The 72,089-nt window shown below is 35.6% G+C and overlaps 2 protein-coding genes across 2 annotated transcripts; both read left to right on the forward strand.

Annotated features, from left to right (window-relative positions):
* Window positions 1-25,034: 25,034 nt before the first annotated feature.
* LOC131856155 (triacylglycerol lipase OBL1-like) lies at window positions 25,035-26,435 on the forward strand. The gene is made up of 3 exons (XM_059207577.1): window positions 25,035-25,307; window positions 26,072-26,286; window positions 26,370-26,435. The coding sequence occupies exons 1-3, from the start codon at window positions 25,043-25,045 to the stop codon at window positions 26,433-26,435; spliced, it is 546 nt and encodes a 181-aa protein (XP_059063560.1). The 5' UTR covers window positions 25,035-25,042.
* A 667-nt stretch (window positions 26,436-27,102) lies between these two features.
* On the forward strand, window positions 27,103-28,260 carry LOC131077521 (triacylglycerol lipase OBL1-like). Its single transcript, XM_058015031.2, has 2 exons — window positions 27,103-27,740; window positions 27,868-28,260. Exons 1-2 carry the CDS (start codon window positions 27,492-27,494, stop codon window positions 28,129-28,131), a joined length of 513 nt encoding a protein of 170 aa, XP_057871014.1. The 5' UTR covers window positions 27,103-27,491; the 3' UTR covers window positions 28,132-28,260.
* The last annotated feature ends 43,829 nt before the right edge of the window (window positions 28,261-72,089 follow it).

The raw sequence follows: 72,089 nt of genomic DNA on the forward strand, positions 1-72,089 counted from the left end.
TGATTTGATAGATGGAAAGAAGATTGTTTGTCAAGTGGGGTACGCACAACACATCATTGAAGGAGTTATCCCCAATAGCAATAGATCCTTTCTCAATCACATCTGTATGTATGATTGCCCATCAAAATCTGTGGCATGGTGCAAGGCTCAAATGAAGAGAACATAGACTGCGAAGATCCCATATGATGAGAAGCCCTTGAATCTAGAAGCCATCTCCCTGAAACATGACTTGTAGTAGCACAAAGAGCTTGTCCCTTTCCTTTATCTGTCCCAAAAGAGTGATCCTTTTCTTTATCTTTATCCTTGGAAGAAGAAGCTGATGTAGACATCCTAGAAGTCAAATTGATTTTGTTCTTCTCAAGAAGATGCTTCAACTCATCAATATCCTTCTTGTAACAATGATGTTCATCGTGTCCCGACTTCTTGCAATATGCACAAAAAAGACTGTCCTTAGATTTTCTCTTAGGTGAGGATGTAGAATCACCTTGTTGTGGAGAGGAAGATTGTGCTCCATCTTGTTGTGGTTTAGACTTAGGTTTCTTTTGGCTCTTGCCTTTTCCTAGATTGCTTTGATTCCCTTTATTAGCCACCAAAGCTTATGACTTTGAAGATTTGAGAATCCCCATCTTGGTCAACTTAGATTGCTCAAGTATCAACATCTCTATGAATGCATCAAATGAGGGAGAAGTGTAAGAGGAACATTGAGCTAACCTATGGGTATGAAAAATAGATACAAAGGTTGCATACTTTGATATAAGCTTGTCCAACAAGTTGTAAACCAATTGAGCATCCTCTTTGTCAATGCCATAATCCTTTAGCTTTTCTCTTATCTCATTCGCTTTTATGACATAATCTTGGATTGTATCACAATCGTCGGGATCCAATGTTGTGAGTTCACTATCAAGCTTGTAGCCATTAATCTCATCAACTTGGCCATACAATTTGTCATAAATATCCCAAGCCTCTTTAATTGTAGTACACTTCTCAATGTGAAAAATGAGGTCATCTGATACATACTTTCTAAGAGTTCCAAGTGCCATAGAGTTTTTAGTGATCCATATAAGACTTAGGATCAAGTGGTGTTGTTATTGTTCCATTTACTTAATGAATGAGTCCTTTTTCCATTAGTTTACTCCATGCCTTAATCTTCCATGATGCATAATTATGAGGAGTTAAAAGTGGAAATTTAGGAGAACCCATAGCACCAAAATGAAAAAATATAAGATAGAGAGAGGCACAATCACACAAGACACCCCTCCAAATTACTCAATCAAGAAACCCCCCCGCCCCCCCAAATAGATTATTTGGCACTTTATAGTTAGTGCGTGTATAATGGGCCACCGGCTAAACAAGGCAAGGTGGACTTCTGATTTCAACTTTACAATTGCCTTAAATAGGGTATAAGAGACTCCAACAAATACTGCAAGTGATCTAAACTGGGATCCAAGCAAAATAAAGTACCAAATAGGCAAAAAATAACCAAATACTAAAAGTATTAATTTACACTCAAAATCACTGCAAACTAATGGCATATTATGAAATTAGACAAAATATTATGCACTTTAAAAAAAAAATGGCACCTGAAAAGGAGGTTGTATGACCCCAAACGAAGCCTCTGAAGTTGCAAAATTGAGGATTAGATAGGTATAGTCATGAAAAATTACAAATTGAGAAACATCTATCCACCAAAATAAGAAAATTCCTCTACCACTATGAAGAGCACAAAAAATTAGCCCAAATAAAAAAAAATTGCACTAAAAAAGGAGCAAAAACGAGAAAGTTATGGCCCTCCAAAGTTTGATTGCAAAATTGAAAAAGCCCACTGAAGAGGGGGTCAAAAAATTTCAAAATACCATTGACCCAATGCTGATGTCAATGAATGACAGGCTTAAGTTTGACACCCATCTAGCCGTAAAAAAAATTCACCTCCATCCCGCGTGTCGTCCATACTGTACAAACATGATGACGTGGACAAGTGAGAAACTCACATGTGTCATAGGACAATGATGTGGTAGGATGACGTCAACAAGCCGTACGTTGGCTAGATTGTTGAGGCGATAGAACACACACTATGTGGTTCAATCAAATAATGTTGCATGGTGTCTACTGTGTGCTGATTGATCAGAGTGATGTGTTCGGATAGGTGACTTAGCTACCCATGTGGCCAAATGGCTTGACAATCTGAGGTCGCCAGAAGGAGAACTGACAATGGGAAGGTGGTCATGGGTCACCAGAGGCTACCGGGAAAACAGTGAATGACAAATGGCGATAGTGGAGGGTACTTCGCAAGATGAGCGGGGCCCAGGAAATGGTCGCGATAGCGGAGGGAGAAGAGGATTAGTGGGGGCCACAGGCTGGTCGACTAGTTGGTGGGTGCCGAAAAACGGAGTATGGGGCCTATGCCAGAGAATACAGAGAGCTGGAGCGGGGAGTCACAATGGCACAAAGGAAAAAGAAGCAGCGGTTGACAAATAGACAACGATGATCGACACGGTTGGTATGAAGTCTGCAACATGGTAGTGGACAAAGGCCCTATAGTGGACGAGACAATATGGTGGGGGGTGGGGTGATATAACCCCCTCCCCAAAAAAATAATAATATTTGTTTTTTTTAATTTAAAAAAAATACTTTTACACTCAATTTTTAATAAAAACCTTTTCAATATTACAAAATTGAGAAATTTTAAAGATATATTGAAATAAAATATATTTCACAAAAAAAATTAATTTAATTTTTTTAATAAATCTATGCCGTACTATCCGTATAGGATAAATTTTTCTCTCCAAATCCCAAAATGCAATTTTCACCAAATATGGCCAAGTTTATACTCATTTTTAATGGAAACGACCTCCCAGACTCAACCATGATGTCCAAATCGCTATACGACACCCCCCCAAAAAAGCAGCTCCCCACATCCGAAATTGAAGCCTCCAAAAGCTCTCCAAAAAAAAGATTGATCAATGAAGCCCTTTAGGCTCTGATACCATGTGAGATTTTGCCAAGATCAAGAGCTCAATGAATAGTACAATAAAGAGACAAAATAGATGATAGGAATAAACTGTATTCTATCAAGATGAAAATACTAATCAACACAATAAAAGGTGGAAATTCTCCTACATGCACACTCCCAATGTAGCACATCTCCCTATAAAGTGTCTCATATGCAAACTACTATGATATGCATGTACCTAAGTAAACTTAAGTAAAGTTTAATTATATCCAACATGAATAAATAATTACACCAACACACACATACATACACACACATAATATACACATACACACATACACACACACACATACACATACACACATTCACACATGCACACACATACACATACACACACCCATACACACACACACACGTATACATACATACACATCCATAGATATACCCATACATACACATACACATACACATCCATACACATACCCATACATGTATACATACATATACACACACATACTAAGCCATTTCAAACATCGCAAACAAGAAGACACAATGATCATTACAAATAGTGATAATATAAAAACTAATGTGACCAATGTGTATGTTCATAGGCCAAATTCAACCCAATTTCCATAGGTCTTTAAACACAATAAAAAACACATCAAACACTTTCTTATCCTAAGGTCAATGTTCTCATGGCGGTAACTTCAGCCCACAACCTGGAATTTCCATCAGCTCAAGTGTAGGGACACCTTGAGGGGTGTATTCACTAATTTTGCCTTTTTCATGAGTGGACAATTAGGGGCCTCCAGGACTAGAAGGATGACCCTATCACTCTCTCCTTGGAAAGATACAAGTAGCTTATGATAAGCTAAGGATTTTTGTCTCATCCCATGGGAGCCTTATGGTGAGTTTCTTGGGGGGAAAACTATCTATCCCCTTGCACTGAAGCTACTGTGATGTTCGGACAAAAAAAGGGTCGGCCACTAATCTAAGGTGTTTAGTGGGGGAACTTCTATGAAACTTGGTGTCTACCCATGTGGTGATAGCTCATTCAAGAACCCACTCCTCGTTCTACACAAAAGTGTGTACACATAGTGCAGATACTAGGGAGTACCGTCAATGTAGATACACATCACCAAGGCGTCGGAACTTTCACCTAATGTATTAATTTATATAGAGGGTAGAAGAATGTACCACTTGGGTCATTCCCCTCTCACCGACCTTATGGGCTTCTCAGGAGGGCAGACCCTTCTACCTAAAAAGAAGATGATAACAATTTCTTTTACACCCAACGACCAATGGAAGATGAGGGGAGTTCAAATGCTTTTGTTATCATCTTAAGGGTTCTATCTAAACACAAAGCATTCCAAAGACACAAAACACTTCAAACAAGCTAATTAACCCCAAAATGGAATAAATATGTGAGCCTAATTAAACTAGAAAGGAGAAACAAACAACCAAATAGACAAAATTTCAAATAGTATTTAAATGAAAAATGCGTAAAACTCAAATTATACACGTAATTTAAATATTAAAATATTAATAAATTAAATTTAACATCAAATTTTTTTGAATTGAATAAAAAATACCTTGTAAAAATCATCAACAATACGTCCAAATGGTCGTCAAATTCAGCCTGATAACCTAGCAGTTGACTTTGCAAATAAAACAAAAAAAATAAAAAAATCATTTTTTCCCCTTGTCGGGTAGGGGCCAAGGTTTGGCGCCCAAGTGTTCGGCCGATCAGGCCGAGTTGGCTTGCCATGTGGCACCAAAAAGGTCACTTTTTGTGCATTTTTGCTAGATTCAACTTCTAGCTAATTTTTCATCAATTTGAAGTTTAAAAAGAAAATAAAAAAATACCCTTTTTTGTAGATCTCGAAGTCACGATTCCCGTCATATAAGTTTTTTACTATTTTGATAATTTTGAATATTTTTTACTAATTAAACATTGCAAGTAGCTTTTTAAAGTAAAAAAAGAGGCTAATTACAAAATAAAAAATAAATATTAAATAAAATTTAAAAAAAATTAAAAAATAATTATTCACAAGATGAGAGAATCTTCTCGAAAATGGTATATTTTTTTTGGTTAATTATAAATTTACTAGTCAAGAAGTGGCACCAACCAAAACTGTCAAATTTAGATATGTAGGACGTCAAAATATTATAAAGAGAAAAAGATACATCAAATTTTAAAAAAAATAAAATATTTAACACTGCATATACATGTTCTCTACTTGGAAAAAAAAATCAGAAAAAAATAAGTCCATTTTCATTTTCTTGTGTGATGCCGATTTTCAACATTTTTCAGCAATGAAAAATCTTTGATATTATTAAAAAAAAACCAATTTTTTTCCTAAAAAAAATAAAAAATAATACATAAATTTCATTAATATTTCTACATTTGGTCAGTTTACATCATTTCAAAATTCAATTTAGAAATTTCGCTTTTCTACTGTCAAAGTTAAACAGTTTTAGTTCTGTTGGCCGGTGCCTTTATAAAAGTGTGACACAACATTGTGCTTTTACCCAAGAGAGAGAAGAGAGCTGGATGAGCTTGAAGCATTGATTGCTAGGAGATTTCCTAAAGGAGCTGATGAAGAATCATAAGGAGATGAAGTTGTGTTTATTGCCATTAAAAAAGATAGACTGGTATCTATTGATTCCACAAGCTGTACTATTGAGGAGAAAGCTTTAGTTTCTAAAGTTAAAGAGAAAGATGAAAGGTGATTGACAATGGTTGTTCACATCATATGACTGGTGATAAAAGAAAATTTGTGAGTATGGAAAGGTATGATGGCGGAATAGTAAGATTTGGAGCTGACAAAGCCTATGTAATCCATGATAGAGGCTCTATTTATTTTGATGGTAAGCATAACACTAATGTTGTCTTGTATGTTGAAGGTTTCAAGCATAATCTTTTGAGTGTTGAATAGATGGTTGATAAATGTTATGATCTACAATTCAAGAATGGAAAATGTAAAATCATAAATGCCTCCGATATAGAGATTGCATTTGAAACTAAGACTGAAGGTAACATTTTTCATTTGAATGCCGGTGAGAAAAGTTCTTTGATTTATCAAATTGATGAGAGTTGGTTGTGGCATAGGAGAATGCGTCATGTGAACTTTGATTCAATGATTAAGATTTGTTCTACACAAGCTATTAGAGATCTGGCTAAGATTGTTAAGCCTGGTAATCTGGTATGTAAGGAATGTCAGTTGGCTAAGCAAACAAGGATCTCTTTGAAGAACAAGCAGTATACATCTGATGGATTGCTAGCTCTTGTGCATACTCACCTATGTGGACCTACAGATGTTAGAAGTGTGCAGGGTGATAGATATTTTATGCTACTAATTTATGATTATTCCAGGATGATGTGGGTTGTCTTTTTGAAGGAGAAATCAAAAGCATTGGACAAGTTCAAGATATTCAAAGAAAAGATGGAGACTAAGTCTGAATTGAAGGTGAAATGTTTGAGATCTCACAGAGGTGGAGAATTCTGTTCCAATGAGTTCAATTCATTTTGTGAGAAGCATGGGATGAGAAGAAAATTATCTGCTCCTAGAACCCCTTAGTAGAATGGAGTTGTTGAAAGGAAGAACAAAACTATCTTGGATGCTGCAAGGAGTATGCTGATTGAAGGGAATGTTTTGAAGATCTACTGGAGAAAAGCTATTAGCACTGTTGTTTACACATTCAATAGAGTTCTGGTAAGACCCCTTATGAGATTTGGTTTGTTCATGTTCCTACTGTGAGACACTTCAGAGTATTTGGTAGCAAATGATATATCAAGAGAGATGAGGATATAGGAAAGTTTGATGTTAGAAGTGATGAAGGAATTTTCTTGGGATATTCTACAAAGAGGAAATCATACCGGTGCTAAAACAAAAGATTGAGAAAGATAGTAGAAAGTGCAAATGTGAATGTGGATGAGAACCTTGGAAAATAGATCAGACCATGTGGATGTGATGATGGATAGCATGTTGTTTTAGCCCCTGTTTAGACTAAAAAACCTAAGCAGACTGATCCAGTAGAGACAGTTAACCCGGATGTTGCTACTTCTAGTGAAGAGGTATAGGAACCTGAAAACCAAAATAATTAGAAGACTCTGAGGTATGTAAGATTGAATCATTTTGAAAATCATATTATTAGTGATAAGAATAAAGATGTGATGACTAGAAGAAGGTTAGTTGCTGAAGAAGTATGTTTGATCTCTAAAGTTGAACCTAAAGATGTTGTTGAAGTTTGCAAAGATGAAAATTGGATGAGAGCTATAGAAAAAGAATTAGATCAGATTGAAAAAATAATACTTGGGAACTTGTGCCTAGACCTAAGGATACGAATGTTATTGGTACTAAATGGTTATTCAGGAACAAATTGAATGAAGCCGGTGAAGTTGTCAGAAATAAAGCTAGACTGGTTTACAAAGGATATTCTCAGAAAGAAGTAATTGATTATGAGGAGAGTTTTTCTTCGCTGGCTAGACTTGAAGCTATTAGATTGTTGATTGCATATGCTTCTTATAAAGATTTCAAGGTATATCAGATGGATGTCAAATCTGCCTTTTTGAATGGTGATCTTGAGGAAGAAGTCTACATTGAGCAACCTGATGGATTTTCATTATCAGATGATGGATACATGGTATGTAAATTGAAGAAAGCTCTTTATGGATTAAAGCAAGCCCCTGGAGCTTGGTAGGCTAGACTAGATAAGTATTTGTTGAAATTGGGATTTAGTAAAGGTGTTGCTAATAGTAATCTGTATTTTAAGATTGAGAATGATAACATCTTAATTGTTGAGGTCTTTGTTGACGATATTGTCTTTGGAGGAGATGATGACTTGAGCATGCAGTTTTCCAGTGATATACAAAAAAAATTTGAAATGTCTATGACTGGTGAGATGAAATTTTTCTTAGGTTTGCAGATTTCACAGACTATAAAAGGTATATTTATATCAAAAAATAAGTATGTGAAGGAATTGCTAAAGAAGTTTGGGTTAGATGAATCCAAACCGGTCGGAACTCCTATGGTGACTGGTTGTAAATTGTCTAAGAATGATGAATCTCTGAAAGCTAATTAGAGCTTGTACAGATCTATGGTTGGTGGATTGCTATATCTTACTCAGATTAGATTGGACATTATGCATATTGTGTGCATGGCTGCTAGATATCAAGATTATCCGAAAGAGAGTCATGTCACTGTTGTTAAAAGGATATTCAGATACCTGAAGGGAACTGAGGATTATGGTTTGTGGTATCCGAGGAATGATGATTTCATGCTATGTGCTTACACTGATGCTAATTGGGCTGGTGATGTTGATGACCGGAAGAGAACTATTGGTGGAGCATTCTTTTCGGGTAAGAAACTAGTTTTATGGGCTAGTAAGAAACAAGATTCAGTGTCCTTATCTGCTGCTGAAGCTGAGTACATTGCTACTGCTAGTAACTCCACTTAGGTAGTTTGGATGAGGCAAATGTTGAAGGATATCAGAGTTATCTATGATGAGCCTACTTTCATATACTATGATAATTCTAGTGCTATTAATATGTCGAAGAATCCGATGTTGTAAAGACGTAAAACGTTCTAAATTCAATAATATAATGAAATACTGTTTATTCTTATATAAACTCATAATTCCTTTATAAGTCTATTTTCTTCCATTATTCCATTTTTAGCTCAAAATGATCATTCCATTGATATCATAACATACATGAGATTTCTAAAAAGAGATAAAGATTCTTTATTCAATAGGAAAATGTATTAGTATCTCAATCATTTCTACATACAATACTTAGGCCTTTCTAATGCCTTAAGTTCCAAATAATAAGAAAAATATAAAGTAAAGGATGAGATGTGTCCTTTGATCTGCAATCCAAGCTATCTTCAATGCAATCTTTAGAATGAAGACGAGAATAAGATTCAGGTTCTTTTTCCACCCAACCTTGAAGCTTACACTTCCCTGGAATTTCTGGTCAATCAAGAATACCCGACCCTGCACGAATTACTTAGCAAAAGAATTTGATGGACAAGATGGAATCTGGTGCATGCCTAGAATGATACATGCATTTTCTATTTTCTAATTCCATTAAGAAACAAGCAAGATCAATCAAGGATATGGTAGAGAGCATAAATAAACCCATCTATTTCAATGGTCAATAAGTTACTCGGCCGAGTATAATTCCATGCATAGCAATAAAATATAGTTTGGAAAAGAAAACTATTCTCTATAATTCCACATTTGGCACCTGTCCTAGAAGGTAACTATCCCACAAACACAAACACATATAGCTTTCCTATTATTTGTAAGGTATTTAAAGAAGACAATCTTTCACTTAATAGCTAAAGAAGAATCAATCTTTCATTTACAATCATTTACATTTAATAAGAAAACATTCTTTCACTTCTATCTTTTCAAATAAAACATAATTAGAATTAAAAAAAATAAGAAGGCGTAACATATGTATGCATACTTTGCATATAGACAAAAGTAAAATCTAGAAATAGAAATTATGAGTACACATTCTTTTATCTTTTCTCATAAAATCCAAATAGCGTAATCATACATCTCATGGTTTAAAATTCCTAAGTTTAGAATGCATAAGTTCTCTATCTTTCCACATGTTTTTGTCTATCTACTTCTTTCTTGTATTTGATACTATCAGATGTTTTCCATGATCTAAAATGATAATTCTAATTGTACATACCTATATGACTTTTTCATACAAAATTTCATATAATCATTGTGACTTCTAAAGCAATAAACTTTTAAGAAATAGAACTTTTTTCTTCACCAAAGATCTAAAAAAATCAAATCTCAAGATAATTCCATTCTTATTCTCTAATAATAAAAACAAATTATTGCTCGATTAAGAGACTACCTCTGAAATTCGAACCAAATATGATATGATCAATGATAATCTTCTCCCAGTATGATCGTAATATGTCTAGATTTCCAATGCTCTTCCTCCTCTATGCTATTCTATCACTTTGAGTTCTCTCCTGTCTATTCTCTCACCTCTCTTTTCTATTCACTACTCTATATTCTATTCTCTATACTTTGTTCTATCTTTACTATTCTCTGCAAATTTCTCCTCTCCTCTATCCAAAATCAACAGTCTATATATATACTAATCCAATTTATATTTCTTCCTATTTTTGGGCCAATCTCTCAGAGTGGTGGATTGTTATCTGAGTTTATATTCAACACCTCTAATTGTTATTGTTATATAATAGTCTTAATGAATTTCAAACTCTGTTATAAAGCTTGCACGTGGCAATACGAATTGCACATACCGTTTCAAGTTCATAATTATTGGTGATTTCATGTGGGCTGGTTACCCACGTTACTATTTGTCCATGCCATGTTATATGGCAAATGTGAAGGTGGAGATTTGAGTGGGTAGTCGGTAGTAATACTGACTCCCTTCCATACAACGTCCTAATTACTACCCTGTTGGCACGTGGAATAGTTAGCATGGCTAGCAATGTTTACTCCAACAGTTTTCACCATGTCTAACAATTCCTGATCAGCCTGCAGTCCATTTTCTATTCAACCACTAAGTGTCTATTTGTTTGCATGAGTTCGATATTAACACTGTTAAAAATGTAAAAAGTTTCTAATTCTCTATGTTAATATGCCAAGTTGACTAGTATCATTGCAGATTCGATACACCATCGACTTCCTTCTGCTATAAATAAGGTTACGTGGGGTAGTCGATGTTTTAAATCGACTCCCACTCCTTTGTCAGTTAAAATGCTACATGGGATAGTTGGTTATATCATTGACTTCCACTATGCGATATGCTTAGTCATTATTAACATGCTATAAAATAAGTCCACCACCATAATATATATATATATATATATATATATATATATATATATATTATCAATTGATTATGTAAATGTATATATATACATAATATCAAATGATTAACAAAATTCATGAAGTAAAGTAATTTCATTTTCATGATAATTAGATATATACATATATACATGTATATGATTGAATCGATATTCAAACTCATATATATATATATATATATACTATTATCAAAATACAAAAGTGAACACATAAGTACAATATTTCATCTAGTTACACACATCTGCACATAAAGAACGTATAACCTAATATTTAAGGAGAAGTCTTGCTTTGAAATAAGACATAACATTTCACAATCACTTATGCAAATTTGAATTTGATTTAATCACAAAATTAAATCTTGCAACAAATACACATATATTCTAAAGTGGTGTGTGAGATATTCCATCTATTCTAGCAAATTCCATGAGCTAAAGAAACTCTACCTGAACCATGTTCTCGCCTTCATCCGCGTTCACCTGTTCCTGCATTCACTTGCACTCAATTGCTCATTAGCACTGACGATCCACAATTTCATTGATCATTCAATTGCATTTACATAGTGTTAGTCCGCTCCTTTAAATTTTCCGCATCCAAAGAAAGTTTTCGTTTTGTGGTCTTTCTTGAACTTGAACCTTTGAACCTTTCAAAAAGTGGTTCAAATTCAAAGTTCAAAGTCGGTTTATGAAGTAATGACTTTGTGTTCAATAGGGAGTCAATAGACTTTGTAATAGTTGTTGTTGAACTTGAACCTTTGAACCTTTTAAAAGGTGGTTCAAGGTTCAAGGTTCAAACATGTTGTATTAAGTCCTTTGTGAGTTGCGTTCGTAAAGTGCTAGTCCTTTTTTGACTAGATGTTTTGTTCTCTAGTGCAGTCTTGAACTTGAACCTCCGAACTACTTTTTAATGGTTCAGGGTTCAAGGTTCAAAGATAGATAATTTTGAAGACAAAGTAATGAAGTATCGACATATAAAGGAATATTTCAGATTTGAATAATGAACCTCAAAGGTAATGAATGATAATGACATCCGTACTAGAGATAATCATGTTGAGAAAAGATATGAAAGGAAAAGGTATGCAAGAATTAATAAGGTGTCAGGGTCAAATCCTTTCGGCACAATTGGCACGGATAATCATGCAAGTAGGAATCATAAAGAGTTGTGCAGCCAACATTTCAGGTTATGTTATAAGTTTGTTTCTTTGAAAATAAGTTATTGTCCTTTGTTGTTTGTTCAAATCAGTTAGTAGGGGAGTAGCGGCGGCGGTAGTTTCTTTTCTCAACGTTGTGTGAATTTTCAGTTTTGCATGAAAGGTGAGCTCAAAGTTCTTCTTTCTTCCCTGTTAATTTGCATAAATTGAAAAGTGTTGTTCAATATTTCAGTTAGTTCAATCAATTCTCCTTGCTATACACTTTTCCTGGTTATTGAGTAGAGATGAGACCAAAACCACCTCAGCCGGACCCAAAATCTGGCTTAGTTTGTTCCCTGCCTAACATAGAAGACACCTTCCTGCCGTCAGTAAATTTACAGGAATTTCATGAAAGAACACGTAATTCTGCCAAGACCCCTTTAATGCAGAAAATTCTAGACAGTGGGTTAATATAAGCCGTAGCATTTCCCCCTGCCATATCATGTCCAGAATTAGTTTTAGAATGTATGAGCAGATATGACCCTGTCGGGAGGTGTATTAGGGATGTAAAGGGGAAAAGTTTGCTGGTAATTAGTTGGGAGACCATTGCCATAGTAATGAGAATTCCTGAGAAAGAACGATATGAGGACTGGACGATTTTCAAGTCACAAGGGCTTTTCTCAGAAAAAAAGGCCTATTACCAAAGTGTTATTGGTAGGAATTGGCTGTTGAAATTCCAAAAAGGGGGTTCTAGGTTGCCAAGCCAATTAACCCGTGATCACATGATTCAAGAAGTAAGGGATATAATCATTCTCTTACATAGGGTGCAGGGAAATCAGATTGCCTATTACTGGGAAGATTGGATGTATTTCTTTGTTCAGGTTATTTTTGGTGAGAAAAGATATATAGATTGGGCCGAGTTAATTGCAGAGAGAATGCATGAGGGCTTAAGCTGCTTTGCAAACAAGAATTTTTATATGTCTTCCTATCTTATAAATTGCTTAGCTTGTATACGCCAATGGACAGGTTTATTCCATGAAATTTGGCAGGATGATATGAGAATTTATGAGTACTATCCACATTTATAGCAACACAGGGTAGCAGAAAATTATTATAAAGTTCAAAATATTTTTTTGGGTAGGATAGTATTTGAATTGAGAGGAGACATGCATAAAAGATTGACCGAGGAAGCTATGCAATTTATAAGTACCTACAGCTGTTTCTACATTCAGTTTTCTAGATTCACTTATCTGAGGGTTAGTGGCTTTAAAGGAGAACCCTGCAAATTGTTGAGGTATGTCTTCGATAGATAGGTGCTAATGGAAGTAAGTAGGCAGCTTGCCTATATAGAAAAGAAATACAGAGAAAAGCATCAAATAGGGGTTTCTTTCCCTATTGAACTAACATATTACACTTGCAATAGTGTTTCAGATGCCTTGAACCTTGAACTACAGTTCAAACAGTTCAATTTCAAACTGTATGTTCCTCGCATTAACTTTGATATTAAAGACTTTGCAATGGCTCATCTTACAATTAGGAAACATTTTCAGCATATGCCAAATCTAGAAGACTTTTGGGTAGACTGTGAGGATGAGTATGAGGTCCGAAGAAGAGCCCACCTAAGATTCACTGTGCAACAAGTAAGAGAGTATGGCCTGGAAATGGACACTACTCATATTATGGATAATGGAAAAGATTTAATTGATTCACAGTTTGTTGAAGACAAGAAGCCATAGGTAATCTCAGAGATAAATTGGGAGAAAAATGAGGAGGAAGATATTTAGACTAGAACCCTCATGGTCATACTAAGAATAGAGAAATGGCTTAAGCAACACAGATTGAGAAAAAGTCAACTGAGGGGTTCAACTTCATCCTCTAAGAGACTGGTTTCTAATACATTTATTCAATCTTGTGATGCAGGTCATTCTCACAAAAAGGATAAAGGTGAGCAGAAAAGCAAGGCATTACAAAGCAAAGGGCAACTGACTCTTGTTAGATTACCCGCTCTAAAGCCAGGAGTAAAAGAAAACCCTCATCTCTAGACACAGTAGTGGTTGATCTTGAAATGGATGCCATTCAAAACAATCCAGGTTTAGAGCAACAAAATCTAGATGATGAGGACACCAACCAACAAGAACAGGAAACCTTTCAGGTGGACTCTACCATAATAATAAGAGATGAAAAAGATGTAGAAATTGAATCTGGAAAGACTCCAGCTTCCACAGGCCCAGTCTGGTTGGATAATATGCTTGGTAGTAAGAAGAGAAATATAGTCCTTGCCTCCATTCCGATAGAGGATATGGTGAGTAAGTGCTTGGGAAAGACTCCCAAAGCCAAGAAATCAAAGACTGTCAAAAATTGATTTTGACGTTGACAGTGGAAACTGGGTGGCAAAAATTGCACATCCATTTATAGATGCTAAGATAGAAAATCCTACAATTCGGGATTTTGCCATTGAAAAGGTGAACATAGGGACTGCTACTCATGCCACAGACGTCCTTCATCTCAAAGCTTCAACTAAGAAGATTATCACAAGGACTTGGAAAGATGAAAGGGACAAACGTCAAATGAAGGAGATGATGTGCAGAATGGCAGAGTACATTGAGGCAATAAATAGCCCGAATCCTCAACCCTTGTCACAACTGCCTACATCATTTGATCCAAAGTCCCCAGCCAATCAAAAAACCTTGGAACAAATACAAAAATGTAGACTGATAACAGAGATCGTAATGGAGTGGTTGGAGTAGATGCAGAAATCTGGAGCTGAGTATTTTGTGAACCTGAGTAAAGTCTATAATGGGGCAATACAGGTAATGAAAGAATTAGAGACAGAAATAAGTAATTCGAAAAATGAAGAGGTGGAATGGGCAACAAGGGCTGCACAGATGCGAGAAGTACAGACTTACGGAGTTATGAAATTCCCAGTTGAGAAACCAGTGCCAGGACTAGATGATAGCATCTTGTATGTCTGCCAAAAGAACATTGAATGGAGGAATTCTCTAATAAAATAGGCATATGAAGAATTCACGAAATTGGCAGACCAACTTGCAGAGTTAACAACCTCCATGCGAAATGAGCTCCTATGCATTGGAATTAAGTGCCTAAAAAGTGATGGGACACTAGAAATGGTTGAAGCAATAATGAAATCTTTTGAGAAAAAGATTAACTATGTGAAGGAGGCTAAAGGCTTGGTCTTAGATGACCTAACTATTATCGCTAAAATTGAGTCACTTCTTTTCCTATGCATTGGACATTTGGATAGCCACTCCGATAAGGTTGTGCAGGTTCACAAGGAAAAGGAGGTGTGGAGACAGCGTATAGCACATGTGGGGCTTCCACATAATACTATTATCCAACACTTCTTTACGGTGTATTCTAATTGAAAGAAGGAATCTGTTTCTTAAATCTGTTTCATGTTTTCTAGACAATAGGCTCTGTTTTCTAGTAATTTGAAAAGACAGTTTCATTTGATAATTTTGATGAACTTGATGGGGCGGAAAAGTTAGTTTTTTCATGTTTCCCGCTTTTATTGTAAGCCCTTTTGTGGCTATATAAGGGATGAAAATGACTCTGAAATGGTCCGAAAGATTTTTGGGGGAAAGGAACGCAAGAGATAAAATCTGTTTTTCATGATATTTTGGGAAAGAAAAGAACAATTTTTTTATGAATAAAATTGTTACAGATTCTATAGTATTAAATATGTGAGTTTAATAGATTTGGATGATAATCTCTGTGTGGATTTAGTTTGAATCGGGAATTTGTTACTTTTCTTCTCATTATATGTGAATGCACATAGAATGCGTTTTTCTCTGAAAAATAAATGATTGAAGTCTGTGAGCTTCATAATATAATTTGTGTTATTAATTAAGAGTATATTCATTGTGTGCTGACAAATGAATATTGATCTGCCTTTTAGTACTTTCGGGTAAAAAGTATGCAAACAAAATTACTGTAAATTTAGAGCTGATTGAAAATCATTCTTTGTTGGGGAGTTGTACCCATATGCAGAGGATAATTATTTCTATAATTATCCAACTGTTAGTTGCTTTGTCTTTTAATTAATGGGCATACAGAGATTTAAAGAATACAATGTATAAAAGGCAAATCTGTTAACTAACAGATTTTTGGCGACTCTGCTGGGGAGTCGAATAAGAGATCAGAAATAAAATCATGAGATGTATAGGGCTATCTTGTGATTAGCTTTAGAATTCATTCTGGTGAAATATTAAAGATATATTTTGTAAATAGACTGGAGTCTAGAAGATATACGAGGTCCCAAAGTTGTGAAGGAGTTATTGATTCAGTTTTTTAAGAATTGCAGAATTTGAGTTTTTCTACTTCCTTTACGCCACAAAGAAGAGCGAGGAGTAGAACTCCTAGTTCTTTTTCTCATATACTCGTATCCTCTACTTGTCATGCCCTGACGTTGCATGGTGTTTCCCTTCTTACGGTTTTCAACGCTAAGCCTTTAAACATTATCTTAGCAATGGCTGTGAATAATCCTTGGGGATCAACTGTAGGACCACTTGCTTTAGGAGCTAATTTAAACCCTCTACCAAAAGACTCGTGAGATCACCTGCCTAAATTTAGTGGAGATGGAAAAGTCACAACTAGTGAGCATTTGAATTCTTTTCATGTGACATGTGGTGTATTAGCAATTCAACATGAGGATGTAGCTATCAGACTTTTTGTTCAAACATTAACTGATGCAGCTGCAGATTGGTTCTACCATTTACCGAATGGTGATATTATGAACTGGCAAGATATTAAGACAAAATTTGAAGCCAGGTTCAAGTTAGCTGAGGATGAGCATTTTCTTTTGGCTCAATTAGCGCAGCTTAAAAAAGAGATTCTTGAAACTATGAGAGATTTTGTGGCTAAATTTAACAAGATAGTTCATAAAATCCCTGTTAATCAAAGACCCTCTGGTGATAATTTGAAGTGTTTCTTTATGAACTCAATGCCCTTCGAAATAAGTTTCTTGATCCGTAGGCAGAGAGTACAAAACTTAGAAGCTGCTAAGACCTTAGCAATTGAATTGGAGGATGATTTAATTACAGTAGGGAAATGGAAAAGAGAGGTTCAGACCTCTACTGCACAAGCCTCAACATCAACTACTACATCAGATCCTATGATTCGAAGGTTGATGAATGATATCATAACACTTAAGAGACAATTGCCTAAGTCTAATATGACATATTCTTAGCCCTATCAAGATGTTCCTAGAAGATTTCCAAATCAATCAACTGGAACTGGAGTAAGAGTACCACAATTACCTCCTGTACAACAGAGGTTAGCCATTGAGGCACCTCCACCAAAAGCTAATATGTGTATCTTTCATCTTACTGACGATCATGATGGAAACTCTTGTCCTGAAATGGTACACTATACATAATTGATGGGTTCAAAGGAGATGCTGAGGGAAGTAAGCGAAGAAGAATCTTTAGGGCAGCCTGGCAACTTTGAAATACACTTCCTATAGTATGAGTCAGATTCAGAAAGAGGAGGCGACATTTTGGTTACCTCAAAAGATCCTTTATGTGCAGTATTAACCAAAAACCAGCACAATATTAAGTCTCAAGAGGCTTCTTCATCCTTAGCTAGAAGTTTCAAAGGCAAAGAAATCTTCTCTCGTTCTCACAACAATGATTTATAGGTACAATAAATTCCATTGTTAAAGCCTGTAGACATAGTCAGTCCTTTTGATATAATAGAATTTTGTAAATCCTCTAGAATTCAAATCTCACCAACAGAATATCTGAAATTGAACCCTAAAGAACTTGATAGGCTTGTTAAATTTGTTAAAGGGAACAATGCTTTTGCACAAGTTGGGACAACTCAGCAGTCAGTTAATCTTGCCTCAATGCCACAATACCAAGAGTCAACACGTCCAGTCAGTCCTGAAACTTCATCTGATATTGTTGGTAATCAAACTGATGAAATGATACCTATTTTTGAGCCTAAACTTGACCCTTTTTATGTGTCTCTGTTCATAAATGGACATAGATTGAATAACTATATTATTGATTCTGGTGCCTCAGATAATATTATGCCATCCGCTATAGCTAAGGCCTTAGGGTTATCTTTAACAAAAACCTTTGGAAGATGCTATTCCATGGATTCCAAACAAATTCCTCTTGTAGGATAGATTAAAGATGCACAAGTGACTCTTGCTGTACATCCTGATAAACGTGTTAAGTTGACTATTTTAGTAGCTATTATTCCAACAAGTTATGGCATGCTACTTAGTAGGACCTTTTGCAAGGACCTAGGTGGTGAAATTAAGATGGATTGGTCCCAAGCCACCATTCCTATTGGGAAAAGACAAGTTATTTTGCAACCAGAACCAAAATCTAAATTTACTGTTTTCCCAACGGATGATCCTAAAGCACAAACTTTGTATCAAGAATGTGATTTTGGCAACTATATGATTTTGTCTGACAATGGGGTCATAGCTTTAGCTCATCAGTCACAAAGAGCCAATGAACTTTCGGGTATGGAGTTTGATGGCAGTTGTTCAGCATCTGGTTCAAGGGCAGGGGTTGTTTTAATTCTGTACTCGATAAAAAAGGATAATCACAAGGGTATTATTTTGAAAATTGATGTTAAAAAAGCATATGATTGTGTATAGTGGATATTTTTGTTACTTGTTTTGAAAAAGTATGGTTTTTCTAATAAATGGATAAATTGGGTTTGGGGATGTATTTCTTCCCCTTGATACTCAATTGTGATCAACAAAATTACATGCAGATTATTTTGTGGGACCAGAGGGCTAAGGAAGGGGGATCCCTTGTCCCCCTTCCTTTTCATTTTAATTGTAAAATCCTTTAAGTCGTAGGATCAAAGTTATGGTGCAACATGGACTATGGATTGGTATAAAGGATATACCAAATATGAGGCCTTTTTCACACCAATTTTTTGCAGATGATACATTAATGTATGGCCAAGAAACAAATAGGGAAGCCATAAAAAATAAAGGACCTTTTGGAAGGGTATTATTTCGCCATAGGATAGAAAATTAATAAAGATAAATCCAACATTCTTTTCTTCAACACTGGACCGAGAGTATAGAGGAGAATTGGCCATATCCTGAGGTTTTATACTAGTAAAATTACCTCAACATATTTGGGGGTCCCCTTTTTCAATGGTACGGTGAGGAACAAACTATGGAAGGACACCATAGAAAAACTTGGGAAGAAAACAAAAAATTGCAAGGGATTGTGGGTTACACTTATGGGACAAATAACCATGATAAAATCTGTTTTGTTTTCAATCCCAATTTCTCTTCTCTCAACAATGGAGATAACTAAACAATATTCACAAGAGATGGCATGTCTACAGAGGAAATTTATGTGGGCTGGAGCAAAAAATAAACATTGTATCCCACTTGTTGCTTGGGATGTTGTGAAGTAGCTGAAATAATCCAGCGAGGCTGGAGTGAGGGATATTTTGATTCAAAACAAGGTGCTAGCCCGGCTAAATTGATTTGAAGGATGTACTTAGAATCAGAGGCGCTTTGGAGCTAGGTGCTAAATAAGAAATATTTGAATAATTATTTGAGAGAAAGAATTATCTCTATTGCCAACCCACCGAACGAATCAACAGTTTGGAACTTCATGCTGAAATACTGGGATCTAATTACAGATCACATCTCTTGGAAAATTGGTAATGGGAAGAAGGTTGTAGGGTTTGGTTTGACTCATGAAATAGTTGCAAACCACTAATGGAGCTACCGGATATGACAAAGACCATGGAAGCTACCGTAAGGGATTATAGAGTCTTAGTTGCTGACTACATTGCATCATATGTTGATGGTTGGGTGGTGTGGAAAGACTTTGCTATGATTTCCAATGCTTGTAGATAAGCGTTAGTATCAGAGCTAAACAAGAGACATTATTTTGGGGAGAATAGATGATAAGATTATCTGGTGTGCTACTAAATCAGGTAATTAGTCCCCTAAGTTAAGTTATGAATTGGGTGTACAAGAGGTTGAATCATGTGAATGGCAAGATCTATACTAGAATACACATATTCTTCCCAAAGCGAGCGCTTTCACATGGCTTGCTATTTAGAAAAAATTTCTCACAAGGAATTGACTGATGAAGATAGGATTTATGGGAGATTTTAGGTGCCCATTATGTGAAAAGAATGAGGAGGATGCTGATCATATTTTTGTACAATGCCTCATTGCCAAACCCTTTACCATACTCTTTGAAGGATATTTTCAAGGGATGGCTAATTTTAAATAGAGGTTTGGTGTGGAGTGGGTTTTGGCATGCAGTTCTAGCCATGGTGATATGGCATATCTAGCATGAGAGAAATGATAGGGAGTTCAACAATAAAGTGTTCCTCCTTCTTTCTCTAATCAATAGAATTGAGATTAGAATATGCAAACATATCAACATGAAGGTGTTAAATAGGAAGGTGGGATGATTCATAGGTTGAGATGATCATATGTCTATGTCCTGGCCCCATTTAATACCCCCAAAGGTGGAGGTCGATGGCAATGATAAAGATTGGAACATAGAAAAATGGATACTCCCACGAAAGGAACATCTAAAATTGAACTTTGACGGTGCTTCTAGGGGAACCCTATCCCATTTGGATTAGGTTTCATTGTGAGAAGTGATACTGGTGATTTCTTATGGGGAGGATTGATTAAGGCTAGGGTCCCATGGAGGGGGGCTTCCTAAAAAATAGAGCGGGTGCTGTAGAGATTTTTTAGGAATTTTTTTAAAGTGGGTGGTCTCATGAAATGTGTAGCACAGTTCTGCTTAAAAATTTAAGCCCCTAATTGAAGGAAGCTTGTGGTCCCATGAGCAGCAATGAAAAATGAAATAATTTGTTTTTTCTATTTTCCCTTTAAAATGTTTGGTCAAACTCATCTCAACTCTTTTCTGATTGCCAAGTGGCAAATACAATTCCTAAGTTGGTGGGGCAATTTCTAGCCCCACCCCATTTTCACCTGCTTAAAAATGAAATCCTAAAAGTAGGAGCTTCTATTTCTTAGGAGCAGATTCCAAATAATCCTGTAGCCCCAAAAAAATCTTCATGGGACCGCCTCTTCCTTAAAAATAGAGCTTAAGCCCCTCCCATGTGACCCCTACCTAAGCTTCCTGATGACTCCAATAATAATGTCAAATATGCAACCCTTCTTGACGACTTAAGAATGTGTCTCCTTAGTATTGATATTGAGGGCGATTCCCTGAATGTAACCTAAACTGTAGTTTCTGGAGATGCTCTTAGTTGGATATCTAGGATGTGGGTTAATGACATATGAGTAATGCTAGAAGGAATGGACTTCTCATTAAAACAAATCTTTCGTGAGGCTAATAAGGATGAAGACTTTATCTCTAATTATCCCATCCATCAGGATATTGAGGCAATTATCTCAGATGATATAATGACCTGGACTAGCCTTAATCTCCAATGACGACGTACTTTTCATAGTGCCTGTATGATGAGGACGCAGATATGTGGTGTAGAGGTGAATCAAGCAAATATTTTCATGGGATTTTTTGGACCTTTGTGCCAACCTTATAAGGATTATTAGACATATATGAATCCCCACATAGCAAGTGCTTTCATCCCATCTATAAAGTCGAGGCTACATACATTCATTGAGCAGTGAATAGAGATGGAGGGGTCGGGGTTGGGGTCGTCTGATCTTGAAATTTTTTTGATTCCGGAATGTGAGTGTGATTGCAGACAGGCATTGATGGATGCACAGTTGAAAGAGATCTTCATTTTGGATGGGGACGAGGTTGAGGAGGTAGTGAAGAAGGTGTTGGGTGATGCTCGCCTTTCCCATGGGCATGTCCAAAATATTGAACTCTTGGAAAGCTTCGTGTATATCTTGGCTCGTATCACAAGGGACCATGAGGCTATGGAGAGGGCCATCAAAAGGATGGTTTCTCCCCACCTTCAATGAGGCTCAAGGCTGAAGCCTTCTAGGGTCAAGTGGCTGATGCCTTTGTAATAGAGGACATTTTGGAGAACAAGGATATGCATGATACTATAATATCTTTGAGAGATGGTCTGAGTAGGATGGAGACATATGAGTATATGATGAGTGTTAGTGGGACATGTTCCCTTGTGAGAAATTGAGAAGGTCTTAAGAGGTGATAGAGGCTATCAAGACTCTGTTTGCTTTCTGTTGAATGTATTTTTTTCTTTCTTTCTTGTGATCAATGAAATGGGTGCTACCCCTTGGTAGCAATTTCGCAAAAATATAAAATAAAATATTTTCACCCTCATAGAGATAATTAAATAAATACACATTTATTTAATCATGGAGAAATTAACAATTAGGTAAATAATTATTTAATCATAGAAGAAAGGTCACATGGAATTATTAAACAATTAAAATTGTTTGATTAAAGAGGAAAATAGATAAAGTAAATTTAATTAAATAATATAAAATTACTTAATTAAAGACTTAGAAGAAAGGTTAGGATAACTAAATAATTAAAATTATTTAATTAGAAGAGAAAGAGGGAAAATAAATTTTGAATTGGACAAAAGGTGTTAACCTAATTAAATAATAAAATTATTTAATTTGTTGAATAGAAGATTGGTAAAAATTTCCTTGCAGGCATTGGACAATTTTTAGTGTCGATATGTTGTATGCAATATTGGTAAATATTTTATGTGGGGCTTCACATAGGAAAAATAGTTAATTTAATATTAAGGAGCTATATTTAATTATTAAAAAAGTTAGTACCCAATATTGAATGAGGGATCAATGGTTTTGTAATCTCATGGTATTAGTCACATGACTTTATATAATACCACTTGGTGATTTTGTGTGATCTTAATTCTATACAAGCAAGCATATGGGTAGTTGTCCAAGGTTGGCTAGTTGGCCATTTTGGCTAGGGGGTTGATAGTTTCTCTTGTTGCATAAATTATGAGGGTTTGAAGCATGGCACAGGATGTGCCATTACATGCTTGTTTAGATGGATTGCTTATAGAGAGCTTTTGTTTCAAAAGTGTTCATGGAGGAAATTGAAGATGTGTTGTAATGATTTCATTGTTGAACAATACATGAGTGATGGATGCTTTTTGAGGCTAGGTTTTTCCTTCTTGAGGGTTTTTCTAAGGGTATATTTGATGTCATATTTGATGGTATGTTGTCTATTATTTTTCATATGGATTCTAAATACTTGTTTGAATAGATTTCTCTATTTGGGTTATGTTGAGGTTTGTCATGTATGGATGAATTTTTTTAAATAAAAAAACCACTCGAATGACACCCCCACTCTACTCATCCTTTATCTACCATTGTTGGTTCGAGTCTCTCTTTAGAGGAGGTGAATTTTGAAGATAAGTTGGATTTTCTCAACAAGGAGTGACATAACATGAAAGAACTCAAATGTTTAAATGGAGAATAGCTTCTTTGTTAATTATCAGCTGGTATTCTCTATTCTCTATTTTCTTTTATTCTTGGTTTTTTTGTGTCTTTGATTGTATTTTTTTCCTTCTTGATCTTAGAGCTTGTGAGATTCATCTATTTTTTCTTGATGATTGCTTTATAATGGGTTTGAACCTTTCCCTATGCTTATCTAATCAAAACTTCTCATTACTTATTGTTATTTCTTTATTGGATAACAATTACTATAGTTGAGTATTCATTAATTATTGTTACTTTGGACAAGGGCTTAAGATTGAATTAGTAATGATTTTTCTTCTTCATATAGATAGCATTGTTTCCAAGAAAATAGTATTCAACATTTATCTCTCTAGATCTCTTTTGATGTTGCATCAATCAACTTGAAAGTTTTACGTATTTAGATACTTAGAATAAGATCTTGAATGTTTATGTCATTATTTGTGTCCGTTTGGTCTCTTTTGATGTTGCACCAATGGCCTTACTATTTTCTTTGTTGATGATGCAACCAACACATAAAATACCAAGGTTATCTTTTGAGGTTCCATCAAAATTTAGTGATGTATTCCGATTTAGGAGGTGTCCAAAAGACACTATTCCTAAGCTTAGATGAATAAACTCAGCCAACCATTAATAGAAAAATAAATATTATATGTACTTAATTGTTAGCTTTTGTATAATTTCATTTATAGAAATGTGTAGAAATATATATTTCTACATGTTTGTACAAATGAAATTATAAAAGAGTTAAACTATTTTAAAACTCCCTCGACATAAAAATATAAAAAATAAGTTCTAAAATAATTTTATAATATATTAAATCATAGAAAATAAAATTGTTTTAAATTTTTTTTATTTTTTTATAAATAATAATTAAAAACGTATTTTTTAATAATTTATTTATTTATTATTGAAAGATTTTATGTCAAACATATATAAAATTGTTTAATTATGTTTAGCTACCTTATACAAAAGCACAGATCTTTGAATTTATTTTTAAGAAAAAATTTCAACCATCCTAAAAGAACTCCACAAAATGCATCTGCAAGAATGGCCATTCAACAAAAAAATTAGTGCTTACTGGTTGTTTCTCTTCTTGATGACGATCTTGTTTTCATAAGTCAATCATATTTATTATAGATTAAAATGAAATAATGAATATATTTATTAAAATGAAATAATGAATATATTTATTATAGATTAAAATAAGATTAAATATAGAACAATTTCATACCTTAGAAATAACAAATTATTCAAATTATTCAGTCAATCATTTATTATAAATTGTATGGTAACTCTTATCCATTTATTCTTAAATCACATGATAAATGGCTCAACATCACATTCTTAAATCACATGATAAATGTAATCATTCTCTATTTAAAGTATTTTTCACGCCTAGGTTAAATAGTCAAAATATAACAAAATTCTAAGGTTCAATTAATCAATAAATACTGCCTAATGAGTGCTTAATATGCAATAAACATAAAAGATAACAACTATAAAAGATACCAACTATAATATGAACTCTCAAATGTTGAATAGATTGCCAACAAATAAATTCAAACATGATTAATGTATTTAACATGTTTTCTGTACAATGGCATTTTTCATGTGCTCTGTTGCATATAAATGCATGAACTTGTAGACATTGGAAAATCATCCTTTTCTTCTTCTTCTTCTTCTTCGTAAGGGAAAACTTGTGACTATGGAGACAAGTAGTGACTTGATAGCCTACCCTGAGAGGCTCAGTTTGTTGAAGCTGATTCTGAGTGTAATATTGCCTTATGGAGAGCCAGTCATACGTCCACAGCTGGACCAGTACTGGAAAATAAAGCTCTCGCTTATATTGATGAAAATTGTGGAGTATGTTGCAGGACCCTTGAAAGCATTGGGTATCTTGGTTGAATTTCTTCTGAACCTGTTTTCTCAGAATGGGGGATTGTTAAGAACCCTGTTCAGTTTATTAAACGGTAATTGTACTTAGTTTTAATCACTGATTTGATATTATTCTCACAAAAAATATTGTGTAAGCATTTTTAAATTATTATTTTTCCATCATAGATCATCATTCCTTTCCATATGTTTATGGTTTTTTTAATCTTTTACATTGATAAAAGTTTCTTTTATAGGATTTGGTAAGTTCTTATCCTTTGGCTTAAGAGAGCAAAACACTTAAGATCACGGATTTGATGGTAAAAAATTTCTCACACAATCAAATCTAGATCACGGATTTGATTGTGTGATTCGAAACTGCTAACAACATTTGAATGGATTGTTGTGAAACAAGTTATGAATGTGGTGGATCTCAGTCCCTTCTGTAGAAATTTACCAGAATTAGACCTTTTCACTGCTTCTTTGGTTTTAAATTTAAGAGGGCTTATTTTTGTTGAGCTACAGTTCATATGATCAGACCAGTGAATCAACTATGGTACTGCTCTGATGGGGAGATTATGGACCACAGGGTCTAGACTATCTTAATACCCACCCCCTCAGCCTCTTAATTTGGAATAGGCAGCGATTAGGACTCAAATCTAAGATCTTTCATTTAGTGTATCAGGGAGCTACTAACCCCTCTTTGGCCAGCTTATTTCGATCCAAACATGACTCTAATACCACATATTTAGCTACAACTCCTATAAATCATACCCTGTCAATACTTCTTCCCACTCTAAATTAGCATCATAGAGAATTAAGTAAAATCTTGACTACTGGTTGTGTGGATTGTTCTATACAGGAAGCATGATCATACCCAAGAGAGGATCAGAAGAATTTTTAAGTGTGATTGGCCATTTAGAGCGGCGCAGAGATCTGTATAAGAGCATCTCTGAAGATGATCTCTCCGTCATGGATGGTGGGGATCGAGTGTTTGCAGATATCTCAGCCATGGCTTCAACTTTAGCTTATGAAAACAAGTTGGTTATCAGGAAAACAGTCAACCAGCACTGGAAGGTACTTTATTTCACTTGTTTTAACAGCCCACAGAAATTTGTTCAAATTTTTCTTTGACTGAACAAAAATGTCTAATCTTGCAGATGCATTTTGTGGAGTTCTTCGACTTTTGGGACGGTATGGAATCTTTCTGGACAAACCAAGTGTAATGAAATCGTAAATTACGCGTTTTCAATATAGATTGATTGATCAGTTCAATTGATATAAATCAATATTATATAAATTTAAGATAATTTAGCATATCAAATAAATTATAAAATTTCATCCAATAATATTTTTATCATTTAAAAAAAATTTTAAATCAATAAAATAATTAATTAATTTTTGATATAAATGAAAGAAAATTGATTAATTGATTAATTGAACATTCAATGAAATGATGTTTAAATAAAGACAAAATCAACCATCCTTTTAAAACTAAATCTTATCAAAAATAAAACTTGTTCACATACACATTATTTGATCTACCTACTTTTATTAAGGGTATTTAATTAATAAAAATGAAAAAGTGGAGGACAATATTCTAACATTGAAAAATTACTAGTTCCATTCATGTTTAGAATTTGACTTAATAATTATAATTTAATATATTTGTACTCTTTTCTCAAACGTGTTTTGAAGATTCTTTTGGCTTAGTGTGTGTTGACAATCTATTCATTGTTATTTTTTGAAATTAATATGGAAGAGAATTAGTGCCAACCTTTCTTGTCTTTATTATAATATCACTATTAATTACACAATTCTTTGTATGCATATTTCTAAAAGTAGGTAATATCTTTATATTAGTTGCATATTCATGAATACTAATATGTTGATATGGGTATCTTACAGATCACTTGCAGAAGAAATCTACACAAGCATTTGTAGTATGTGACAAGGAAATTGATGCCAAATTAATAGTGGTAGCCTTTAGAGGAACACAATTATTTGAGGCAGATGATTACATAACAGATTTAGATTTCTCATGGTATGACTTTCCCCAAATAGGAAAAGTCCATTTAGGATTTCTAGAGGCTTTGGGTCTAGCAAACCGTTCAATTGATAAGAAATCCTCACATCATCTCGAAACACAAGACATCAACAAACCTCTAGCCTATTTTGTTCTATGCCAACAGTTAAAGAACCTTTTACAAATCCACAAAAATGCAAAATTCATTGTGACAGGTCATAGTTTAGGAGGAGCTTTAGCTGTATTATTTTTAGCAATGCTATTTGTGAACAAGGAGGATAAGTTGTTAGAAAAACTATTGGCTATTTATACATTTGGACAACCTAGAGTTGGTGATAAAGAATTTGGAGATTTCATGAATAGTAAACTAAAACAATCCAAACCCAAATATTTTAGAGTTGTATATTCCAATGACCTTATTCCAAGATTACCTTTTGATGATGGCCTATTCATGTATAAGCACTTTGGAGTATGTCTTTACTACAACTGCTGTTATTGTCAAAAGGTATTCAAATTACTTTTTAATTTTGTAATACTCATTATTATTTTTTAAGATTAGTGATATCCACTAAATTTTAGTAAGATTGTCTCTATGGATTTAATATATTATTTTGTTAAAATTGTTATTGCAGAATCTTGTGGAAGCCCCCAATAGAGATCTCACGTTGGTGTACTTCATACCCATAAGAATAACTGCCATATGGGAATTGTTACAATCCTTAGTATTACATTACATTAAGGGAGAGAGCTTCAAGGAGACCAAACTTTCTATTATCTCTAGAATATTTGGAATTTTGGTTCCAGGGATTTCAGCACATAGTCCAGTAAATTACATTAATGCAATAAGATTGGGTCCTCCTAGATTGAATCCAACTTTGAGTAATGTAAAAGGATAATATATCTTATTTGAAGGATGCAGTCTTACTAATGTGAATGGCTGAATACAAATCATTCTTCACATTGAAAGAAAGACATTCACTTTGAGCCCATCTTTTAGATGGTTTCCACTTATTTAGAAAATTTTATTATAGAATTAGGATACTCAATTACTCTTATTAGTTTTTTGGAAAAACACATGTTACTAGTCTATGCATGGACTGTAATATTTCTTAATGAAAACATTTTTAAATGAAATTTTAAAAGACTTTGTCAATTTTTATTTTTTAAATTTCTTTATGAGCGAATAAATTAAATTAAGGTTTATTGATTGTTGGCTGCGAATAATTAGAATAAGAAAAATAAGAGTCAAGAAAGGAGAAAAAAAAGCAAAATGTTGATCAATCTAGCACTTCTTTACAACCTTTGCAACCATATCTTCCTCAAGCTTCTAAAACTTTAGTTCAACAACCTAGTGACTATGACCTTATTGAGCAACTTTTTTTTACTCTTGCTAAGATCTCACTATGGGATTTGCTTCAAATTGCTCTGATTTATCAGGGTATGCTTTAGGAATCTCTTCAAAATATCTTGTCGCCTTCTTGTTCTAGGCTTGTAGATGTGAATGTGTTGATGTATTGTATTTGTGTGGATTCACCAAATATTACAGTCTGTCCACATGCCTCTAGAAGTGAGGAACTTGCAAGACCCGATGATAATTATTTATGTTAATGGTGTTGGCATTAAGCAGAATATGGTTGATTTAGGTTCATCACTCAACGTTTGCAGTCTAGACTTACTGCCTAAAATCAAAGTGGATTCAAACTCTGTTGCTGCATCTTATATATTCATTCGTGGTTTTGATAACACTAATAAAATTTTTTTGGGCATTGTTATTTCGCCTTTAAATATTGGATCAATTATTATTCCAAACTTGGCGTATGGCATGTCAGGACTTTTACTGTATAACTTTATTTTGGGTAGACCTTGGCTACATTCTTTAGGGGAAGTTTCATCTACTCTTCATGATTCTATTAAGTGTGTTACTAAGAATCATGTAGTTATGATCAAGACCCACCCTAATGCTATGCATTTATGTCAAATGGTAGCAGTTGGTCAAGCTTCATTACACCTACCTTTCAGAACTACAATCCACCATTGTCTTTAGACATGCCGACATCTAATTCTATGGTATCCCCTAAAAGGAAAGCCCAAAATGAGTTTTTCATGAAGAGTCGTCTCCTAAGACACATGATCCTCCCAAAGAGGACCCTCGTATGGTAGCTCCTCCAAAAGCTGAAATTTCCAAGTAGATACTCCTGCTAAATAATCTCCTTCTAAAGTGAATGTATGTTTAGATGATGACTTGGGAGCTTTGGATTTTATTGTCTTATCTTGGTAAATACAAGGTAGATTCCGTCCATCTAAACATTCCTAATATCTCATTCGCCTCAACTAAAAAGGATGATTATGAATCTATGAAGCTAGGAGATAATTACCATGTTGATCATCTCTTCTATACAAATCCCTTGACCTCTCATGAGTTACACTTTATTTATGGGTTGTGGTATGATCTTGTCTCTAAATATGGCTATGGAGCTATGGGTTGTGGACATGATGAGGAAGGCATTCAAATCCCTCTAGAGGCTGAACCTCATCACTCTAATATTGGAAATGGATACTACACAACATCCTCTAAGGCTAAATCAAGGTTGAATGTTAATGCAATTTTTACTAAATCTCTCTCTCTTAAGCTTATTCATCTTGAGTATATTGAAAGTAGTATGAACTCCAATGAAGTTTCTTTAGATATTTTCTCTTTAGAGGAGGCTTTAGAATAATTCTTGGGTGTGTATTATGATCTTCCTTCTTATCATCATAAGAATCAACTCCTTTATTGTTTGAATAGTCAAGCATACTTTAGAGAATGTGTTATGAATTCTAATACGTGGGATTCTTTAAATTGTGATGATGAAAGTCTATTTTCACCACATCCTGAAGACCATAGTACTCTTCTTAAAGGGGATACTACTGATGTTATCAAGTATGCTAAATATTTTGAGAAAGTTATTAAGAATGGAAAATTCCTTTCTCTAGAAGATTCTAAATCAAATTATGATCTCTTGCATCTGAATTCTAATATTTTTTCTTGGTCATATGAGGATATGCTTGGTTTTAACGAGTTCATGGTGGTTCATAACATCATCCTATGTCCTGATGCCAAGCATGTTAAGCATAAGTTCCAAAAGATGAATCGTATGGTTGCCTTGTTAATCAAGGATGAGATAGAAAAGCTTCTAAAATCTTAATATTGTCACTGTTAGTAAACCTAATCATCACATTTGATAGCTTGCATTAATTTCTACAATCTTAAGAAGGCTTCACTTAAGGATGATTTTCCACTTCCTAATATTGATATGATTGTTGATTCGACTATAGGCCATGCCTTACTTTACATCATGGATGAAGTCTTGGGTTACAATCGAATTATTATTAACCTAAAAGATCAATATAAGACAACCTTTACAACTCCTTCAACTAATTTCTTTGCCATTTGGGTTGAAGAACGTTGGAGAAAACTATAACCATGTGATGACTATCATCTTTTATGACTTCATTCATAAGATACTAGAAGAGTATGTCGATGACATCTTGGCTAAGTCTGTAATTCATCAAGATCACATTACGAATCTTCATCTATCTTTAAAAGGCTTCGAATCTATAAGATGAGACTAAATCCTCTTGAGTTTGTCTTTGGCATGGATGTTGGAAAAATTCTATGGTTTATTCTCTTAGCATGGAATTTAAGTTGATAGGAATATGATTGATGTAGTTGTTAATACGACTCTACCTAGAAAATAGCACAACTTCATAGTTTACTTGGGAATATTCAGTAAATTCATAGATTTGTATGTCAATTGATCGATCAAACCCTTCCATTCGTATGTTTGTTGAAGAAAGATGTGAATTTTAAATGGGATGATGAGCACATCAAGAGGCTTTCAATTCTACCAAAAGCTATTTGGCTAATAATCCTATTTTGATTTGGGTTATGCAAGATAGAAAATTTTTCGTTTATATTTCAGCATCACCTTTAAATGATTTGAAAGCCTTATTGGTTTAGGATGATGATGATGGTAGACAAAGAGTGTTATATTATTGTTAGTGAATAGATTGTCCTCTCACTCAACTTCTCTTAATTTACTCTATGCCCAATATTATGAAGAGAATAGAATCATTCACTACAGTTGAGAAAGTATTAATTTTACTTTAACTTCCTCTCTGAATTTTCTACAGGTACAGCTCCCTCATCTGATTTGCAATGAATTCAGTTTTTACAATTACACTTTTTCTCGAAAGTGCATAAGGTTCTCTCAACTACTCCTAGGTAGTGAGGTAATTACAAAATACAGCTCGAAAATGAAAAGATTCACACACATATAATCAACAAAATCTATTTTAAAGAGTGAATTTTCTGCTAGATTTTCAACATATATCAAAACAGGAAATAGATGAACTTACGACTAACCAACAGCAATAAGGAACTTTTGAATCGCTGAATTACCTCCACAAAGTGATAATAATTCAACACCAAGAACACAAAGTTTCAAAGCATAACTCAAAATTTTTCATATATGTATATCCAACTTCAATGCACAAAGTCTTTGGAAGCTAAAACATGCATATACTATCCTTGATCACTGTTCTTCAGAAAAATCTATCTTAAAGCTATATCTAATCTGCTATTCTTTCTTCCCTATTGCTAATTCCCAGAAACGTTCCATGCCCTAGCATTTATAGTTTTTCTTTAAAATTCCGAAGGGCCTCCCTTAAAACCCAGCCCTATCGGGTTAATACAAGAAACCGTTATGAAACTAGAAAGCAGTTATCAAAAAGATAGAACGCTAGCGAGTGATGATTCAGTTTCCACTATATTCGCCGGCTTCCTCCTCATCTCTGACGGTTTGACGTACCAGCTTCCAGCTCCGGAAAGTAGACATGAATTCCTGCGTGGCATGTGAGTGCGGGTTCTTTAAACTCATCAGCCGGGCTCTACATGCGTCCTTCTGCCACCTATACTCCTTCATCTTTAGGCTCTGACGTGGCATCAGTTTCTCATTGAGGCGCAACATGGATTCTATACCTGCCAACGAAGTGAAATCATCGACCTTTGGCGTTTCTTTGTCCCTAATCCATTCAACTGCTTCGGTGAAACTTTTGGTTAACACTTCAATGTCCATGCTGCCTTCATCCAATTGTAAGATGCCTGTGGGGTTAAAAATCTTCATGTCTTTAACCAGTTCCTTATGCATGTCTGTGATTTGATTCTCGACGCCTTGGACCTCTTTGATGGCCTCTTTGTAGATGGACTCCTTCCAGCTCATATTACTTTTCAGGATAAATAATATGCACGGGTCCACGGCTTTCATGGGGTTTTCACCTAAGAATTTGAAAACTCCAAACTTTTCAAACTCTGTTACTCGGGAAACTATGGTTTGGCACCGTGATAATTCTGTCTCCCATACTGGTATCAAAGTTTGAATTTCCCCGAGCAATGCCTCACCCTCGGAATAGATACTAGTAACTTCGGAAATAAATTTATTCCCTTGATCTAATATGCTATTTACCCAACTAACCACAGCGTCAGACAGCAATTTTCCCCTCTGCATCTATTTCATCAATTGCTGGCTTTCGGCAGAATTTGGATCGAATGGCTGAGGCATCTGGATTATTGGGTCAGGTCCCAAATTAATCAGCGAATTGATGTATGAGGCCATCGTCACCACCATTGCTTTCAATTCTTTCTTCTCTCTGGAATCTTTTTCTGATTGCGTGAGCATGTGGTCAGCAGAAAATTTAAAGAAATTATTACCAGTATTCCTATTAAGGGCACCCAGTTCAATAGAAGTGACTTTGAATCCTTCCTCATCAATTTCCCCTGACTCCCTTTTCTGTTATAAGTAGCCACCTCCGCTATGATTTTCCCCGTCGCTGGATCTTTAGTGAGACAAGCATCCATTTTCATTTTCTTTGTTTTAGACCCTCTAGCCGCATACCTAGTGACAATATCTTTTACTGGCGTGGCCACTGGTTGCAAACTCCGCTTCTTATTGATTGAATTTGACAACCATAAAGGAACAGTGGGAGTAGTTGATATCATCTGAGTATCTTTAGTCGGAGTCAAGAAATTGGGTTGATCTGTCTTTGGTGTTTCAATGAATTGGACTTCATCGTCTGCTCCATCTGGGAAAGCGAACTTGTCACTTGAATCCCGCTCTGGTGATGTCATTTTCTGCTTCTGGGAACTAGGCTGCTTCAAAGCTTTGTTCGTGGAATGGGATCTCCTCCTAGGAGCTGTGACTTGTGATCGGGAAGGAGACTTTATTTGCTTATCTGAAGCCAGTGCATCACCTGCAACATGAGAAAGTGGAATGTCAGATTGAAGCGGTTCCGAGAGAGAAATCACCTTAGGAGAAGACTCATTGATGTTTCCATTTCTTTTCCTTTGTAGCCAATCATCCATATAAGTTAATATGGATCTGGCTCTCAAATTAATATCATCATCTTCCTCCTTGCTCCAATCAACTGTCAAGGATTTTGCTTCGTTTGATCCTTCCCATTCGGGTTCAACTAAAAATGAACCATCTTCGATGATTCCTTGTGTTTTGAACTTCAATTTGAAAGAGCTAATTTGCTGCAAGGTGAGTCTAGAATGATCCTTTTTCAAGACTTCTTCTTCATTTTCACAGTCTTCCCATAGATCTTCTAGCTGCGGAGCAACTGATGAGTTGATTTCAAGGCCGAGGGTTAGAGCTGTATATCCCTTACTATCGAAGTTTCTCCTGCTGCAGTAGAACCCAAGATTGAATCCCAGCAAATTGCTTCCGATGATGGAAGCGTTATTTATGTTATTACAGACCAAAGAGCATAGCTTAATAGGGAAAACCGTCTCCCATTTCTCCTGAGGGAGATTATCCTTAATAACAGCAGAAAGTTGCCTGCACAATTCGGCTAAAATGAAACAATCAAGGGCATATCGAGGCAACCTCATAGGTTCTTCCTCAAACCCTCCGACTCTTAAATATGTGAACCTAGGAAACTGAATAAAAGAACTCCCATAATGTTGAACCAGCCTCAGCGATTCAGGAGAGAGTCGTGGCATCTGAACACCTTCTAGAGCCAAATAAATGTTTTCAAACAATACATCATGCACCTTACGAAAATCCTCCAGAACTCTGTCTATTTGCAACAACGGACAATATTGGAAGATGGTCATTTCCTCATTCCATACCTCATGCGGAAGAGCGGTGAGATCACACGTGCAGGCAATACAGTAAGTCAAATATGAGGCCATACGAAAATCTTCTCCAGACTCTTTGGTGCATTTGAGCTGGCTTCTCAGGGAAGTGGCAATAATCTCCGCCCAATCCATCCATTGTTCACCCTTTAAGATAATTTCAATGTACCTATACATCCATTCTTCGAACAAACATACATCAGCTGAACCCTTCACCTTTTCTAATAATACCACTAGGTCGTGTATGTGGGGTTTCATGTGGCTTCTAGTAATGACCTTGGGGAGTCTAGACCCACCTCCATAGTTAACCTTGGTCCATTTCCTGGCAAGGGTGTTTCGATACACACTAGGGTTTTCCTGATACTCAGCTTCAGCTTGAATGGGTGAGAAAGCGGCAAAGGTACTTGCTGTTAATTTCAAAATAGAAGAAATGGTTTCCCTGGAGACAGGAAGTATGGTATTACCATTTTTGCTTACTATGCTCTTGCTTCTTACATCATAATGGTCAATGCAAAGTTGTAGGAGTTCAGGGTTTACGAAGGTGGGGGGAAACGCAGCAGCTTCAATTAACCCGCTCGTTAATATTTCCATACATCCCTTAACTTCTTCCGTATTCGCAAGAAAATTTGCTTGAAGACTTTCCACATTTACCCCTTCTAAATTGATATCACAAATCATTGGTCTTTTACATTCAAGGCTAGAAACATTACCGAGAAAATACATAACCGACTTCATTCTCAACTTAAACAAGCAAGACCTCTTTCAGACAAACCTTTGAAAATAACAGTTTTGCAGAACAGAACAAAGATTACTAAACTCTCACTTGTTTTCTGTTGAAAAGCAAATAATCTTCTCTAGCTTCCCTAACTGCTCCTTCTCTCCGAAATCAGACCTCCTTTCCTTTTTCCTTTTTCTTTTTTTTTTTTTTTTGGATAACTTACCAGGCAACTGAATGAAAATTTATCACAGGGAAACCTTATACATGGGAAGATCGGATAATGATAGTTCATCACCTCACATCAGGATTGACATGCTCGAGGCATCGATGCATAAATGCCTCGATTAATGATTTACCCTTTCGCATGAGTTAATAATAATTGATTTCATGCAGTATCCAGTCATTCCTAAAATGAAGGTCTACTCACACTCATAATAATGATGCCCTTTCCCTTGAAAAAGAAATAAAATCTTTTGATCTGACATGCTGATGGGACCATTGATTGCTTGAGAGAAAGGCGGCGCATCGTACTCCAAAAATAAACTCCCACCGTCAACACTTGTCAAGAACCACTTTGAATAAGCTTGAACCGAGCTTCAAAACGGTTCAAAGTATTTCAAAGAAGACCGCCGCGATAAAAGATACTTCCTACCAAAGAAAGAGTGTTAGTGTGAAAAATTTGGTCGAACCACTTTGAACTACTTCGAATCGAGGTTTGAAATTATTCGAAGCGATTCAAAAGGGAGGGGAGGAATGACCGTGGAAGCTTACGACCTTGACCAACTTCTTCAAAGGACGATAGACACTTAGATGATGAAGGGGAGGCCTCGAATAAGATAGGCGGGGTTTTTAAAGGGGAACCCTTGAATTAATATGGTGACTCTAAACACAACTGACAGGGGCTCTGACTGGGGACTGTGTATGCGGAATACACAGAGAACTTAGAAACAGGAGATAAAACTCAACACAGTAGACAGGAAAGAAAACAACAAGAACGAGAAAACTATACACAACAAAATACTATGTACATAGCAGGGGACATCAAAACTTAGAATTTGACCAGCTTCAAATCCTGCCCATTATATGTAAAAGGCAGAATTGTTCCATCTGGGTATCTCAAATGGAAAGTGTTAGGACCAACAACTTCTGAAATAAAGAACGGACCTTTCCAAAGAGATTCAAATTTTCCGTGTGCTCCTTTTGGTTCTTTCCTCTTATCCCACAGGAGTACTTCATCATTCTTAAGGAAATTTCTTGGTCGAGCTTTCCTGTCAAAGATGCGCTTCACATTCATCTGGTGCTCTGTGATGTGATCAACTAATTTGCTCCTCTCATTTTCCAACTTGTGCAGATACATGACTCTCTTCTCTAATGAATTCTTAAAGAATTGGTCTTCGATGACCGATTGCAATTTAGCAGCTGATAACTCCAGGGGTAAAGATACTTGAGCTCCAATCCCATATACTAATTCAAATGGAGCCATCCCAATAGCTCTTTTTGGTGTGATCCGGTCTGCCCACAATGCTTCATAGAGCCTTTTGTGCCAATCTCGGGAATCGTCAGATACCAATTTTTTTATGATGGCCACTAGATTCTTATTACTGGACTCTGCCTGCCCATTTCCCTGTGGGAAATAATCTGATGAATGTGCCAATGATACACCGTGCTCGTAACAGAAAAGTGATATTTCCTCTGATGAGAAATAAGTGGCATTATCTGAAACCACTTTCTGAGGTACACCAAATCTAACAAAAATTTGCTCCATCAGAAATTCACATACCACTTGAGAGTTAGATTTCTTCGTTGGAATAGCCTCCACCCATTTAGTGAAATAATTTGTCGCTGTTAGAATGTAGATATGTCCAGCACTTGATGGAGGGTTTATAGGTCCAATAAAGTCGATGCCCCATTGTTGAAACGGTTCATCAATTACTACAGGTCTGAGAGGTAATGCTGCTAATTGAGGACGTGCAGTAAAAAGTTGACATTTCTCATAGTTTTTCACAAATTTATAAGCATCTTTGAACATACTTGGCCAGTAAAAACAATTCCTGAGAATTTTAAAGGCAGTAACAGTGGATGAAAAGTGCCCTCCGCAAGCCTCAGAATGGTACGCTTTTAACAATTTTTCTTGTTGCTCTGCATCCACGCACCTTAAAAATGTTCCATCGATTCCCCTCTTATATATAACACCATTTGAAATTACATATTTGGCAGCTTTCAGTCTGAGATTCCGTCTTTCTTTATAATTCATATTTGATGGGCATTCACCGTATGAAAGAAAATATGCAATGTCAGAGAACCAAGGATCTGTTAGGCTGACCAGTAAAACCATATGGGCTTCATCGGATTTATCGGGAGACACATCTCTATTCTCAGCTATCATTTTGCACAAACCACGCCCCCTTACCAGAGAAGTAGGTTTGATTGTTAAATCATATTCTTGCACTTTAGCTACCCAAGTCGCTCGTTTATTCATTCCTACTTCTTACTGAGTTAAGATACTTTTGACTGCGGTCTCGGACACATATACAACAGAATGAGAGTGCAGTATGTAATACCTGAATTGTTTCAATGCCCTTACTATAGCAAAGGCATATTTTTCTGTTGGACTATAATTTAATTCATGCTTCTTCAATGGAACACTCATGAAGGTGATTGGAGCTTCTTTTCCTTCATCATTGGGTTGGGTTAAAATACTAGATAGAGAGTGCTTAGAAGCGTAACAATAAATAATGAAGTCTTTCTCAAAATTAGGGCTTACCAGCATTGGAGCACTTGCGATAGCTGTTTTGATATCTTCAAAAGCTTTCTTACCCTCTTCTTGCCATCTGAAAGGACGTTTCTCGCTCATCATGTCCAGCATGTATCTCACCTTTTCAGAAAATTTGGGTACAAAACTTCTCAGGAAATTGATCTGACCAAAGAAAGATTTCAAATCACTTCTATTTGTAGGCAGAACCAGCTTCTGTATTGCTTTCACCCTCTTTGGGTCGATTTTTATACCCTCTTTAGAAACAACATGCCCGAACAATTTGCCTTCTTCAATGAAGAAAATAGACTTCTTCAGATTCAAAGATATACCATGCTGTCTACATCTCTCCAGCACCTTCTCTAAGTCCCTCAAATGATGTTTCCTTCTTTTAGAATAGACAGTTAAATCATCAAGATATATAACAATTATCTTATCTCGCAGGTCTTTGAAAGAAGAATTCATCGCTCGCTGAAAAGTAGCTCCGGCATTAATTAGACCAAAAGGCATTCGGTTGTAAGCAAAAGTACCCCAGGGAGTGATGAAGGCTATTTTGTGTTGATCTTCTGAGGCGACACTAATCTGATTATACCCTGAGTAACCATCCAGCATCGACATTACTTCGGATCCAGCTACTGACTGCAAGACATGATCCATAGTAGGAAGCGCATAGTTATCTTTAAGGCTTGCTTGATTCAGATTCCTAAAGTCTACACAAATCCTTATTTCGCCGTTCTTTTTCCTTACCAGAATGATATTTGCCACCCATGTTGAATGATGTATTGGGTAAATTATACGAGCCTTCAACATCTTTTCTACCTCTTTAAAAATGGCTTCTGAAACTTTGGGGTTGTAATTTCTAAGCTTTTGTCTGAAGGTGGTGGCCCCTGGTTTCAATGGTATGTGATGCACGAATTCACCATTTCTGAAATTTTTTAAGTCACCATAACCCCATGCAAAAACATCTTGATATTGGATTAAAAGCTCAGATATGTTCCTCTTTTCCCTTGCAGAACAGGTTTTGCCTATAGAAATCAGCTTAGGGTCCTCTTCACTTCCAATGTTGATCTTGTCATGTTCCTCTTTCTTTTCATTAGAATCAATATCTTTCTTTAGAGTACTGTCATCCTTTCTACCAAAAAGATGTTCCAAAGAAACCAGGCCTTTAGGAATTCTATTTCCTTGAAGTTGGATCACTTCCCCTGTTTCCGTTGATTCTTCACCGATTGGCTTGCCCCAATGTTCAGATCTTTCGAAAAGGATTTCAGCGAAATTTCCCGCGCATGCCATGAATTCTTTTAATTGTTCATCATCATTAAAGACCTGCCAATGATTAATATTATCTGGGACTCTTGGTCTGTATAACACCTCAATCCTGTAAATATTGTTTTTGAATTCGGGATGGGGCAATAATAAAGATGCAGAGACAGCTAAAGAATCAGCTTTGGTATTTTGAGCACGAGGGATGAATTCAATAGAAAAAGCTTCAAATGACTCAATTTCATCCCAAACCAGATTTCTATAATGCCTCAATCGATCATTTTTTACAGAGAATTGTTTTCTCACCTGCTTAACAATGAGTTCAGCATCCCCCTTTGCTTTTAGCTGCCTTATCTCTTTTTCCTTTGCTTCTTGTAAACCTAGAAGTAACGCCTCGTATTCTGTTGTATTCTGTTGTATTATGGAAGTCCAGCTTAAAAGAGAAAGGGAAAATTTCCCCGGAAGGTGAAATGAGTACTACACCAGCACCTGAGCCTGAGTTCGAGCAACTTCCATCAAATTCTAAAGTCCACAAGGTTTCTTCAGCACTTACCATGTTTTCTTCACATGACTTCTCGGGTAAGATGATGTAATTCCCGAATTGACATTCCTCATATAATATCTATGCTTTGGGATTGTCAGAAGGTACCACAGTATATTTGTTTTTCGGCTCAGGTTCTAACTTTATTTTCTTCTTTCCCACAGGAATATATGCTTCGGACCAGTCCATTTTAATTTCTCCACCTATATCCTTGCAGAAAGTTCTGCTAAGTAGCATCCCGTAGCTAGTTGGAATATCAGCTACCAGAATAGTAAGCTTCACTCTCTTTTTAGGGCAAGCGTAAAGGACAGCTTGTACATCTTTCACTTGGCCAACCAGGGGTACCTGCTTCCCATCCATAGCATAGCAACACCCAAAAGTTTTTGTGAGCTCCAAACCAAGGGCTTTTGCAACTGGCTGAGGCATAATATTATCTGATGCTCCGGAATCAATAATACAATTACTAAGCCTTTGACCATTTAATAACAAAGATATATAAAATGGGTTGGGCTTTTTCTCCTCCGTTTCCTTTTGAACAGAATTAGTAGTAGCCTCAATGCCCTTTGAGCATCTCTCGGATACAAAGGTGGGTTCATCAGCAGCTTTTACATCCTCGGAAACATTATCTGTAACATGTGCGCTAGTGACTAGACTTCCCTTCACGTACTGAACCAACTTGTCCAACTCCTTAGGATTAAGCTTTAGATATTCCGCTGGTGAAATGGATATAGAAGAAGTTTTACAAAATTCTACAATGTCAAAAGCTGAGGCACTAGCTTGCGTTTCAGTCTTGAACAAAATCTTAGGTTCCATAGTTTTTGTCGCATCAGCCTGAACATGCTCCTTACCTTTTGAATTTGATACATTTGGGGTGTTTCCAGGATAGAATTTCTGATTCCGTTGGCCTCTAGTCATGACTGTGTAGGCAGGTTCTTGAAGTGTTGTAAAAACATCACCTCCTCTTTCTGAATCAGATTCGTATTCAAGGAAGTAACTACCAGACTCAACCTTTTCTGCATCTTCTTTTTCAATCATTGCTTCTGCCATAAGAGCATTCTTTGCTAGCTGAATACAATTTAGCTAGTCAGGACATTCTCATTCATCATGGTCCGAAGTCATGTGGAAGGAACACATTGTTTCTTTAGGGGCTTCTTCAATTTGTAGTCTCGGCTGAGGAGCAGTTAATAGGGGAGCTCTCCCAAAATTTTGAGACTGCTGCTGCCTCTTCATCATTGCTATATCATTCATCAGTTTTTGTAAGACTGGTTCTGTGGATGTAGAAGATGAAACGGTCCCGGGAGTATGTACTTCTCTCTTCCACTTACCGGCATTAATGAACGCATCCTCCAGTTGAATAGCCAATCATCATTGCTATATCATTCATCAGTTTTTGTAAGACTGGTTCTGTGGATGTAGAAGATGAAATGGTCCCGGGAGTATGTACTTCTCTCTTCCACTTACCGGCATTAATGAACGCATCCTCCAGTTGAATAGCCAATCTCTGAGCAGCGCCTAAATCAGCACAAGCATCTTTAATAAGATGAAAACTTATATCTGCTGGAACGACATTGATAAAAAATGATTTTTGATTTTCTTCACTAGGTCTTGACGCCGTGGGAATTCTTTGAACCAATCTATTGAATTTGGCCACAAACTCTCTCATGGGTTCATGCATATCTTTCTTCATTTGACTGAGTTGGGAAAACAGAGAACATTCATTTTCAGGGGTTTTAAATCTAGTTTCAAAGGCATTTTTCATATCATCCCAACTAGTAATAGAATGATGGGGCAAATGATTGAACCAATCAGTAGCAGCATCAATCAAGGTTCGCACAAACAATCTTACAGCGACTTCCTGTGTAGGGACGCTTATAACAGCACAGGCAGAATGAAAAGCGCTTAGGTGGTCATCTGTTGAGACTTTGCCATCTCCACTAAACTTGGGTAAAACTTTAGTAGCTCCTTTAGGGAGTGTTGCGGGGTTCACACCTAAATTTAGTGGACCTATGTTCTGCCCCCAAGGTTGATTAGCAGCCATGTTGGGTGATACAACCTGCAAGGGTGGAATTGATATACAGGCTGGAACAAGGGCACTCAATGGAAGCAAGGATTGAACCAAAGGTGAGAAGGGAGAAGGCTTTGGTGGTGAGCTAGGCCTGCTTTGGGATTTGATCTGCTTCTTTTTAGGGTCATTAAAATCTGGCAAGAGTTTTAGGTTTTTCAATGACTCAAAGTTCTCATCAAGAATTCCCTTTTTTCTTTCCCCTCTTGTGTATCTACGAGTAGCCAGATCTAAACTACTGATGTGTTCAAGGTCTTGCAGGTGCCTGGGCTAGTCTATTCACAACAACAGCCTCCTGAACTTCCGGAACTCCTCTCAAGAACTCGACTCTTTCTTCTTCTATTTCCAGAACTACTAATATTTGCTGATAGTGTTGACCACTTCTATGTTCTCGCCAAGCAGTTGCCGCCAGGTCTGAAATTATGTCTTCTTGAGTATCTTCAAATTGAAGATTAGGTTGTAATACAGGGAAGACCTCATTATGTTGAAGAACCATGGTTATACATTATATTTCAAGATTAAGGTTCCTTCAAAAGGACTCGTTCTCCCCAGCAGAGTCGCCAAAAATCTGTTAGTGAACAGATTGTCCTCTCACTCAACTTCCCTTAATTTACTCTATGCCCAATATTATGAAGAGAACAGAATCATTCACTACAGTTGAGAAAGTATTAATTTTACTTTAACTTCCTCTCTGAATTTTCTATAGGTATAGCTCCCTCATCTGATTTGCAATGAATTCAGTTTTTACAATTACACTTTTTCTCGAAAGTGCATAAGGTTCTCTCAACTACTCCTAGGTAGTGAGGTAATTACAAAATACAGCTCAAAAATGAAAAGATTCACACACATATAATCAACAAAATCTATTTTAAAGAGTGAATTTTCTGCTAGATTTTCAACATATATCAAAACAGGAAATAGATGAACTTACGACTAACCAACAGCAATAAGGAACTTTTGAATCGCTGAATTACCTCCACAAAGTGATAATAATTCAACACCAAGAACACAAAGTTTCAAAGCATAACTCAAAATTTTTCATATATGTATATCCAACTTCAATGCACAAAGTCTTTGGAAGCTAAAACATGCATATACTATCCTTGATCACTGTTCTTCAGAAAAATCTATCTTAAAGCTATATCTAATCTACTATTCTTTCTTCCCTATTGCTAATTCCCAAAAACGTTCCATGCCCCAGCATTTATAGTTTTTCATTAAAATCCTGAAGGGCCTCCCTTAAAACCCAGCCCTATCGGGTTAATACAAGAAACCGTTATGAAACTAGAAAGCAGTTATCAAAAAGATAGAATGCTAGCGGGTGACAATTCAGTTTCCACTATATTCGCCGGCTTCCTCCTCATCTCTGACGGTTTGACGTACCAGCTTCCAGCTCCGAAAAGAAGACATGAATTCCTATGTGGCATGTGAGTGCGGGTTCTTTAAACTCATCAGCCGGGCTCTACATGCGTCCTTCTGCCACCTATACTCCTTCATCTTTAGGCTCTGACGTGGCATCAGTTTCTCATTGAGGCGCAACATGGATTCTATATCTGCCAACGAAGTGAAATCATCGACCTTTGACATTTCTTTGTAGATGGACTCCTTCCAGCTCATATTACTTTTCAGGATAAATAATATACACGGGTCCACGGCTTTCATGGGGTTTTCACCTAAGAATTTGAAAACTCCAAACTTTTCAACCTCTGTTACTCGGGAAACTATGGTTTGGCACCGTGACAATTCTGTCTCCCATACTGGTATCAAAGTTTGAATTTCCCCGAGCAATGCCTCACCCTCGGAATAGATACTAGTAACTTCGGAAATAAATTTATTCCCTTGTTCTAATATGCTATTTACCCAACTAACCACAGCGTCAGACAACAATTTTCCCCTCTGCATCTGTTTCATTAATTGCTGGCTTTCGGCAGAATTTGGATTGAATGGCTGAGGCATCTGGATTATTGGGTTAGGTCCCAAATTAATCAGCGAATTGATGTATGCGGCCATCATCACCACCATTGCTTTCAATTCTTTCTTCTCTCTGGAATCTTTTTCTGATTGCGTGAGCATGTGGTCAGCAAAAAATTTAAAGAAATTATTACCAGTATTCCTATTAAGGGCACCCAGTTCAATAGAAGTGACTTTGAAACCTTCCTCATCAATTTCCCCTGACTCCCTTTTCTGTTATAAGTAGCCACCTCCGCTATGATTTTCCCCGTCGCTGGATCTTTAGTGAGACAAGCATCCATTTTCATTTTCTTTGTTTTAGACCCTCTAGCCGCATACCTAGTGACAATATCTTTTACTGGCGTGGCCACTGGTTGCAAACTCCGCTTCTTATTGATTGAATTTGACAACCATAAAGGAACAGTGGGAGTAGTTGATATCATCTGAGTATCTTTAGTCGGAGTCAAGAAATTGGGTTGATCTGTCTTTGGTGTTTCAATGAATTGGACTTCATCGTCTGCTCCATCTGGGAAAGCGATCTTGTCACTTGAATCCCGCTCTGGTGATGTCATTTTTTGCTTCTGGGAACTAGGCTGCTTCAAAGCTTTGTTCCTGGAATGGGATCTCATCCTAGGAGCCGTGACTTGTGATCGGGAAGGAGACTTTATTTGCTTATCTGAAGCCAGTGCATCACCTGCAACATGAGAAAGTGGAATGTCAGATTGAAGCGGTTCCGAGAGAGAAATCACCTTAGGAGAAGACTCATTGATGTTTCCATTTCTTTTCCTTTGCAGCCAATCATCCGTATAAGTTAATATGGATCTGGCTCTCAAATTAATATCATCATCTTCCTCCTTGCTCCAATCAACTGTCAAGGATTTTGCTTCGTTTGATCCTTCCCATCCGGGTTCAACTAAAAATGAACCATCTTCGACGATTCCTTGTGTTTTGAACTTCAATTTGAAAGAGCTAATTTGCTGCAAGGTGAGTCTAGAATGATCCTTTTTCAAGACTTCTTCTTCATTTTCACAGTCTTCCCATAGATCTTCTAGCTGTGGAGCAACTGATGAGTTGATTTCAAGGCCAAGGGTTAGAGCTGTATATCCCTTACTATCGAAGTTTCTCCTGCTGCAGTAGAACCCAAGATTGAATCCTAGCAAATTGCTTCCGATGATGGAAGTGTTATTCATGTTATTACAAACCAAAGAGCGTAGCTTAATAGGGAAAACCGTCTCCCATTTCTCCTGAGGGAGATTATCCTTAATAACAGCAGAAAGTTGCCTGCACAATTCGGCTAAAATGAAACAATCAAGGGCATATCGAGGCAACCTCACAGGTTCTTCCTCAAACCCTCCGACTCTTAAATATGTGAACCTAGGAAACTGAATAAAAGAACTCCCATAATGTTGAACCAGCCTCAGCGATTCAGGAGAGAGTCGTGGCATCTGAACACCTTCTAGAGCCGAATAAATGTTTTCAAACAATACATCATGCACCTTACGGAAATCTTCCAGAACTCTGTCTATTTGCAACAACGGACAATATTGGAAGATGGTCATTTCCTCATTCCATACCTCATGCGGAAGAGCGGTGAGATCACACGTGCAGGCAATACAGTAAGTCAAATATGAGGCCATACGAAAATCTTCTCCAGACTCTTTGGTGCGTTTGAGCTGGCTTCTCAGGGAAGTGGCAATAATCTCCGCCCAATCCATCCATTGTTCACCCTTTAAGATAATTTCAATGTACCTATACATCCATTCTTCGAACAAACATACATCAGCTGAACCCTTCACCCTGTGTAATAATACCACTAGGTCGTGTATGTGGGGTTTCATGTGACTTCTAGTAATGACCTTGGGGAGTCTAGACCCACCTCCATAGTTAACCTTGGTCCATTTCCTGGCAAGGGTGTTTCGGTACACACTAGGGTTTTCCCGATACTCAGCTTCAGCTTGAATGGTTGAGAAAGCGACAAAGGTACTTGCTGTTAATTTCAAAACAGAAGAAATGGTTTCCCTGGAGACAGGAAGTATGGTATTACCATTTTTGCTTACTATGCTCTTGCTTCTTACATCATAATGGTCAATGCAAAGTTGTAGGAGTTTAGGGTTTACGAAGGCGGGGGGAAACGCAGCAGCTTCAATTAACCCGCTCATTAATATTTCCATACATCCTTTAACTTCTTCCGTATTCGCAAGAAAATTTGCTTGAAGACTTTCCACATTTACCCCTTCTAAATTGATATCACAAATCACTGGTCTTTTACATTCAAGGCTAGAAACATTACCGAGAAAATGCATAACCGACTTCATTCTCAACTTAAACAAGCAAGACCTCTTTCAGACAAACCTTTGAAAATAACAGTTTTGCAGAACAGAACAAAGATTACTAAACTCTCACCTGTTTTCCGTTGAAAAGCAAATAATCTTCTCTAGCTTCCCTAACTGCTCCTTCTCTCCGAAATCAGACCTCCTTTCCTTCTTCCTTTTTTTTTTTTTTTTTTTTGGATAACTTACCAGGCAACTGAATGAAAATTTATCACAGGGAAACCTTATACATGGGAAGATCGGATAATGATAGTTCATCACCTCACATCAGGATTGACATGCTCGAGGCGTCGATGCATAAATGCCTCGATTAATGATTTACCCTTTCGCATGAGTTAATAATAATTGATTTCATGTAGTATCCAGTCATTCCTAAAATGAAGGTCTACTCACACTCATAATAATGATGCCCTTTCCCTTGAAAATGAAATAAAATCTTTTGATCTGACATGCTGATGGGACCATTGATTGCTTGAGAGAAAGGCGACGCATCGTACTCCAAAAATAAACTCCCGCCGTCAACACTTGTCAAGAACCACTTTGAATAAGCTTGAACTGAGCTTCAAAACGGTTCAAAGTATTTAAAAGAAGACCGCCGCGATAAAAGATACTTCCTGCCAAAGAAAGAGTGTTAGTGTGAAAAATTTGGTCGAACCAGTTTGAACTACTTCGAACCGAGGTTCGAAATGATTCGAAGCGATTCAAAAGGGAGGGGAGGAATGACCGTGGAAGCTTGCGACCTTGACCAACTTCTTCAAAGGACGATAGACACTTAGATGATGAAGGGGAGGCCTCGAATAAGATAGGCGGGGTTTTTAAAGGGGAACCCTTGAATTAATATGGCGACTCTAAACACAACTAACAATTATATTAGCCATGTATTCTAGTTGACTATGAAATCTAATACTTTGCGATAGAAAAAGAGTGCCTCACTCTCGTCTTCACAATGTAGGAGTTAAGGAAGTATCTTCTTCATGCAAAGACTTGAGTAATTGTTAAGAATGATCTCCTTAAGCATATCTTTTCTAGGGCCGATCTTTCTAAAAGGCTAGCAAAATGGGTAATATTGCTCTCTAAGTTTGACTTTAAGTTCATAACATAAAAATCATTCAACGGTCAAGTTATTGTTGATTAGTTAGTGAAATATCCCTTACCTAAATTATTTGCTTCCTTGGATTTGTTCTCAGATGCGTTTATTTTTACAGTTGACTATGAACCTATGTGGGAAATGTATTTCGATGGATCAAGATGTCTGATGTATTCTAGAACAGGTGTAGTCTTAATCCCACTTGAAGGAAATCCAATCCCTCTTTTCATCCAATTTGAATTTCATTGTTTTAACAAACATCATTGACTATGAAGCCCTTATTGATAGGCTTGCATGTTGTGATTGCTTTTGAGGTTTCACATATTCATATTCACAATAATTCTGAGCTGGTTATAAATTAGATCATGGGAACATATCAAGCTAATAAGTTTAAGTTATCTTAGTATCGAGGTTTGTATTTGACTTTTCTTAATCTTTTTTCTTCTTATATGATAGATATTATTTCCAAGAGAGAGAATCGTCATGTGGATGCAATGGAAAGTGCAACTTTCCTTGTATGCCTTGACTATATTGTAGATGTGTATCATATTGTGGTGTAAGTTCTCTACTCTCTTATTGTTTCTAACAAACTTGAACTTGATGGTCTCATGTGTTCACACACAGACTTAGGGGAATGGTTTTCTCATATCTACAACTATATGATGTTTGGAAGTTTTTTTGATGATGCTAGTAAGAATAATCGTGTTTAGATTTGAAATATTTCAGATTGATATATCATTCTATCTAACACTATTTTTTGCAGAACTTACAATAGTCTTCTTCTTCGATGTCTTACTAAGGTTGAAATACTAGTTGCCCTTCAAGAAGCTCATGTAGGTGGACACTTTGATGGTAAATCATTAGTACATAAGTTGATTCATATGGGATATTATTGGCAAATGATGGAACAAGATTTATTTTCCTTTGTTAAGAAATGTTCACAATGCCAACAGCATAGCAATCTCGTTTGAGCTCCTACATAATAAATTTGTACTCAAGCTTCTCCATGTTCATTTCAGACTTGGGGACTTGATATTATAGGAAAAATATCCCCTCTTCTTCTGAAGGTCAATCTTGTAATGGAAGTGGGTTGAGGCTATTCTGCTAAGATCCACTACGATGGAATCAATTTGTAGCTTTCTTCTAAACAACATAATTTTTCATTTTGGATTTCCTTCTACCCTTGTTTCTCACAATGGTACATCATTTATGAAAAAGAAGGTTGTTAGTACCTTCAATTTTTCATTTTTAGAAATTTTGATAACACAATGAGGAAATCAAAATTCCAATCAGAATTCAAATGCCTTTGGGTGGGCATGCTCTTTTTAAAAATTGACCTTCTGTTTCGGTCAGCTATAACTTAAGTCCATCCCTCAAGGGTTTTCTGTTTTCTATAAATTGACCTCTAATTCATAGTCCTTTTCTTTAGCTGGTAGCATTAGGTTCTAATCTGCCATGAATTTCCCCCTTATTCGCATGATGTCCTAGGGACTTAACTCAAAGCACGTGTTTTGAGTTGTTAAGAGTGGGCCCTGGGTTTTAAGGGCCCTTTTTAGCACGTTGAGTTATTGTCCAATGTAGTGGTCAAGTGATGTTTCCAAAAGGAACTCGGTGCTCAATGAAGGTGCTTTTCTTATTCCACCAAGTCCCGAGTCATGCCATGAAAGATTACGAGCTCAGATATTGGTGAATTCTCTACCTCCAGCTCAACAAGTGTCCGAGGAGTGTGGTTGAGGATATGTTAAAAGCACTCAAAACTCACTGGGGGTATCTTCTTCATCACGAGTCTCAAGAAAAAGAAAATGAGTGCTATGTTAGCAGATGAAAAGGTGGTTTGACATGTTAGCTCAGCACGCGACGAGGCACTAGGGATGAATTCACTAAGTTTTGAGTAAAGGAAAGAAGCATTAAGGTATATGGGGATTCTAAGAAATCCCAAGAGGAATGACACGTGTTTAGATCAAATATTAAATCAGGTTTCTATAGGAAGCTATAGATGTTGCTTAAATCAATGGATAAAATTAAAAATATTGACATGAGGGAAATTAGAGTACTTTGAATTAGAAAGTGTGAGTTTTGTGATCAAATGACAAGACGATCTCAACATATCGCTTGTACAGGATCAACTCTAGATAGTCAGTCATAAATCCTTATATGCAGTAGGATCAAGGGATTTAGAGAGGCGGTGAAAGAGATTGCAAGGGTACGAGTGATGGAGCTTTTCAAGAGAGTGATTGAATTGGCGGTTGAAAGAATAACAAAAAGCTTTAGTTTTCCTAAAAGGCATATAGAAAAAAAGATAGCTTGTATACATTATATTATAAAGTCAGGCTATTTTTAGAGCTTGAGAGTTGTTAAATTAATAATTGATGCATTGATCAAGCACAATACTGAGACTAACCCTCTATTTTGTTTGAGAACAACCTCAAAGATGAAGTAGTTGTATGCAGAATAGGACTATGTGCTCTTAAGAAGTAAAGTTTGTGATACTGGGTGGAAGAGTTTTCAATAGACTACTTTTATAGTCAAAGGGGTATTAAAAATCTAATGGGTAGTCAAAGGGGCATTGAAAGACCCTTTCAGTTGCAAGGAACCTTTCAAGAGCTACCCATAATTGCCCCTTCACCATCAAATGACTGAGAGGCTAGGGGAGAATAGAGGAGAACAATAATGATAGAGGGTGGATGGTTCAGGTGTAGAACTTATTTAATTCAAGATGAATGTTGGATTGCGAGCCCCCTCTGATTACAACATTTCTCTTTGAGCTGCTCTTTCCACTTTACCAACTTTCCTTCTAGTTCGGTGAGCTCCTCCTCTAGTTTTGTGGATGCTCCACTTCTTTTGTTGTGTAGCTCCTCTTCTAGTTTGTGGGACTCTTCTTCCAGCTAGTAAGCTGTGAAATTTGCCTCCTGTGAGACATTTGCAACATGATGGTGGCACAACTCATAAAAGTTGGACTTCAATGGTGTTCTATTCTCCATCCAGACAGTTTTTGGTACACATAATCTAGTTTTATCTTTATTTTGTGCTTGAAATAGGGTTTCTTTTCTTCATATATCTTGAAATGTGTCCAAAAAAATACGAGTGATTTGTAAACACCCTGATGCTTGTCGCATTCCTTAATATTATAAAAGAAATTCCAAGGATATAGAAAAGGATTATGAAATTCTCTATTCTAGGTGGGTAGAAGAAGGGCATTGCAAATTTAGGGTTTCTAGTAGTTTCACAGAGAAGGACCATCCTTCCGTATTGTAAATCTCAATTAGTAATTAAAAACATGTTTTAATGTTGTAGATATTGTCTCCATTAGTATTTTTAGGAACTCATATGAATTAATATATCAAGGGTATTTTGATTCATCTTGGTATTTTAAGTATCAGTGTGTGAATATGTTTATGGATTTCCTTCAAGGAAGGAATTAAATTCTGTTTACATGTTACAATGAATTCTGGAATTGCATAATAGATTAATAAGATTAGTTGATGCAATTAACAAGCGGAGTCATATTAATGTTAGGCATTAGTATTCTGAAGATTCCCTAGTTTGAGTTCTTTTGCAATATGGGTTTGTTCTTTGATTTCGTGGGTGCGATTTTGTCCCCTTAGGTATGCACTGGACTGCAGAGTATTGCCTAGGGTTATTTTCAGAAACATTCTCTAAAATAATCTTTCCTTCCCCTTTACTCTCTTTATTTATGAAGTGTAATGGGAATATTTCAACATGCATGCTCAGTACTTCGTTGTACCTTTGAGAGGTGCATGCATTATTTTCTCAGTCCAATCTTAGAGCTTACAAGATTAAGGACATCTACAAGGTAATTGTGAAAAATCCCCTTATAAGATGAGAAATATCTACCAGTTGTGAACCTATATGATTATAACAAGTTTGAAATAGGGATACCTTGCTGAGTTAGGTAGAGCTCAAAGCGAATAAGGCTTGATGATTCCTTATTGCATTGTGTTTTCTTGTCTCTAACCTGTTGGTAGTTCAAATTGAGTGTTGTGGGTTTAATTCCCTTGCCAAGAGAATTTGATGTCCTTAAGGTTGGAGGTATAAAGGAAAATTGTCAATAAAATAATGACTCTATTAGGGAAACCAATGTTAAACCTTGTGGGTAAAGAGTCAATAAATATTTAGAATTTGAAATCTATTTGAGATCATGAATTTTATCCTAGAGTGTTGGGAAAATAGGTGTTGTACACCTTGCATAATAATGTTGTAAATGTAATATTTATTTATTATGTGGTTTACCATGGACATGTAATGTAATATTTATTTTGTGATGTTGTACATGGATGTGTAACATGTAGAGATTCCTTGGGAATATTCTCAGGATCACCTGATGAGTTGTATTGTAACATTGAGATTATTATATTGTATTTATTAAATATTAGAGAAATATATTTAAAAAGAGAAAACTTAGTACCCAATATTAAATTTGGGGTGAAGGGGTAGGTAAGCATATGGTTTTACTTTACCACTAGTTGTTTTTGTGTGAGCTTGGGTTTATAAAAGGAAGCATGTATGTTTAGTGATTAAGGTAGGCTGGTGATTTTGGGCTATCATTGTATTGAGTCCTTTGGAAGTTTGTATTTGTGAAGCATGACATGGGATGTGTGGATTTGGGATTGGATACATGGGAATGCATTTGATGGCTTGATGATTCAAAGGTATTCATTGTATCTCTATGTTGCTTTATGATTGATTAATACAATGGAGTATCGATGCTTTTGGAGGCTGGGTTTTTTCCTCATGAGGGTTTCCGTAGGATACATCTTGTGTTATCTTGTGGCTTGTATATTTTAATCTTTGTATTATGGTGATTCTGTAAGCTTGTATGCATGCTTTTCTCTCATGGGTTATGTAGGATTCAATGGATTATTTGATTGTGGGTTTAAAGCATTATATTTCCTAACATGGAGAAAGTTTTATTTTCAGCTATTTTGAAGGAGAATGTGTGACTCTACTATTGAGAGAAACCCATAATGAATATGTGCCTCGAATGACCTCCAGTTGTTTGAAATTTTTCCTCTACCAAGGAGGTGGTGACTCCGTGAAAAACAAACATGAGATATGAAGAAGATTTTCAGTATTCTCAGTCAAGAAAGAAGATGAATAGTTGCTGCAATTTATTTCTAGGTATTCCTTAATATTTTTTATGAAATAGCAAAGTGCCCTAATAGGTGAAAAATATCACTAAAATAGGGAAAGAAGTCGTATTTTTTGTGTTTCTCATATATTTGACTGTATTCATTATACAAAGAGAAGCATGTACATTGTATCAATTTATGATTGAGACCTTGGTTGTATTAGATCATGTATTACTTGATTTTAAGGTCTCATGTTATAAAATAAATTTTTTAAGAGCATAAATGTCCAAGATGTATCATACGCTCCCTTGTGTAATTCCAAATGCAGTCACACCATGTAATAAATCTTAGCCATGTTGTATGAGAATTAGTTTTATTGTTGAGAGGTATAAGGCCATAAAATTTAGTGGAATCCGTGGATTCCCAAATGTCATACCAGCCAAAATAAGATATGAGATACCAAAGTTTAGTGGCTAGGAGCATGAATAAGTTGAGAAACACTTGAAGAGATTCAATGATCTGATGGATGATGATGAAATGGACTATGAGGATATAATCATGAGGTTATTCTTCCAATCCTTGAAGAATGTAGCAAGAGAGTGGTTCTTGAATTTTCTTCCAATTTAAATCAAGTCATGGAAGGAATTCCAATCAACCTTCATTGAGAAATTTGGTGAAAGGGTTTGTGTTGCATCAGTGGTCATGGACTTCATGAATATTCACATTAATGAAAGTGAACTGGTTTCAACTTTCAACCTCAGGTTTATGAAGACATTGAACAAAATGCTGACGAATACTAGAACCAATGATGCATTGGCTTTAATCATTTATCTGGGTGCATTTGCCAGAAAAATGAGTTACCGATTGAGGAATGAAGATCCTAAAAGTTTGCACGAGGCTCTTCAAATCGCTATGAATATTGAAAAGGTCTCAAGGTTTGGAATGAGAATAAGATTATAAGATGAAGGGAGTGAGGGGAGGTATGTAGGAAGAGGGAGAGAGGAGAGAGAGATAAATAGAGGAAAAAAGAGAGATAGGTGGGGAATGAGAGAGAGACGTGAGATAGAGAGGAGAGAATGTGCATGAGGTAGGTAGAGAAGAGAGAGGAGATACAAAGTAGAAGGGTGATAGACATAGGTTTAGATATTGGGGAGAGAAGATAGAATGATATAGAAAGATGAGCGGGAGAGAAAGAGGGAGAGTGATAGGAAGAGGGATAGGTCTAGAGATTGAGGGAGACGAAGAGAGTCAAATAGAGATATAGAGAGATTGATAATAGTAGCTCAGTGATTACTGAAATTTGACTAACTTTGAAAAATTATAAGATCTCCTAAAATCTAGAATCTACATTATGACTGCTAGAGATCTAAAACCACTCTCAAACATCATGGCAATATATACATAAACTATAACTTAAAGTATAAGTTATATTTACAAAGAGAAAATATAACTTATACTTAAATGTTATATTTTATGTATATATCTTTATGAAAAACTAAGGGAATTCTATTAAGGAATTTCCATCTAAGTCCATGCTCCTTATCTAACTTAATGTAAGGACCTACCAGTCCTAACCTTAGAAAAACTAACATAATTGATTCCTAATTAAATCTAAGTAAATTTATATTTACATAAATACAAGTCTTAAGTTAACTATTATTCATTTGAACAAATCAACATTAATATGAGTGCAAAATGCTACATTCAACATAAAGTAACATATAAGTAAGATCCATAAGTTATGAAAAATAATGACAAAATGGATAAAGGTTCTAACCAATTAGTTAGCGAATATATGAGTAAGATTAATTAAAGATAACCATAAATTAGTGTGTATGAAGAACTATGGATACTTATGTCAATTTAGTGACTTTTACAAACTAAAGATAACTTAAATTAGCACCAATATCAAGAGCAACATCAAGCAAAAGAGAACACATACAAAATGGTTCAGGTGTATGGTTAAAGTAAACTTAGAAAAACTTAAAGTAAGCATAAATTTAACCAAGCATTCATGAAATGAAGGAAAAATAAGCATGAAGGCACACGATCCATAAATCATGCACAAGAAGGACACATGTTAGTAGGTTAGTGGTTAGTAGTTTTCCTTACTTTTCGGTTAGTTACATGCTCTTGGCAACTTCCTATCACATCTTTGATAGTAGATCTCAAAGGTCTTGTACATAGCTTACATAGCTTATATCATGAGACCACATTTGGTCTTATTACAATTATTTAATAATACAACATTCTTTTAATACACAAGATATTTTAATGAAATACATGAATATCTGTCTTCGGATGTAGCCTCTTCCTTGCCATTGGAATTACCTCCATCTGCAAATTTGGAAGACAAACATATGACCCAGGTGTTTTATTCGCCCAATCAATTGAAGCTTATGCTTTCTAGTGCTCACGACAAGTTCCTGTCCCTCATGATGGAGTTTCCTAGCGAACTGGCATCAACTTGAGGGAATGGAACCTATGCATGCATGTAGTATCTAACAACCAAATTGTTGAACTTAGCTACATGTGTTATGGTAGGGAGAATTATTAATTAAGTTATTTGGCCAAATTTAAACCCTTTTGGGATAGGTGAAAACACCCTTCCCCGTTTACCCCAAAATCTATTGGCAACAACAATGAAAAAAAATTGAGAGGGGGGGTGAATAAGTTTTCACCAGATTAACAAACTTAACCTCAAACACAAATCTGATTAACTAAAGCAACAACAAAGATAAGCAGATTGATAGCACGACACACAACACCAAGATTTTGACATGGAAAACCTAGTTAAGGGAAAAAACACGGTGGAAACCTACCCACAATAAGATGATACTCTGTAGTAGTATGTGAAAATAATTACAATGGGGAATTCACATGCATTTAGGTTCACTTCCTAGAGCTCACTTCTCAAAATACAATAGCCTGGAAGGCTACAACCCTCAAGGAAGGTTCACTACCTCATAGGGAAGTCTCACTGAATTACAAAATATTCCGACAACAATCTGGAATCAAATGAACTGAAAGAGTAGCATCTGCAAATTCTTGGTGACAGTTCTGGTTAAGCACACTTGTCTTCTCTACAACACTCCAATCTCTTCTCAAACACAATGCTAAGGGATGTATTCACTTGTTCGCACCTTTTCCATTATCTGATAATGTAGACACTTCATTGACACCAAATTTACATGGCTATACCATCTATATGTACTAATCATCAACCTTGACAACAAGGTTAGCCAAAACCTCAACTCACAATTACAAAATTATATCACACGATACAAAGATCGACCATCAAACCAATATTATGATACACATGACATAACATAGACCTAAACCAAATGCACAAGCATGCAACACCACCAAAAATCATGCCAAGATAACCCACAAGATACTACACCACCGAATAGGTCTCATTTAGGGTAAAAACACAAATTTGTGTCATGTTTCAGGCCAACTTATTAGCGCAAGTGAATTTAAGTAATTCTAACTAAAATTTAATTTTATTCAAACATATGAGACCTATAGAGATTCATTATAGCTATTTATATATGGGCCACAACTTTTCAAATTGGAATTTTCTACCATTTTGGCTCTAATTACCAAAAAAAACTTGATGTTTCAACAACTCCTACTATTATAAATAATATTTTTTTTCAAATGTAAAAAATATCCTTTAATTGATCTTTAAGTGAATTTTCTAAAATATATATCTTTCAATATGTTAATTAATTTTCATATTTTATATTTTATTTTTATTGAAAGTAGGTCATCAGTATTAAAATATAACGTTGATTATCTTGTAAAGGAAAAATACTAAAATTTATTTAAAAAATTTGAAAAAAATAAATGCACTAGAGAAAAGATTATATGTCAAGATGATATAATTCTTTTCTAATTTGGATAAATAATTAAGAAAAAAGGTGATGTCAAATGGAAGAGTTATATTTCAGTACATGCAAATTTTTTAATTAATATATATATATATATATATATATATATATATATATATATATATATATATATATATATATATATATATATATATATATATATATATATATATATATATATAGTTACAAATATATTTTTGCACTAAAGTTTCAAGTTATCAATATACACAAAAAATTTGAAGAGAAAAAGGTAAAATTTTCTATATAAAGTGTGATGCCTCATGTAACTTCAATTTCAACATTTTATCAACAACTAAATTATAGTGTTTACTTTATAAGAAAGTATATTCAAATAATTTTTTAATTTTTTTTTTAAATTACAAACATAAAATACACAAAAGAATATACATTTTATTAGTTTACATCATTTTAAAATTCAAAACATATATTTCACTTTCTATTGATTCAATTTAAAAAGTTGAATTAGCATTAGCCATTTCCTTTATAAAAGTGTGACACAACTTTTTACTTTTACCCTGTTGCATGAACAACAACACTGGATGAACAAAACACCAAAACCATGCACAAAGATCAATTTAGACCATCAAAACAAATAGGACACCATTAGGAAACACGAACAAACATGTTAGAATCATGTGTAATACTTGTACCAACACCATTTATCAAATCTTCATTGATCAACATCTGAAACTCAAGAACACTCAAACAACAACAACTTCCAAGAGGAAAGATAACTTTCAGAGTACCAAATCAGGATCCATCTGAAATGAAGATACACATTAACATCCCAAACAATCGCCCAAAGTCTCAACTCAAGATTTGATCATACCAGAATATACCAAAGGAAATACCGAACTCTACAAAACACTAATTAGAAGAACCAAACTGTAAACTGGATCATATGATATGGTCAATTAAGCTCCTGGATCACTAAAACCAATACAAAAAGATATAATGATACAAGAAATACTCCATACATCGAACCATGATCCCAATATTAAACCAATTTGCAACCATCGAAGCAATACAACATAGGAATATGTTGATATCAATGACAATAATATATCCTAGTAACGACAATGACCAACAGTCTCCCCCTTTGGCATTGATGGCAACATATGGATGTGAAAAATAATCAATGCAAAGAAAGCAAACATCTCCAACAAACTCCCCCTAAGATCAAGCTCACCAATAGCAGATAAGAATATTTTTCACATGATTTCTCTCCCCCTTTGACATCAATGATAAAGGTTATCAAGATAGAAAACCAAACTCTCCCCCTTAGATAAACAAATCATGATTACAACTAGCTCAACTGAACCAAAAAAAGACTATTCGATCAGAGGAACAACATAAGCTCATCAATCCAGATAAAAAGATAAGACTATTAAGTCCACCAGATTGATGCAACTCAATGCATCTAGTTCCCATCTGGAGGGGTATATACCCCTAGCATGTCTCTCAAATATACGAATGTATCTGCAGGCAAAGGCTTGGTGAAAATATCAACAATTTGTTACATTCTCTAACTTCACTTCCTCTTCACTAACTTTTTCTCTCAAGAAATGATACTTGATTGATACATGTTTAGTCTTTGAATGTTGTACCAGGTTCTTTGACATATTAATAACACTGGAACTATCACAATAAATGACAGTACGCTCATCATAGATAACTCTGATATCCTTCAACATTTTTTTTATCCAAACTACTTGAGTGTAGTTACTAGCAGCAACAATATATTTAGCTTCAGGAGTAGATAGAGAAACAAAATCTTGTTTCTTACTTGCCCATGAAACCAATTTCTTACCAAAAAAAATGTGCGCACACCACCAGAGGTACTCTTCTGGTCATCAACATCACCAACCCAATCAACATTACTATAAGCACATAGCTTGAAATCATCATTCCTTGGATACCACAAACTATAATCCATAGTTCATTTCAAGTAGATTCTGAATATCCTCTTCACAGTAGTGACATGAATCTCTTTTGGATTATCTTGATATCTAGCAGCCATGCACACATCATGCATAATGTCAGGTCTAGTCTGAGTCGGGTATAGCATTCCACCAACCATATATCTGTACAAGGTCTAATTAGCTTTCGAAGATTAATCATCCTTAGATAATTTGTAGCCAGTCACCATAGAAGTTCCAACCGGTTTAGAATCTTATAACCCAAACTTCTTCAATAATTCCTTCACATATTTAGCTTGAGTTATGAAAATACCTTTTCTAGTCTGTGAAATCTGCAAACCTAAGAAAAAATTCATCTCTCCTATCACAGACATTTCAAATTCTTTCTGCATATCACTGGCAAACTTCATACTCAAGTCATCATCTCCTCCAAAGATAATGTCATCAACAAAAACTTTAATAATCAAAATGTTATCATTCTCAATCTTGAAATATAGATTACTATCAACAGTTCCTTTCTTAAATCCTAATTTCAGCAAATACTTGTCCAATCTAGCATACCAAGGTCTACGGGCTTGTTTCAATCTATAAAGAGCTTTCTTCACTTTACATACCATGTCTCCATAATCCGATAATGAAAATACAGATCACCATTCAAAAAGGTTGACTTGAAATCTATTTATATACCTTGAAATCCTTATAGGAAGCATATGCAAGAAATAGTCTAACAACTTCAAGTCTAGCTACCGGAGTAAAAGTCTCCTCAAAATCAATTCCTTCCTTTTGTGAATATCCTTTGCATACTAGTCTTGCTTTATTTCTGACACCTTCATCGACTTCATTCAATTTCTTCCTGAACACCCATTTAGTACCAATCACATTCTTGTTTTTAGGTCTAGGCACAAGTTCCCATGTGTTATTCTTTTCAATCTGATTCAATTATTCTTCCATATCTTTCATCCAATTTTCATCTTTGCATGCCTCAACAACATCTTTAGGTTCAATTTTATAAATCAAACATACCCCTTCAACAACTAGCCTTCTTATAATCACCACACCTTTATTTTTATCTTCAATGGTCTGATTTTTAAAATGATTCAATCTTACATACCTCAAAGTCTTCTAATTATTCTGATTTTAAGGTTCCTGCACCTCTTCACTGACAACAACAATATCTGGATTAACAGTTTCTACCGGATCATTCTTCTTCAATTCTTCTGTCTGAATTTGAGTTAAAACAATGTATTTTGATGATCATCATATCCGCATGTTTTGATTTATTTTCCATAGTTCTCATCAACCATCACATTTGCACTTTAGACTATCTTTCTCAGTCTCTTATTGTAGCACCAGGAGGGCTTGCTCTTTTTTGAATATCCCAAAAAAATTCTTCATCATTGTTACTACTTATCAAATTGCCATTAGTTTCATATCCAAAGTCATACTATATATTCTAGTCAGTTAGTATTACCGAATCATGCAGTCAGTACACACAGAGAAGTCGGTATGAACAGTCTAGTCGGTTACAAAAAAAGCAGTCACAGAACGCAGTATTCACCAAGCTGTTTACTAAGTAAAGTTTCATGGCTATCGAGTGGTAAAGTTAACTCACCAAGTTGATATTCACTGAGTGAAACGTTTTACTAGATACATTGAACCTGGACATGCACATGAAAATGTGTTACAACATCGAGGCACATCTAACCGTTTTTGCATTGGAAATTGCATTAGGAGATTGTGTATGATTACAAGGTCAATCTAACCAATGAGATATTTTGTTTAGTTATTCATTTGAAGAATCTTTTATAAGATCGAAGCAATGAATTAAATCACCACTGTAAGAGATCTATTTATACAGCATGATTCTAGGGTTAAAAAAAAGTGTGTATGCATGAAGGAAGACTATTATAGAGACACAGAGAGGTCACCAAGAAGGTTATCAGTGAACAGTTGAAGAACAGAGTAAACAGAAGGGTTTACCGAGTTTCATTATGGGTTATCAAGGTATGCTACAAGCTAGGTAATCTTATTCAGAGCACATAGAATCTGCTTTAGCATTTAAGATGTAAAGTTGCAGATATTTGTAATGATTTTATTGTAATATTTTGAAGTTGTAAGAGAAACCTTTAACAGGGTAAAAGACTCTAACCAAGTCTATAAATTGTAAATCCTTTAACCAGGTGCTACACTTATATAGTGTTGTAAAATCCTTTAGTAAGGTAGATCTAACTGATCTTGATACTCCTAACTGGGTAAGCTATCAGAAATAGCTAAATGTAGCTCTAACTGAGCATTATTTATTATTGTAGTAGTGAAGTTGTGGGTGCCATCCCCACCGTAGTTTTTCTCTCTAACCAAGAGTTTTTGTGTGACCAAAATATATGTGTTATAGAGTGAATCATGTATGATTGTTATCTGTTGATTTTAGTTTTATTTTATGTTACTACACTATTCTGTTTATGCATAACAATAAGGTTATTATCAAAGAAAAGTTTTGGAGTACTGATTCACCCCTCCCCTCTGAGTACATCAGCTTTCCATATTGGGCCTAACAATTGGTATCAAAGCTTGAATCTTGGAAAAGGGTTTAACTACCTAAAGAGAAAGATCTTAGCAATGGAAGGCTACAAAAAATCTCAGAGGATTGTGCATCTTCAAGAAGAGCTAGATAATGCAAATCAAGTGATTGCAAACATGCAGAGGCAAATGCAAAAATCTCTAAAAGTAAGGAGAAGATTATTTGATGACTTGCAGGATTCCCAAGAGCTAGTGGAACAAATCGAGACATCATCTGAGAACAATATATCTGAAGAGACTGAAGAAATGATTGGAATGTTGAAAGAAAAGAATAAAGCATTGGCTGATCAACTAAAAGCAATGAAAAGAGAACATGAACGTTTTAGTACACAGATGACTAAAAATCTAGATGCATTAAGGACAACCGAGGATAAAGCAAGAGATCTACAAAGAGAGAAACAACAACTTGAAGCTCTAGTATCTGATAAGGATGATGAAATCATAAGGTTAATTGGTATTCAACAAAATATGATAGATCAACTAAGCTATGCACATCATGAAGCAATTCTGAAGAATGATGAAAATCAATCATTGAAACTTGAAGTATCAAGGTTGACTGGTGAACTTGAAACTGAGAAGAAATCCAAAGAATCATTAGAGAAAAATTATGAAGCATCAAAGATGTTGGATGAGAAACTGAATACAAGGAGACTCTACAAAGATGGAGGACTCGGTTACAAAGGAAAAGACTCTACCGAGAAAGGAATTCATACTACCGAGAGAGGAGAATCATCAAAACAAGCTGGAAAAAGGAATAACATCAAAAGGAAGAAGCCTATTTGCTACTACTATGGAAATCAAGGTCATACTGCCAACATATGCCAGATCAGAAAAGGTAATCAATCGAATATCTCTAAGTCCAATGGATATTGTTACAATTGCAATAAATATGGTCACATACCTAATCAATGTAGGACAAAGTCTATTAACAACTATCAGAAGGCAAAATTCAAAGGGTTTTGTAAAAACTGCAATAGATATGGACATAGTACCAAGAAGTGTTGGTTTAAGAAAAAGAACTACATGAAGTATCCACACCGAGCAAACACTGGAGGTTACCGAACTCACACAGATCCTTACCGACAATATACAACAGTACCATGGGATTACAATACAAGGATATGGTGCGAATGTTGTGGAAGATATGGACATATAAGTGCCAACTATTTTATAAGATTTGGAATGAACAATCGGGGATCATGGAGAAATCCTGGTATGACATGTTTTCATTGTCACAAAGCTGGACATTTAGCTGGAGATTGCAAAGATCAACCGAGAAGAGACACTGAAGAGATAAAAGAAAAATTCAAGATGATTTGGAAAAAGAAAGAAATTATGTCTGATGAAGAAAGCACCTTACCTACCAAGTTAGGTGCACCTATTTCAAATTAGTCAAGGAAAGATATGAAGGGACTGCATTCTTTAAAAGTTAAATCATAACAGTTCCTATTCTATTATGTATAAAATTCAAAATCTGCATAGTTAAGATGCAATTAGTCAGTTTATATACTATACAAGAAACCTGTCAAGTCGGTGTATACAGGAAACCTGTCAAGTCGGTTAATAAAGAAAAGTTGGGTACTCAGTGAAAACAGAAAAAGAGTAAATTGGTAAAAGGTGAATCGAGTGCATTTAATATCTTGACCTAACTTGCACGAAGCCCGATAAGGTATTTTTGAGTACTTAAAAGTATTTTCGCTGTCATTTTCATTCACCCAAGTTTTTGAGAAGTAGAGCAGAGCAAATCAAAGCGATCAAACTTCATTCATAGCAAATTTTGAGGTATTTACATCAATCTATTCGCACTATTTAGCTAGTTTCCGATCTAGTCAAATTGCTATTGTCTACCGAGTGTGAAGAGTTAGTCATTTGTAAACCCTAAGGATAACTTGTCGAATCTTACCCGAAATCTACCATGGTGCCCAAGATCCAAGACCCTTAGTTGTCCAAAATGTGGAGAAGCCCTCGCTGAAATATTCTCTAACTCCTAAAGTTGCCTCAGAACCGGATGATAAAACTGCATTTTCACTCATCCCGGATCGAGTCTTGTTAATAGAAGATGTTAGATTCTTTACCAAATGTCGTGTTGAGGAACTCGGTCATGTAGAGATTAGTGACACATATGATGAACTATGCATTGATGGCAAATTGGATAGCAAATTTGAGCATATCAAAATCAAGGGATTAACTGAAGCCCTAGTCTATCCCCGTGTGTTCAAACCCTAGTGGGTTAAGTTTGTATTGAGCAGAGTACATGATGATTTCATGTGGCTACAAGAGAAACCATTCAAGATCATGAAAGAAGTCATTCACCTAATCATCAGATATCCCATCTATGATCATGCTCGTGCACAGAAAATGATATCACAAAAGGAGCTAATCAGTCTAACCGGAGTAGAATCTGATTGCCGAGGACTGAAATTGAATAATGTCACTGATGCTAAACTAAAATTTGCAATCAGAGTTATTGGTTACTGTTTCTTCCAATCTGCAAGGGAAAATAGTGTACCATGTGCTACAGTGGACCTGGCCTACAAAATAGTGAAGAAGGGAATGAAAGTAGACTTATGTGAAGTACTACTAAAGAACTTGTTTGAGAATCTGAACACAATAAGGAAGCCAAAGAAGAACAACTCGGCAAACACACTAAAGTTTGGTTCACTACTTGTATGTATGTTTTTCTATTTTGAGAAGTTCTTTCCCTCAGTCGGTAAAGTAGTATGGGAGCTACACCGACCTATCACCCATCAGATCAATGACTATATCAAGAAGTTAGGAGATACCTTTAATGATATCATGGATGATTACTTCAGCAAATTCCAAGAGAAAATGCACAACAGGTACAGGATCTCACCACAGCTGGTCGAAAAATACAAGGACAATATATGTTTTGAAGTTGACACTGATTATTGCTATGTAAATGCTGTTGAACAAAGGACTCAATCGTTGCAACTGATGGGTTATGAGATTGATTATGATATTACATAGCAACAAATTGATGCCTATCTATCATTGCCAAGGCATGCAACTGAACTAAGGTATGGAACCTATGAAGAGATGAAGGAGAAAGTAAAAATGAGCATTGTAGTACGTAAGGCTACAAGAAAAGCTACAAAGATGATAAAGGCTTTATCTGAGAAATTCGGAGAAGAATCCTTCTCTACACCTGTCAAAGGCAATCTTGCCATTACCGAAGAGGAATCAGAAGCACGGGAGGCTGCAATAACATTGAGCACAGAGTTGCCAAAGGGAAAAGTTCTGAAAAGAAAGAAACAAGACATCACAAAGGCCCTACCGACTCCACCAACAAAGAGACCCAACACCAGAGCATCAGCTGCATCATCGAGTAAGAAACAAAAGATTGTTGTCATTCCAAAGGTAACCAAAACTTACAAGAAATCTACTCGGAGACATTTTGGCAAAAGAGTCGAGTGATACAGAGTCTAATGATGCAAACAAATTCCAGGTTGTGAAAAGCAAAAAGGTAAACATTCACAGTGTTGAAAATTTTTGTGCCAATCTTAAAGAATACGGTGGATTTGTAGGATTCAGATATGTTAAGTATGAGACTAGGAATAATGATGAGAAATGACAGATTGAAGAAGTTGTCATATGTACACTTCTAAAGTTTCGGTTAGCACCATTAGAACTAGCAAAGTCACTTCTGAGTGAACTCTACTCACACATTGATAACAGATGGAAATATGTAATGGATTCAGAGAGAAAAATAAGAGAAAGAAGTTTAGTCCATCTATTTCCTGACATGTCTGTAGCTGAAATCAAGGAGGATCTGACCACATACAATTCTAAATTTCTTGTGAAATAGAGAGCCTTAAAATTGATGAATGGGCTATATATTGATGTGGAGAATGAGACTAAAGCCAAGTGGCAGGAGATCTTCAAACAAAAGGATGTTGGTGAACAATCTTAAATTGAAATTGTTGATGTCACCGAGCAAGATCCAGATGTCACCAAGCAAGGTCCAAACCCGGTTGACACTATACAAATTGATGAAGAGGTAATGGATGAAGCAGCATCGGAGTGGGAAATGATTGAAGGCACCACTTATGCAAAACTTGTCTCTAGTGAATCTGTCTTAGAACAAGTTCAACCTTATCCACCGATGAAGCCACCAGTCTCAACCGAAGCTCCCAAGGACACCGAGCAAGCTACCGAAGGCAACAAATCTGAAGCTATAGGAGATACAAGTAACAAATCTGAAGCTATAGGAGATACAAGTAACAAATCTGAAGTTGCAGGTGATACAACCAAAGATCAGAAGCCTCAAGCACAGACAAGCACTGCAACTATTACAACTGAGACCCCTAGCACCGAGCCACCCAAAGACATTGCAACGGCCATAGGAACAAACCAAAGTGTTGCATCTACTGAGCAACCTACCAAGGGTCAGCAAGCCTCACAAGCACTTGTCTTAGTGCCACAGACCAAAGGAAAATAAAAGAAGGTGAGAAAGCATGGTTTTAAATTTGACTTATCTAAACCGATTGTGTTGCCTAATGTAGACATTTCCAAACTGAAAGGGAAAGCACTCACTGAATTCGGTGAACTATGCAAAGCAAAGGCTGAACAGGAGAAGCAACTGGCCATATAGAAAAAGAATAAAGTACTTCAAAAGGTTAGGACACTACTAATAGAAATGCTACCATCAACAATAGTGTCAACCGATGCAGCCATCCATATTTAGTTGGATGAACTCCTCAATCAGATTGAAATGTCTGGAGTTGATGCATCTGAGTACTTAAGCAAGCTTAAGGATAATGAGCTTACAACAAAAATGATAGAGGAAGTATAAAAATCAATTGTTGTTGGCAAGGTAAAACTTGTCAAATTCATTGCTGAGTTGTCCCCTCAACTCAAGCACATTATTTATTTATTCCAGAAATTGTGTACATTTTCTGTATTTATTAAAGATATCCAAAATAAAACTGATGCAATTGAGAAAGAGATCACCGATCTCTCATCTAAGCTGACCACTAAGCCTAATTTAGTTCAGAATTTTTACAAAAAGCTACAACAGCTCATGGCTCAATAGTTAGAACTGAGGAATGAAGAGCATAAAATTAGGATGGATATAATGACCCTTCAAACATTATTCCTTCCTCATCTCTCATCAGTACAGGAACAGATCAACCGAGCTACATGCTTATCAACTACACAAGAGGGAAGAACTCTTGATGGCTTGATATCACTATTATCTGATATTCAAGCACAAAACTCATTAATGGAAAGTGTCAAGGACTCACTCTTAGTCACCCTCACCGATGCCCAGACCAAGTACAAGACTATTTTTGATCAGTTATCACCTCTGGATGGAAATGAAGTTTTTTAATGTTTGTCAAAAAGGGGGAGTAATATTATGATACTACAAAGAGGAAAGCCCAGCAAAGGGGGAGTAATTCTACATTTGGAGAGTAATACAGTTTTGTTAACACAATTTTGAGTATTGTATATAAGGGGATTATACCGAGTAGAATATACAGAGCATTCAGAGCACACAAGTACATAACAAAATTGAACATGCAAAATTCAAAGTTATGTACAAAATAATGATAAGGGGAGTATATCTGCATATACTATTTTTTTGACTATTGTATATATTGTCAAGTATAGTCATTTTGTCAAGTATATAGTTTTTGAGTTATGACTTTGTAAGTAGTTTTTGTCAAACATCTCAACTAATGTCAAAAGGGGAGATTGTTACTACTTATCAAATTGCCATTAGTTTCATATCCAAATTCATACTATATATTCTAGTCGGTTAGTATTACCGAATCATGCAGTCGGTACACACAGAGAAGTCGGTATGAACAGTCTAGTCGGTTACAGAAGAAAGCAGTCACAGAACACAGTATTCACCGAGCTATTTACCAAGTAAAGTTTCATGGCTACCGAGTGGTAAAGTTAACTCACCGAGTTGATATTCACCGAGTGAAATGTTTTACCAGATACATTGAACCTGGACATGCACATGAAAACGTGTTACAACATCGAGGCACATCTAACCGTTTTTGCATTGGAAATTGCATTAGGAGATTGTGTATGATTACAAGGTCAATCTAACCAATGAGATATTTTGTTTAGTTATTCATTCAAAGAATCTTTTATAAGATCGAAGCAATGAATTAAATCACCGCTGTAAGAGATCTATTTATACAGCATGATTCTAGGGTTAAAAAAAGTTTGTGTATGCATGAAGGAAGACTGTTACAGAGACATGGAGAGGTAACCGAGAAGGTTATCAGTGAATAGTCGAAGAATAGAGTAAACAGAAGGGTTTACCGAGTTTCATTATGGATTACCGAGGTATGCTACAAGCTAGGTAATCTTATTCAGAGCACATAGAATCTGCTTTAGCATTTAAGATGTAAAGTTGCAGATATTTGTAATGATTTTATTGTAATGTTTTGAAGTTGTAAGAGAAACCTTTAATAGGGTAAAAGACTCTAACCAAGTCTATAAATTGTAAATCCTTTAACCAGGTGCTACACTTATATAGTGTTGTAAAATCCTTTAGTAAGGTAGATCTAACTGATCTTGATACTCCTAACAGGGTAAGCTATCAGAAATAGATAAATGTAGCTCTAACCGAGCATTCTTTATTATTGTAGTAGTGAAGTTGTGGGTACCATCCCCACCGCAGTTTTTCTCTCTAACCAAGAGTTTCCGCGTGACCAAAATATATGTGTTATGGAGTGAATCATGTATGATTGTTATCTATTGATTTTAGTTTTATTTTATGTTACTACACTATTCTGTTTATGCATAATAGTAAGGTTATTATCAAAGAAAATTTTTGGAGTATTGATTCACCCCTCCCCTCTGAGTACATCAGCTTTCCATATTGGGCCTAACAATCACTTCTTCCATCAAACTTTCCTATATCCTCATCTCTCTTGATATAACACTTGCTTCCATTTTTAAAAAAATATCTCACAGTAGGAACATGACCAAACCATAGCCCATTAAGGATTCTTACTACTATCACCTTTTATATGCACTCGATTAAATGTGTAAACAACAGTGCTAATAACTTCTCTCCAATAGACCTTCAGAGCATTTCCTTCAATCAACATAGTCCTTGCAGCATCCAAGATAGTTATGTTCTTCCTTTCAAAAACTCCATTTTGTTGTGAGGTTCTAGGGGCAGATAATTTTGTCTTCTAATCCCATGCTTCTTATAGAATGAGTCAAATTCACTAGAACAAAATTCTCCTCCTTTATCAGATCTCAAACATTTCAGCTTCAGTCCAGTCTCAATCTCAACTTTTGCTTTTAATATCTTGAATTTGTCCAACACTTCTGATTTTTCCCTCAAAAAAGCAACCCACATCATCCTAGAGTAATAATCAATCAGTAACATGAAATATCTATCACCTTGCACACTTGTTATACTTTTAGGTTGACATAGGTCAGTATGCACAAGATCTAGCAATCCATCAGATGCAATTTGCTTACTCTTAAAAGAAATTCTTGTTTTCTTTCCCATTTGACATTCCTTACATACCGGATTAGTAGACTTAACAATTTTAGGCAAATATCTAACAAATTGAGTATAGATGATCTTAATCATTGAGTCAAAATTAACATGACACATTCTCCTATGCCATAACCAACTTTTATCAATTTGATAAATTGAGCAACTTTTCTCACCGACATTCAAATGAGAGATATTACCTTCAGTCTTAGTTCATAATGCAATCTCTATGGTAGAGGCATTTAGGATCTTGCATTTTCCATTCTTGAATTGTAAATCATAACCTTTGTCAACCATCTGTCCAACACTTAAAAGATTATGCTTCAAACCTTCAACATACAAGACATCATCAGTGTTATGCTTATCATCAAAGGAAATAGAACCTCTACCACGGATCACACAAGCTTTGTCATCTCCAAATATTAGTATTCCACCATCATACCTCTACATATTCACACATTTTCTTTTATCCTTGGTCATATGATGTGAACAACCACTGTCAATCACCCATTCATATTTCTCTTCAACTTTGGCAGCTAAAGCTTTCTCATCAATAGTGTAGCTTGTAGAATCAACAAGCAACAATCCATCTTCTTTAATACCAATAAACACAATCTCACCTCCTTCTGATTCTTCATCTATAGCACCTTCATCAATAGCATAATAACAATTCTTTTGATGTTTATACTTCCAGTTAGACTTGTAAGGCTTATCATACTTCTCATGCTTCTCATATATATCATTCCTATCATGCTTATAAAATTTATCATGCCTATCATACTTAGACATTCTCTCTGGGCACCTAGAAGAAAAATGCCCTATCTTATTGTAAGAAAAACAACTCAAAGGAAATTTTCCATCATACTTACCAGCGCCTTTAGGGAATCTCTGGGCAATCAATGCTTCAAACTCATCCAATTCTCTTTCTTTCTCTTCCATTTCTCTTCTCTCTCTTTCATATCTAGATATTATGCATTCTTCAGGATGATACTTCTTCTTTCTGGATATAGATGCTCTAAATGATTTCTCAGAATTTCCATGTGATTCACCAAACTCACTCAGTTCAATTGCAACAATCTTTCCAACCAACATATCTCTTGTCATCGTAGTCACACTCTGGATCTCATCAATAATAGCTACTTCATGTTTGTAAGAAGGAGACAATTATCTTAGCACCTTAGAAACAATTTCATCTTCTTCAAGGGTTCCACCAACACATATGATACCTAGAACAAGTTCATTCACCTTAGCCATGAAGGAGTTTATGTTCTCATCTTCTCGCATTTTTAGCATCTCATACTTTCCTTTCAAGCTCTGCAACTTAGAAACTTTGAATTGTTTATCTCCTTCATACAAGGTCTCAAGCTTCTCCTATATCTCATGTGCAGTCTAAAGTCCCATTACATTAGTCATCTCAGAATCAGTCAGGGCACTCACCAATGCTTCCTTAGCTCTAATATTATTTTCAGCATCCTTGATCTCAGTAGCACTAACCGATCCATTCTAAGTAACTGAATAAGCATCCTTTGTAATCTTCCAGTAATCTTCTCCAAGAAATCTCAAGTGCACCTCCATCCGGTTCTTCCATATAGCATAATTACTTCCATCGAATCTCAGACTTTCCTTCTTAAAAAAAATACTTCCAGTTGCCATCTCGGATCACCTCAAGCAGTCAAGCTTTTTCTGGAGAATCTATCTTTGATACCAAATGCACGAGCATGCAACACTACCAGAAATCATGCCAAGATCAACCACAACACACTACACTATCGAATAGGTCTCATATAGCATGAACAACACCTTCAGATGAACATAAAAACAAAACCATGCACAACGATCAATGTAGATCATAAAAAAAATAGGACACAATTAGGAAACACAAGAAAGCACGTTAGAATCATTTGTAATAGCTGTACCAACACCATTTATCAAATCTTCATCGATCAACATCTAAAACTCAAAAACACTCAAACAACAACAATTGCCATGAAGAAATATAACTTGCAGAGCACCAAATCATGATCCATTTGAAATGAAGATACACGTGAACAGCCCAAACAATCTCCCAAAGTCACAACTCAATATATGATCATACCTAAATATACCGAAGGAAATAACGAACTCTACAAAACACTGATAAGAAGAACCAAACTATTAACTGGATCATATGATACGATCAATTAAGCTCCTGGATCACTGAAACCAATACAAAAATATATGATGATATAAGAAATAATCCATACGTCGAACCCTGATCGGAGTAAGCCAATCTACAACCATCAGAGCAATAAAACTCAAGAATATGTTGACATCAATGACAACAATATATCCTAGCAGCAACAATGGACAACATAATCAAGCACATCTTTCAAAAATACATCCATCATAGATGACAAACTTACCTTTCCTAGTTAAAATTGATTATTATAATTTTTCTTTTGGTCTTTTATCATACCCAATTATAATCACAACCTACATAATTTTATATATGTATATAATTTCGACCAATTTTTTTTTTTTGCTAGTCGTGTTGACTGTATTAATAATCAAAGGCTAATTAATCAAAATTCTGAAGTGGTGACATGAGGATTTTCAAAATAAAATCGGCCAAGACTAACACTCTTTCTACCAATTTGATTTAAATGGCAACCAAGGTTCATGCAGGCTAAATAAAAATGACAATTTTGTAGAATCGACATGCCCACATGGGAATGACTGGTTTAATCCTTTAACAATACACTTGCCAGTATACCCACATGGTTTTTGAACCTGTCAAATAGAACATAAAGACTTACCAAAAAAACTGATCTTGTTTTTTTGCTAGATCAGCCTATTGACAAAACACAAAGAAAAGTAAAGGGTGGGGTACGAATTGCACTTGGACAACCAAATGAAAAAAGTTAATATCAACCAAACTTAAAATCATTTCCTATCAACCCAAACAATAATGGAACAAAGCAATTGAACTATGTTAATTCTGTACTAAACCAAATCAGAAATCAACTATATTGATTTGGTTAGGAAGTCAAAACCAAAGCAAGGAAAAGTTAAATGAAAGTTTCAATAGGAAAATAATGTAAAGACAACATCTTTACCCGTATTATTTAGCAAGTACATGGTGTGAAGAGGAGGAGGGAAGTCGAATTTGACAGGAGAGATTAGGCAATGAATTTTGTGCCTCCTAAAGGTCGATTCAAACATATAAATGCAAATTTAAACACTAAAGACTCAGCCAGGGAAAACTAAGTTAAAACAAATACATGTCAAACAAAATATTACAACCTATTAATTCGATCAATATTCAAAACTGTAGAACAAAGTAAGGATGAGAAGGGGTGATAAACCTAATGGTCATTACCTTGCTAAATTGGTGTGGAGGAGAATGGAGATAGGGTATAGAGGGAGAGAGAGATGGTTCCTTCCTCTGCTGGAATCCCCAACCACCTTAACCGCCTTGGAGAAGTCAATCTTTAGCAATAGATAGGAAATACGATGGTTTTGACGAGAGCCTCCTCTTAGCTGCCCAAAGAATTTGATTGAACTGGTCGATTGATAGAGGGAGAGGAAATGGAGAGGTGTGCGATGTGTGAGCCCCCAAAGGTATCGACTTCACTCTTTGAAATTTTGTTGCCACCCAATTCCAAACAAATTGAATTTCCCAACCTCTTTTCTATGTATTCCTCTATTGACATTTCAACTGGTTATATAACTTACATAGGCAGAGGTTCAATCCATGATTCATGGATTTGGATTGAATCAAAACAAGAGTGGAAGGAGAGTTAGAAGTGGAGAAGAGAATTTAGATTAGCCAGTTAAGAAAATTGATCAAAAGTTGGACTGATTGATTAGCCAATTCACAAGAAATTGCTGAGAGTTTAACTCTCCATCAAAATTTGAAACTCCAAGTGTTAAATTTAAAACATACTTGAATTTAAATAAGTCATTAAATTAATATTTTAAATTCATTTAATTATAATCATTT

Source organism: Cryptomeria japonica, chromosome 6, assembly GCF_030272615.1.
Source record: "Cryptomeria japonica chromosome 6, Sugi_1.0, whole genome shotgun sequence".
NCBI lineage: Eukaryota > Viridiplantae > Streptophyta > Pinopsida > Cupressales > Cupressaceae > Cryptomeria > Cryptomeria japonica.

Coding starts and splice junctions, on each gene's coding strand:
- LOC131856155 (XM_059207577.1), top strand. CDS start 25,043: ATGGAGACAAGTAGTGACTTGATAGCCTACCCTGAGAGGCTCAGTTTG. Junction 25,308..26,071: donor CCTGTTCAGTTTATTAAACG/GTAATTGTACTT, acceptor TGTTCTATACAG/GAAGCATGATCATACCCAAG. Junction 26,287..26,369: donor CAGTCAACCAGCACTGGAAG/GTACTTTATTTC, acceptor CTAATCTTGCAG/ATGCATTTTGTGGAGTTCTT.
- LOC131077521 (XM_058015031.2), top strand. CDS start 27,492: ATGCTATTTGTGAACAAGGAGGATAAGTTGTTAGAAAAACTATTGGCT. Junction 27,741..27,867: donor ACTGCTGTTATTGTCAAAAG/GTATTCAAATTA, acceptor TTGTTATTGCAG/AATCTTGTGGAAGCCCCCAA.